This window comes from Oreochromis niloticus, linkage group LG6, assembly GCF_001858045.2.
Source record: "Oreochromis niloticus isolate F11D_XX linkage group LG6, O_niloticus_UMD_NMBU, whole genome shotgun sequence".
In the NCBI taxonomy this organism is placed as follows: Eukaryota; Metazoa; Chordata; class Actinopteri; order Cichliformes; family Cichlidae; genus Oreochromis; species Oreochromis niloticus.
This window is the reverse complement of record NC_031971.2, coordinates 35,909,476-35,981,564: the sequence shown is the minus strand read 5'-3', so window position 1 is coordinate 35,981,564 and position 72,089 is coordinate 35,909,476. Positions and strand designations below refer to the sequence as shown.

The 72,089-nt window shown below is 40.4% G+C and overlaps 1 protein-coding gene across 6 annotated transcripts; it reads right to left on the bottom strand.

Annotated features, from left to right (window-relative positions):
- Window positions 1-16,715: 16,715 nt before the first annotated feature.
- On the bottom strand, window positions 16,716-23,360 carry LOC109202390 (sterile alpha motif domain-containing protein 3-like). Of its 6 annotated transcripts, none has more exons than XM_019359600.2 (5): window positions 23,326-23,360; window positions 20,355-20,441; window positions 18,809-19,378; window positions 17,538-18,043; window positions 16,716-17,438 (listed from the first exon to the last, which is right to left on the bottom strand). In XM_019359600.2, the coding sequence occupies exons 3-5, from the start codon at window positions 19,368-19,370 to the stop codon at window positions 17,277-17,279; spliced, it is 1,230 nt and encodes a 409-aa protein (XP_019215145.1). In that variant the 5' UTR covers window positions 19,371-19,378; window positions 20,355-20,441; window positions 23,326-23,360; the 3' UTR covers window positions 16,716-17,276. The 6 variants fall into 6 exon arrangements, 5 of the variants coding, with proteins under 5 accessions (XP_019215145.1, XP_019215146.1, XP_019215144.1 ...); XM_019359601.2 differs by lacking the exon at window positions 23,326-23,360 and adding an exon at window positions 20,814-20,830; XM_019359599.2 differs by lacking the exon at window positions 23,326-23,360 and adding an exon at window positions 20,719-20,780.
- Between the last annotated feature and the right edge of the window lie 48,729 nt (window positions 23,361-72,089).

Here is a 72,089-nt window from a genome sequence, read left to right as displayed (position 1 = left end):
AAGGAGCCAGTTGAGGTGGTTCGGGCATCTGACAAGGATGCCTCCTGGGCGCCTCCTGGGTGAGGTGTTCCGGGCATGTCCCACCGGGAGGAGGCCCCGGGGCAGACCCAGGACACGCTGGAGAGATTACATCTCTCGGCTGGCCTGGGAGCGCCTTGGTGTTCCCCCGGATAAGCTGGAGGAGGTGGCTGGGGAGAGGGAGGTCTGGGCTTCCCTGCTTAGGCTACTGCCCCCGCGACCCGGCCTCGGATAAAGCGGATGAAGATGGATGGATGTGTCAGCAATGTCTGTTTAAACACGTTATCATGTTTATTCGGATATTGGCTTGAAATAAAATATCTTCCTCTGCTGGTTCTGCAGCTTTTTACAACTTACTTCATGCGCATCCATTTCACGCCTTGGAGAGGCAAAGTATGAAATGTACACAGTGAACCGGCATGTCTATTTCACTATGACGTAATACTGGGTTGATATATGGGTATGTATGAGTAACAGTCTGTCATACAAAGTTAGGCTCATTGCACACAGTACTCTGCAAAAGTCTTGAGCATGCCCTAACTTTCTTTACATTGTTTTGTAAGAAAGTGCATCAATTTATTGAAACATGTGCAAACATATATGGAAATACAGACTTAAAGGCAAAAACAGAGTTTGTATAATTCCAACAGGAAGTTTAAAGTTTGACTACCTTTATTCTTCAGCACAGCCTGAACTGTCTTAGGCAAGCTTTATAAACATTTCTTCAAGTTACCTTTAGGAATAGTTGTCCAGGCTTCTTAAAGGATTTCCAAAGCTCTTTTTTAGAAGTTCAAGATGAGACACTGCTTTGGTAATGTTGAGGTCCAGGCTCAGAAGAGGCCACTTCATGACTGATAGTGTTCCATTGTGTATTTTTTCTAACAAGCTATGCTGCACTGGCAGCGTGTTTCTGTAATGTTAACAAACAAAGCTGTTTTTCAGAGGGTATTACATTATGGATCACAATTTTACTGTACTTTTCAGTATAATTCCATCAATTTTGACAAGATATTCAACACCACTGGCTGAGATGCAGCCCAAAACAATGACAGAGCCTACTGTGTTGCACAGATGGTTGAATATACTCACCGTTGTCTTTCCTGACCTCTGAAGTATATATTGACGTTGATTTGAACCAAAATGTTCAAATTTAGATTCTTTACTTCATAGATCCGTTGCCACTGATTTTCTATTCAGTTTCCAATATGGTACACCTATGGCATTATGTAGTAAACAAAAAAGTGTGAAATAACTTAAAACATGTTTTCTATTTTAGATTCTTCAAAATAGCCACCCTTTGCTTTGATTACTGCTTTGCACACTCTTCGCATTCCTTTGATGAGCTTCACGAGGTAGTCACCTGAAATGGTTTTCCAACATGAAGGAGTCTTGAAGGAGTTCCCAGAGATGCTGAGTACTTTTTGGGACTTGTGCCTTCACTCTGTGGTCCATCTCATCCCAAACCATATCAATTGGGTTTAGGTCAGGTGACTGTGGAGGCCAGGCTATCTGGTGCAGCACACCATCACTCTCCTTCTTCAAACAGCCCCAACACAGCCTGGAAGTTTGTTTGGGATCAGTATCCTGTTGAAAAATAAATGAATAAATGCAAACCAGATGGGATGGCATGTCGCTGGAGGATGCTGTGGTAGCCATGCTGGTTCAGTGTGCCTTCAGTTTTGAATAAATCCCCAACAGTGTCACCAGCAAAGCACCCCCACACAATCACAAGCAAAACATCCTCACACCATCACATGCTCCATCCTCCATGTTTCATGGTGGGAATCATGCATCCATTCATCCTTTCTGTGTCACACAAAGACACGGCGGGTGGAACCAAAGATCTCAAATTTGGACTCATCAGACCAAAGCACAGATTTCCACTGGTCTAATGCCCATTCCTTGTGATTCTTGTCCAAAATAAATATCTTCTGCTTGTTCTGTTTCCTTAGTAGTGATTTCGTAGCAGTTATTTGACCATATAGGCCTGATTCGTGCAGTCTCTTCTGAACAGTTGAAGTATAAATGTGTCTGCTGCTGGAACTCTGGCATTTATCTGGGCTCTAATCTGAGGTGCTGTTAACTTGTGATTTCTGAGGCTGGCGACTCTGATAAATTTATCCTCAGCAGCAGAGGTGACTCTTGGTCTTCCTTTTCTGGGGAGGTCCTCATGTGAGCCAGTTTTGTCGTAGCGCTTGATGATTTTTACAGCTGCACTCAAATTACAGTCAAAGTTTTAGCAATTTTCTGGACTGAATGACTTTCAGTTCTTAAAGTAATTAAGGACTGTAGTTTTTCCTTACTTAGCTATGGTTCTTGCCATAATATGAATTCTAACAGTTGTCAAATAAGGCTGTCAGCTATGTACCAACCTGACTTCTGCACAACACAACTGATGGTCCCAACCCCATTAAGAATTCCACAAATGAACACTGATATGGCACACCTGTGAAGTGTAAATCATTTCAGGTACATCATGAACCAAGGGTTTCAGAATCAGAAAGACTTTATTTATCCCCAAGGGGTAATTAAGATACAACAAAGCAGCATGACGTTGAAGATAAGGACAGGGCATAAACAGTCAATAAGAGTGAGATAATAAATACACACAGAATATACAGTATATACACCATTTTAAAATTACACAGTTTTAAAATGAAAGTCACTGAATAGGTGAATAAATAACTGTAAGTGATTAAAACTTAATAAAGTGTCGGCAGTATAAAAAGAGTGTAGAGTAGTTTATTTTTCTGGTGTGGGAAATGGTCTTATCAGCGGGAGTTAAAAAGCAGAGTGGCTTTGGGGACAAAGGTGGCTCTCCCCCTTTGCAGTGCTGCCAAAAAGGAAAGGGTGGCAACTTTGAGGAATCTAAAATATAAGACACATTTGGAGTTATTTATCAGTTTTTTTCTTTGCTACATAATTCCATATATCTTCCTTCATATTTGATGCCTTCAGTATCGAAAATGTAGAAAACAGTGAAAATAAATAAGAACCATTAAATAAGATTGCCAGATCAATCTCTCAGATCCCGTGTTAGGTCATTGCTGGATTTTTCCCTATTTCTTAAGGGCATGACATTAAGACTCTTTTCATCTACTATGGATAGCTGTTTTAGGCCTAGCAGTTCTTCCTGTGTCCTCCACTTGTCCAGTTTACTCAGATTTTTAAGGACATATTGCACACCATGTCTAGACATACTCCACACCAAGTTTTTAGGTGTAAAGCCTTGTTCAGCTAATAGCCTTGTGAATATCTCCTTGTTGGTGCAATAATACTATTTTGTGCTTGTAAAACTGGAAAAATGTGTTTTTATGACTAATTGGTAGTAACAGTACAGTAAGTGCCTAAAGATACAATTTAACTAGATACTGTAACTTCCACAGGTAACACATGCAGGTATATGTTGTCTATATGCATGACAAACTTATTAAATTCAAAGCTGCTATTAAAGACACACCCTTCATACAACAACCCCACATGCAATCACTTTTGGGATGTTTTATTTCCAGCTGCACCCATGGAATTTATCCCTCTCCATATACACCAATTACATATAAAACACTGATGAATCACATTAGGGCAATGTAGACTAGAACATTAATCATGTGTAAGGCAATCACAGATAATTTATGGCTTCTCCTGTGTTTCTAAATGATCTCTCTCCTGTCCCTGATTGATCCATTATTTGGTCGTAAGCAGAAACATGTTTGCCACATCAATCAAATGATTAATCACAAATAATTGCCTTGACAGCTGAACATAATATACTGTATAGTGTGTGTGTGTGTGTGTGTGTGTGTGTGTGTGTGTGGAGTGGAGGGTTAAATACAGTACAGTGGAGAGAGGAAGGTGAGTTGTATTTTTGTGGTTCTTAACTCTCATAGAGACTGTGTATTGTTTACAGTTCTTTGAAACTCATTCACAGTGTGAATGTCCTTGCACTGAAAAGTCAAGCATGAATACTGTTTTTCTTTTGTAGGCATACAAAATCAATATTATATTAATGTGTGTAATACAAATGGTTGCTTATGGTAACAAGCCCATAACAAATGATCATCTGAGTTCAGTTGCCATCAGTGCTACACAGCATTTTAGTGCTTTCTGGTCAGGCAATTGGAGTTCTAATGGATTCCACATCTTTAGCACTGGGATCCACAGATGGGTCATTCAAATATACCGTCTTGTGCCGTGAGAGTGTCTAGGTGGTTTCCTGTTTGTGAGAGGAGTTCCAGCACCACCTGCCACTCTCCGCCAGTTTGTCCTGCTACCATTGGTGGTAACTCTGCCTCCTTCTGTTAAGCTTCATGCTTGTCTTTCCCGTGTTTAACGTTACCTCCCTGTTTGCAGTTCCATCAGATTCACCCCCTGTTGTGCTACTCTTCAGCACTGGTCCTGTTCAGTTCAACTACTACATTCAACTACAAATGGAAGGTTTCATACTCACTGCGCTCACTTGCCTTCCCTCCTGCCCGTCGTGACTCTCTTGGATTTCCTGTCTGGACTTCCTGGAACTGGACCATCTCCTCTCACCATGCTAACCCCCTACAAGACACTCCCACGGCCACGCCCTCCAAGGCTAACTGGTCTTCATCCACAAGTAAGCACACCCCACTGCAATACCTACTCACTTCTAGCCATTCTCTCGTCTTCCTGCTTGTCTTCCTCTGTTACAGAGTTTCCCGTTCCGTCGCTCTCCTTGTGTCCCCCGTGTTCGAACGTTTCTCCATCCTTGACCTTCCTTGGCTCTGGGTCTCCTGTTTATGTTTTCAGTTTCAAGCCATGTTCTAGTTTGAGTTTCCCTTTTTGTAAATAAAACCTTCTAAATAGTTTACATGTGTAATGAGTCTGCTTCGGGTACACACCGCACACAAACCCCCACTTCTTGACATATGCAGCCAATCACTTGTGAGTAGGGTTATCACAATACTCAGTACTCAAGGAAAATACTTGACATTCAATAACACGGATATCACGGATGCAATTATTAATATAATTTTAAGATGTACATATGAAAAATATTTTATGATTCTCTTAGGGGTTGCCAAAAAACAAAAAAGACAATATTTTGAGGTATTCTGAGGTAATGTATTGTTTCTTGGGATTTGGCTCGACATTTTCTTTGGTTTTCTTGTAGAGTTGGTCTAAGTGCTGGAAGACTTTCCTTAGTTTCAGTGTGGGACTTAATAAAACCATATCACTTTTTAGACAGAACTAGGGGTAGAGAGTGTTCCCAGAGGAGAGATTAGTGATTGCAGCAGACTTCAGTGGGCATGTAGGTGCAGGGAACAGAAGTGACGAGGAAGAGTTGGGTCGCATGATTAGGCGAAATGCAGGATGACAGATGGTGGGGAATTTGCAAAAAGGCTAGAAATGGTTGTGGTGAAGACATCTTTTATGAACTGGGGAGAACAAAGGGAGACTTATAAGAGTGGAGGAATATGCACATAGGTTTGACTTTGGACATTAAGAAGAGAAAGTGAGTGTAAAACAGGAAAGCATTAAGTGGGGGATATTGAAGAAGGACGAATTTTGAGTTTAGGAAGAAGTGACACAGACTCAGTGACACAGAAGTCCAGGCTGGACAACTACAGATGTGATATTTGCTTTGTGGTATATGGTATATGTGTTGATGGAGGAGTATAGAGTATATAGATGGTCAGAAGGAGTTGCACTATGTCTTTGTGGAGCTAGAGAAAGCATTTGATAGGGTGCCAAGAGAAGAATGGTAGTACTCTATGAGGAAGTCAGAAGTGGCAGTATGCGAGGTTGGTGCAGGACATGTATGCAGACAGTTAGACAGACACAAATAATTCTTTTAGCCTTTTAAATTTGGACCATCTATTATAACATCACAGACTTGCAGGACTGATAACGTGCCTACATTCCACATTAGCATTGTCATTTTATTATTAATTATGGCCGTTATGATATTAGACACCTAATGTAACTATTGGATAATAGTGCCATCAGATGCGTTTTTTTTTCTACAGGTGTTAACACAATGGATGGATCTGCATGTTTGATTTGGCAAAGATTTTATGTGCTACCAATTACTAATGCTGTTGTTGGTCCCAAGCCAGTACCAGCATTAGGAGTATACTAGCTTGTGAGTCTCTGAGGCTGTGTTTGCGGCTACTGAGTAATTGCTAATAATTTACCGGCTAACATTAACATGTGCACCAGCCAAGTTAATATGCATGATGATTTATCCTCTATATACTTTTGGAAATTCCTCTTAAGTGTTGTGGACTCCAGCTGGAGGAGTCAAAGATGCCACTGTTTATATCAACTGTTACAAATGAGTAGTGTATCTAATCTGATAGCAATTTTTAGTATTGATTAGCATCTGAAAATCAATTTCTTGACAACCCTAGTTGTAGGAAGTGCCCATATTTATGGAATTGTACTATAATTAGCTTTCCATGCACATCAGAAAACCTGTTCTGGAACTGTTCTAGGCTTACCTTGTGTCTGTTAAAGCTGCCTGCAAATGTAAAAACATAAAAATCAAGTTGATAGATACTAATTAATAATATAAGTATTATATGCAACCAGTGTTGGGGAGTAACGGAATACATGTACCGCCGTTACGTATTTAAAATACAAAATATGAGTAACTGTATTCCGTTACAGTTACCGTTTAAAAAGGTGGTATTTAGAATACAGTTACTTTGTTGAAATAAATGGATTACACGGCGGTACTTTCCTGTTTCATATTGCGGCGGGTCAGAACTGTTTGGGTTTTGTTTGACAGCTACGTTCTGTTGTTCCAGGCGGCAGCGTTACGGTTGCCATGGTTACAGGGCGACGCTCTCTCTCTCTGCGACTCTGTGTTTCCTGGGTGAGAGAGTGCCTTTTTGTTGTTGTTGTTGTGCTAAGCTAATAGGCAGAATGCTACAGGCATAGCTCTAAAGAATGTAGCCTCATGGGCAGTGTAGTCCGTGTTGCAGGAAGAACGGACTGCCATACACGTTATGTGTCTGTGAGCAAGAGGAGGGAGAAAAAGGAGAGTGGAAAAGTCCGAGCTGTCATCGAGCAGAAACGGGAGCTGGAAGCATGTAAATATAATAATAACCACTGCAGCCAAGAAGAGTGCCTGACGAGCCCAGTTGTAAGTAAGCTATTAAGACTCGACTGTACACTGTGTTCGTGTTTTCCTCCGAAAACAATAACTTCCGTTGGAGCAGCCTTTCAACGCCTCTCTCTGTCTCTCGCAAGCAAAGTTGACCCACACAACAAAGTAAAGCTATTTTACGGCTACAAGCCCGACACGGAGCCCGACACGGAACCCGACGTATTAGTCAGAGGTCCCTTTACTACGGTTCGGAGCCACGGACCTTCAGTAATAGTAATAAATCACACAGCAATAGTACATTCACGTAGTTGTAAAAAAGTATGGTAATATATTAAGTAATCCAAAGTATTCAGAATACGTTACTCTCATTGAGTAACGTAACGGAATACGTCACAGAATACATTTTGGGGCATGTATTCAGTATTCTGTAATGGAATACATTTTAAAAGTAACCTTCCCAACACTGTATGCAACTACCCTAGTTGTGCATTGGCAGTACTTGATTGTAATGGAAAACGAGTCGAGCCAAGTCGTACCGCTTCTAGTTGCATCAAGTCGATCCGAGTAAGTAAAAGGGCTATAGAGACTGACAATCACTCAGTCTTACATTCACACATATGACCAGTTTAGAATTACCAAGTAACCTTACATTCAAGTCTTTCGACTGTGGGAGGAAGCCATACAGACATGGGGAGAACATACAAATTCCACTGATCAGGGCCTCGGCCAGCCAGTATATTGAAAAGACTGTGTTGCTGTAAGGTGATAGTATTAACTACTGCATCACCACACTGGCCAGCTGAAGAAGATGCATAGATGGATTGATATGCATAATCTGGGCTCATCCTGATAAAATTTACAATACATCTGTTTTGCTGAATTTTAATGTTATGTTGTTTAAGCTAAAACCTTTTGAAGCTGGAAGGTGAAGTAAAGCAAGAGAACTTTATATGAACTTACAAATAGGTAGGAAAACAAGATATTAGGGACAACTGGAAAAGTTCAAAACAAATTCAAGAAAATGAAAAACGTAATGGGAAAACAGGTTTACAAATACAATAGAGCTAAGATGCAGGTGGAGTGAAAATGAGGCAGACAATCAAAATCAGCAGAAACAAAGACAGGACATAAAACCAATTAAAATACACAAGAAAGTAATGAACGAAATAAAAGAGGAAATGAGTAAGACAGAAATGCAAATAACACGATGATAGATAAGAAAAATCCACAAAAATATATATTTTTTAAAAGATGCAAAAAACAACAAAACTGTTGTGATAGAAGAAACAGTATTCATCTATGTTATTCCTCCCACTTGTCTCCCTTTTTACCAGATTCTCAGCATTTAACTGTCTCAGAATGTCATAGCAGATATGAACTATCCTCATCCCGCTTACCCACAGTTTTTTCTCTGTCATCTAACTGCCTTCACAGCCTCTCTTTCTTTCTTTTCTGCTACTGTTCTGCACCTGCATGCTCACCCTCTTCAGCTCTTCTTTCCATTCATGTCTGTCAGGCAATTACCATCTCCATGCCTCCTATCCATTGATTTCTCCTCTCCCTATGTTTATCACTTTCCTCTTCCATTCACTCTTGCTCTAATATCTATTCATACTTCTGGTTTTATGCCTCACTGTCTTTGGGCTTTCCCTCTCTTCATCTGTCCATGTCTTTTGTAGGGTGTGTGTACACAGTAACCACCCCTGCTGTTCTGTCTTACTCCATCTCTTCTCTGTTTTCAGTTTTCATTTTTTTGCCTCCCACTAACCCTTCCACCCGTAAACCCACAAAGCCCCACCCTAGCCCTGTCTTTGTGAGGTCTCCATAGACATTAGCTGTCTCCATTCTGCCTGACTGAGCTAAATTATTCCACAATAAGTCACTGGGCTAATTCGCTAGCATAATCACCTCATGCATTTGAAATTTAAATGATTTCATGAGCGCCCGCACTGCTCTCTCATTAAAGAATCCCTCTCAAGACTCAGACAAGCAGGTAGGAGTGCACAGGAAAGCAAAGTACAACTTTTACCTGTGGGTGTGTGTATGTGATGGCATCACATATTGAATCTGAGAGTTAGTGTGTCAGTGTCTATGCATGTATTTATGTGAGTGCTTCCTCATTGGAGAGGTGATTTTTTAGACTGAAAAGCATGTACATTCTCAGCCAGTTAATCAATTATTATACTTCCCAAATAACTGGTGTTGGATGTTTCTTTTTGACCTACAAGGTCAGTTTATAGCTGTATCATGAACATGTCCTTCAGTTGACAACACCTCACAGGGCTCCTGGAGACAGTATGACTGAATGTAAACTCATGGGAGTTCTAGCACTGAGTAGTGTGTCAACGTGGCGACAGACAGCTAGAAAGCACGAGACTGGCAGGAACATGCACCTATCCAGACACACACAAATAAGCAAGTTGTATTTATAAATGTCAAATCAAAAGTATAGAAAAATATATCTGGCTCACTTTTGTATTAATCGAATAGTAATCACACTATTATTAGACATTTTTTTTATGGATTAGGACATCAATGTGGAGCCAGACAGTGAAATAGAGAAGCAAATAATGTCTTCAAAAATAAACACAAAATTAAGTTTTAAAATCACACAACACAAGTACATTAAAATATACTGTGTGCACCAGCAAAACCATTAGCCTAAACACAATTCTGTTTTGGGGTGATATCAAATTCCAGAACAGCAACCTCACAGTCAGAGACCATAAAGCTGTCAAAGATGGTTGATGGGCTGAATGTCAGTTGGAACATATTGCCTCTGTCTCCATATTGATGCTACATTGATGCCAGGCAACACCATTCCTCGCTTTTCATCATTCTTCTAGCTAATGTCCAAACTTTGGAAAACAAAGTGGATGAACTACAGGCCAGGATGACTTTCAGCTGGTATATTAAGGATTGTAATTTCTTTTTTTTCACTGACACATGGATGGATCTCTCAGTCCCTGACTTGGCTACTGTGACCTCTCTGTTCACCTCCAGGACTGGACAAAGGAGTCGGGTAAACAGAAGGGAGGTGGGGTCTACATAATGACTAACAGAAGGAGGTGTGTGGATGTACACGTAGTTTCGTTGGGGTGCTCTCCTGATCTTGAATACATCATGATCAGATGCAGACCATTTATCTGCCTAGAGAGTTTACAGCTGTGTTCTGGACCGCTGCTTATATTCCACCCCACACCAACATCATGTGGGTGCTAGACAAGCTGTATGTTATCGACCAGGAGGAAGCACCTGGAAGCAGCTTTTGTCATGGCTGGTGACTTCAACCTGAAGAAAGTTCTGCCCAAGTACTACCACCACGTAAACTTTCCAACGCATTCAATTCAATTCAATTCAATTTTATTTATATAGCGCCAAATCACAACAAAAGTCGCCTCAAGGCGCTTTATATTGTACAGTAGATAGCACAATAATAAATACAGAGAAAAACCCAACAATCATATGACCCCCTATGAGCAAGCACTTTGGCGACAGTGGGAAGGAAAAACTCCCTTTTAACAGGAAGAAACCTCCGGCAGAACCAGGCTCAAGGAGGGGCGGCCATCTGCTGCGACCGGTTGGGGTGAAAGAAGGAAAACAGGATGAAAGACATGCTGTGGAAGAGAGACAGAGATTAATAACAGATATGATTCGATGCAGAGAGGTCTATTAACACATAGTGAGTGAGAAAGGTGACTGGAAAGGAAAAACTCAATGCATCACGGGAATCCCCGGCAGCCTTTTTTTTTTTTTTAACCTGTCCCGTTTGGTTCTTTTGCCATCAGAATTATTGTCTAAAGGCGAAGAAAGATGCCCAACGGATTTACTTTACCAAATGAACCATCCCAGCCTTGCCGTAATGGTCCATTTGATTCACCTTTTATTGTTTATTTTATTTTCACTTGCTGAATACGGGACAGACTTGACTGGTGGAAAGAAAGGGGAGAAAGAAAGAGGGAAAGAAAAAAAAAAAAAAAAAAAAAAAACCTGAGAAGAGGGACGGGGAAAAAGGGCAAAAAACAAAAACCAACAGAATAAGCAGACAAAAAATACATATATCGATCACCTGGATCACCTGTTGAGAAAGAAAAAAGAAAGCAAGCAGAAGAAAACGAGAGTAATAAACAAGATCACAATGATATATGGGAATATGACAGTAAATACTAAATATTAAACATTATTGTGCAGCACGTGAGATCGACAGCGCACAGTGTGCTTTGAGGTAGGAGCCAAAAAGGGTGTAGTTTGTGTGTGTGAGCACCCGTGTGTGCACCTGTGAGCATGAACGCGCTTGTTTTTAAAAGGTTCCTTCATGTAATGATCTGCTAGAGGGTGTGGGGGGCCACTGCCCCGTCCTCCAGGGCATGAAGCAGGTATGGAGGAGATCAAAACTCCAGACATCCAGAGGCCCCCAGAACACAAGAGACCAAGGAAGACCAACAGAGGGGCAGCCGCGCCACTATACCAGAAAGAGCTGAGGAGAGTCCCAGATGAGGGGTCACTCAGCAGCCGCGGAGCAGAAGCCAGGGGGGTTGCAGTGACGTGCCCGTGAGCTCCGCCGGCAGCCAGCTGTGCCTGAGTGACCGAGCCCCGGGCCGAGAGGCCAAGGGCACCCCATCCCCGAAGTGGCCCGAGCGAGCCCCAGGCTCCATGCCCCGATAAGCAGCCGCCAAGGAGTGGGCCGGTGGGTACCTGGGCGCCCACCCCCGGACACAAAGAACCACCAACGCACCGATGTCTGAGGGCGTCTGCCACCGGCAGGGGAAGTGGTGGGGGGAGATGGGCCTCCAAACCTTGGAGGGCCTGAGATGTCCCCAGAGAGGTGGCGTCTGATACCCAACCTGACATATAGACACAGACAAACAGGCACACACAGATACAAACATCTATTCCCACCCTCATGCTCTCATATACAATTACTCAACACTCACCTAACGTGGAGACAGACATAGAGAGACACTGTACACACAATCACTCTCCCCAAGCGTACTCTAAGCCCCGGGTCTAGGTACCCTTGCCCCTGGATGGGGAAACTGCGCCCAGACCCAGGTGGTGTTACCCTTTTCCCTGCGGTGGGGAGAAGCAGACTTCCCCGACTCCGCAGCAGCAGACCCCAGTTGGACGGCCAACTCCTCCTCCTAGCCCCCCCGCTCCAGCAGGCCGCAGAGAACGGGGGTGTAGGAAGACTCCAAACCTCCCTCCACCCGCTCATATGTAGTGTTGATGTATGTGTGTTCTAGGGTGCATTTAAAACCCAGGAGGGCATGGAGCTACCTGCCAGAGCAGCAGGTAAGCGTATAGCCCCTCCTGCTAGCCCTCAATGTCTACGTGTATTTAAAATTGAGAGGTGGGCAACGACGCCAGGGGTGAGGTGTACACCCTGATGGTAATTTGGAATCCGTGTAGCGTGCCCACCCCCAAGATCCTACATGTATGTGTAATGAGAGTGTGAGTAATGTGAATGTCTAAGGTGTGGGATAAAATTGAGGCAGAGGCAGCCAGAAGGGGACAGAGGGGGGGGATGTCTCCTCTGCACCCTGGTGACACACCCCTACCCCAAGGCCCTGCATGTGTGGGTGATTGTGGTGGAGCGGGAAGAGGGAGGCAGCTGGAGATGGGGAGGGAAGGAAGGGAGGGGCAAGTGACCCCTCCCTGGGGCCAGCTCCCCCGCTGACCCCAGTAGGCACCCCCATACTCTGCAACAATCCCCGGCAGCCTACGTCTATTGCAGCATAACTAAGGGAGGATTCAGGGTCACCTGGTCCATCCCTAACTATATGCTTTAGCAAAAAGGAAAGTTTTAAGCCTAATCTTGAAAGTAGAGATAGTGTCTGTCTCCCGAATCCAAACTGGAAGCTGGTTCCACAGAAGAGGGGCCTGAAAACTGAAGGCTCTCCCTCCCATTCTACTTTTAAATACTCTAGGGACAGCAAGTAAGCCTGCAGAGCGAGAGCGCCCCTGTCATCCTGGATGTGGCATCTGGACCACACACACCATTATCAAATTTGCACATGACACCACCATCATCGGTTGCTTTCCAGATTGCATCCGAGTCTGCTTTTGGAGCACAGGTGAGAGCCCTTGCATCATGGTGTTGAGACAACAACCTGCTCCTCAACATCACCAAGACCATGGACCTCATTGTAGACTAAAGGAGACTGCAGGGCAGAGGCCACACCCCCATTTACATCGAGGGGACAGAGAGAGAGAGTCAGCTTTAGGTTCCTGGGAAACAACATCAGTGAGGATCTGAGCATCATGTGTATGTAATCACAAAAGCAGTGAAACAGTGGCTCTTCTTTCTGTGGCGTTTGGCATGGACTCCAGAATGCTCACCAAGTTTTATCGATGCACCATTGAAAATATCCTGTCTGGCTGTATCACAACATGCTAGAGCAGTTGTAATGTTCTCGACGGCAAAGCTCAATGGTTGTGGTTAGATTAGCACAACATATCACCAGGTCTGAACTGCCAGCCATCCAGGACCTCTACAGACAGCGCCGTATAAGGAAGGCCCACTGGATCCTCTCTGATCCCAGCCACACTCATCTCGTTTCTGCAATTAGGCAGGAGATACAGGGGCATCCACACCTGCACCAGCAGATTCAGAGACATTTTCTACCCACAAGCCATCGGGCTACTGAACTGCTGAAATATTAGACAATTTATTTTGTACAATCACTGTACACACTGTACATGTATATATCATTGCCTCTGCACTACAACCAGTACATTTTAGCAAACTGTATTTATTTATTTCAAGAAGAAGTGTATTGTCATTTTGTATGGTATTTTGAGAAATACCCAGGCTGAAAAATTAATTATTATTATATAATTATTTGACTATTTATTAAATATTTTTTTAAAAATTAATTTAAATTGTTTGTTTTATTTTAACCGAAGTTTTATCTTATGTGCAATTTTGCGTTTTTCCTAAGTGCAATATTAAGGGGCCTCTAAGCCTAAGAATTTCATTGCCAGTAATGATGTGCCATTGTTACCTGTATATGATAAATGAAACTTGAAAATACTGAACTATTGAAACATTTAAATCTGTTGTGTCTGTTTTTTTCCCCAAAAATACACGCATTTACATTCAACACTATTTCCACCAATTATGTGATTTTCTGTTATGACAGAAAATCTTTGGAGGAAGCCAATGTTGATATTTTGGACAGAGAAGACAGATGGTTTGAGAGAGGAGTGAAAGAAGCCATCTATGTCCACTGTGAACGACCATCTTTGAACAGAGGTGGTGCCTTACGACACCAACTGTCTGCCATCTATAATCCAGTTTTGATATCCCTTCCCAGATGTCTTAATACCCACTCACATCCTGGGCCATTTGACCTCAGTAACTCACATGATAGGGTGGGGCTAGGTTTCACAATGAGTTCACCCGAAACCTTGGCTGATTGTGACCCACACCCATTTTCACTCCTTGGCTCGTGTGATTAGGTAAAGAATCTATAGGGGGCCCTTGACCCTCTTGGGGACACTCCCACTAGGGCTTAAAATCTGGGACTCTACACCAATAGGGCTTTGGAGTTGACGTCACGCCGAAATGCATTGTGGGAGCGCGGCGCCATTTTTGGGGTCTACGAATCAAAACAAACACACTGTGTTGGAACGAGGACGACAAGAAACATGCTTAAAAGCAGCTCAAAATAAAACGGACGGTATAGAGACCAATTGCGTCCAGAGGCGAAGCAGCGGTACTTGAAAAAAAAAATAGAGTGCATCGCAAATCTGGACCCAAATGAAATACGGCAGTGGAGTAAAGACCCAGACGACTTATCGCCACTGTCCTACCCCGATATCTTCACGTATCTTGTTTGTGGAGTAAGCGCTTACACTGCGAACCAGTTTCGTAATTACAAGTCACTGGAGGTGCACATCCAATTTACAAACGGCTGGATGCAAGATTTGGCTATTTTCAAGCCGCCAAACTGTGAGTACGTCGTCATTCATACCAAGGTAAGTCAGCTGGACTGCATTAACATAGCACGTATGTCTGCAAAGTCACTCCATTCGATGTTTGATCGCAATTTCTATAACTTCCGAGACCACCAACGATAATATTATTCAGCTATAAAGTGTGATATGAACATATTTAGAACTTACCGGAATGAAAATGTCTGGAGCACACCAACTGATATCTGGAGATGTAACAGAACTTGATATCAGCTCGTCTCACGGCTGCTATCCAGGCTAGACGCCTTCGTTTGGTAACATCCGATACATAAGCTCCTTCATGTTGCTTCCAGGTTGGGAAAGCATAAAAAGACAACCCAAGCTTATTCCCGTGCCGGTCGTAAGATCGAACATTGCAGCCGACCACACAGCAAGTACTCACTTGCGCTTTGCTTAGACCCCCAAAATGGCGGATCGGGCCAAAATCCTTTCCACGCCCACCCCCGTGACATCACGCTCCAAAGCCCTATAGAGCTTGAAAATGTGATGTCAAAACTGCAAAGGATTGTAGGTACGAGTGGCAAGTGGTACTAGCGCACGCAGGCTTTCACAAGAAAACAGTCACACAGCGATAAAAAGAAACACAAAGAATGGCAAGAAGCTGTTGTATTATTAACTGCCATAGCCGGTCGTATGACAGCCACGGGACGCTGACGGGTAAAGAGATCGGTTTTTATCGGGTTCCGTCGTGGAAGAAAAGTTGTTCAAGCCATATTTCCGAAGTAACAAAGAGGCAACTGATGGCCTGGATTGCAGCCATTCGAAGACCAAATATAACGTTCCAGAACACTCCAGCTCACATGTTAGTCTGCTCCAAGCATTTCCACAAAGGTAAGTCTTCTGTTGTAGTTATTACGTAATTTATCATAACATAATTGTTGCTGTAGGTCACAAATAAGTCTTATATTGATTTGAATTGAATTCGTTGTGCTATGCTGCCTTGTTTACTGTGGCTTTGCAGGCTAATGTTTGTTGTGTTTTGTAGGAAAACCAGCCTACAAAATGCCGGCTACAAAGTGCAGACTGGGCACCCTCTATCAACCTGGGTCATACCAAGTTTAAAGCTGCTACCACAGCGAGATTTGATCGGTTAAGAGGGAGAGCGATATCAAAACAGCCACGAAAAGTCACGCATATATGTGCCCAAGTGTTGTATTGAAGCAATCAAGTGATGAATAACTGTTTTCCAGTATGTTGTTTTGAAATGTTTTGGGGTTTTTTGCATTGTTGATTTGTTTTTCACCGAAGCAGCTAATAAAGCACAATGGAATACAATTTTGCCTCTTTCTTGTAAGACTATAATAGAATGAAACAATAATGCCAGTTATAAATAAAGACAATAAATTGAAAGAATTATGAAACACTTATTTTATTTCTATAGGATCTGAAAATGATGTGTAATACTTCAACCTGGAAAGACAAATAGATTGCGTTGGCCTGTACAGGTGATAAAGAAAAAAAATTAATGACAGCTGTAAAATGGAGTAGTCCAAATCACCAATATAAACTGGACCTGTGCTTGTTGCAGGGATCTGAAGTTACTAAACATTTTGTGAGTGTATGCACTCAGACTTAGGACCATATAATTATAAATATGTGCGTGATGAAAGTTTGGCAGCACGCTAACGTCTTTAGTCCACTCTGTATGCTCGTATGGGTCTAACCCCTTCACTCCTTTGATTTTTTCCTCGTACTTTTTTTTTTTCCTTTTCGTCAAGTCTGTCTTTGTATAGACCTGTCGTGTTCTCTTTCATTTTGTACATAACTGTTTTGGGGGCAAATAAAATGCAAGTAGGGATTAAAACCGCAGAATTAATGATTACCGGTGCTGGAAATGCTAGCGCTTGATGGAGTGTTTTGATTTTGCTGCCACTCGTACCTACAATGCAATGCGCGAAGGTCACGTGGTCTGTCAAGCTCTATTGCTCTTAGAAGTGAAGTTCAATTCATGAACTTGAAAAATCCAGGTAACAAATAGAAAAACTGCAAAATCTTGCAAATTACTCTGCCAATCATGATCCACATCACCTATAATTTGTTTTATTATTAAGTATTTATAGTTTTAATTGATATTTGTGCCTCAAGCTCTAAACAATAATTTGACATAGTTGAGTTGTAAACAGCTACCTTTTAAGACTCAATATCACCTATTGGAAAAAAAAAAGTGGATTATCCTATTTGAAATAAACTACATTTCATTCATTCATACCTCTAGCAGCATGTTCTGGATGCGCCGAATGCGCATTTTTGCAGCCCCTCCTCTTGAGGACAGCAAGGACATTATTTTCTGAGAGTACTGGGCCAGCTTTGCCATGAATGTTGTCTCCAGGTTAATAGTGGTGATCCTTCTGAATTCTTGGTTTATCTGTATAAAAAAAAGGCACAAATAGGCACAACATGTTAATGTATACAATTTACTTTAAAAGAATACATACTGCAAATTATCTTATGGAAAAATATTTACCTGAACTGCATCAAAAAGAGCAGGCCATCTTTCTTTCAGGTCATTGATTTTTGGTGCTTGATTGACAACTTCCTGCCTGCGAATGGAGAATGTCTTCGCCATTTTGTCACTGATGATCTGACAGTTGTCCCTCTTCCTCACTTCACTGAGGAGCTCCACTCTTCCATATTCCAAACTTTCTTCCGTTTCTCCTTGTGGGTGAGGAGGTAAATAGTTCACTTCTGACTTTTTTGGCTTTTTGACATTCTTTGCAGGTGCTTTCTCATGTAGTCGCTTCTTTCTGAGAGAGTTCACATCAAGTTCAGGGCATCCGAGCCCTCTCAACTTGGTTCTATAGTTGCCCATTTTATATTTTAGTCTCTGTTGCCATCCATAGCATCCATTATATGACCCCGGTTCTTTAAGGCAAGGATGCTTCTGAATCAGCGCCTCAGCAACATCCACAAACTGTGCGCTTGTTGGGTAGGCAACATACTGAAAGACGCTTTCAGCCAGTCTCTCAAGGACTCTCTTATTACAGAAGAAAGTGATACGAATGATTCATAATGTGAAATATAGAGAACATACAAATAAATTATTTATAAAATCGAAATTATTAAAATTAGGAGATTTAGTGAAATTACGGACACTATTAATTATGTTTAAGGCTAAAAATAATATTTTGCCCTTTAAGTTACAAAGAGTATTTTTATTGTGTTCGGGGGGAGAAGACAGCCGAAGGAAATTTTATTTTAAGCATCAGTTAGCTAGGACTACACAAAGGTTAATGAGTCCAACGGTTAGGGGTATACGACTGTGGAACTCTCTTTATTATAATTTAAAGAATTGTATAAATTTATATTGTTTTAAAAAGTGTTATATGCTTAAAACGATAACTCAATATGAAGAATGTGAATGAAATTGGAGTTCATTGATGAAGGATCCATTATAATTTTTTGTTTTATTTATTTTAATTTTATTTTTCTCCTTGTTACCATGTGGAGTGGTATATTCTGATTGTAAATTTGTATATTTTGATGGTAAATTTGTTGTTTGGTTTGTGGTAGGACCGGAGATAAATGTTAATGTTAGTTTGTTCTCTGATTTTTGGTGCCCACTTGTAATATAAGTTGGATTGTAGATAGGGGGCAGGGTTTAATAAGAATATTTTTCTTCTTCCTGCTCCTTTTCACACATGGTTGTAGTGTTTTATTGATAGAAAGTGTGGTTGGTTTGTTTGAACTATTGTACCAAGTGTGAAATAAATAAATAAAATGAAAAATGAAATGAAATGTCTGGAAGGATTGAGGTAAAGTTGAGTGGAATTCCATCCTTCTTGAAAGCTTCATTTCCTGAGGCAAGCAAAAGCTCTGTGTCATAGGCAAAGCGAGGTACAGGAAATTCAGCCGGCCACCACTGTGATCGCTGAATCCCATGTTCAGGTGATGATAGAATCAGTGTATCCTGGGATCCGGATGAGCAACTGCTTTGGGGAGGACCGACGGCGGTCACTGAAGTACTGACTGAGGTTGCTGAGCTATAGATGGAGGTTTCTGATTCACTTTCAAAGGAAGTGTTCACTTCAGTTAAGTTCAGAGTAAATGTGGGAGGTTCAACAATGTTAACCACTTTTATTGTGTCCTTGTCCTTGATGTCACTTGTTGAGGTAAGACTGAAATATTCCTCTCCAAAATCAGCATCCTTGTAATGCAAAGTAAAGTTCCCTTGAAGCCCAAATGTCTCTCTTACAATGGACTCAAGTTCACCCACAGTCCCAGGGAGGCCATGAGGTAAGTCAAGTTTGCGAATGTCATGGTCCTGAAGAACGATCCTAAGTTTGGTTTGATGAGACATTGGAGCGTCTGTAAGAGAAACCACACGCTTCAGTTTGATTTATAGAATACATCCAGTGTCAACCTTAAGACATTAAGTATCAGAGGTAAATATTACCTTTGATAAGCTAAGGACTTTTCATCACCTTTGAGATATTAGCTTGCATGCAGAAAGGAACTAAGGTAGTGATTACGTCTCTAATCATTATCTCACAGGAAATCCTTATGACATTAAAAGTTAAAACTATGTATATTATTTTTAGTGTTGAGTTTCTCCTAAAAGTTGCTTTATGTTTCCAAATCAAAGATATTTTTTCTTAAGTGATACAACTGCGCTTATGTATCTGCAGTTAACACCCAAAAGAGCAAAATTATATTTTATGTGCTAATGCACACTCAATGTAATGTCATTAAAACAACTAGTTTATGAATGTTACTTAAGATCTTTCCTGTGGCGTTTCTACAACATGGCGTTCGCTTCCTCGCCCGCGGTTTTTGACTGAACTTTGACACAGGCTGTTCTTCAGCTAGGGCTCAATTAACAAACTTCAATCTCACATAAAAATAACTCTAGGACTTAAACATCAAAATGCATCGATGTTAAACCGAATGTATACTCAGTAACCTACATTTGTTTAGTCATGAATGTAAAACGGCCCAGCCTTTTGCTGGTCAAACCTTCATCAACGCTGCAACGATTTCAAAGTAGAAAGAAGAAAAACGTGTATTACCCTGTCTTTGCAGAGTTAAAACTACTGCTACAGAAGCTCAGTGTCAATTAACACCATTTGGCTGCCACCGTAAAACAAAACTTAACAAAGACTAATGTTACGGTCGAATTACTTCACAAGTTAGCCAGAAGTGTAACGTTACTAGCTTATCACCACCACTCGCTGAGGAAGAGTTTAGTGTTGTGTAAAAAGGATTTCTTGCAGTGCGTGTTGATAGAGTTAAAGTTAGAGTTATTAGCTGCTGTGAATAAAACAAAGCAAAAAATTGTACTCACCACAAAGCTTTAACGTTTGATAACGTTCCGTACAAAATGGCGCTTCTCCGCTTTCTCTCTTTGCCTCCGTTTCTTTCGATCAGTGGTCTGAGAGCACAACATGTCCGGGCAAGTCAGCCTTGTACTCAGCTTTTAAAGGACGCTTACGAGATTTTTAAGTTGTATTAACTGAATACACTTTCATGTTAAGTTAACACAGAAATGTCTGTTCAAAATCGATATATTACTGAGCTAAGACTGTTTTCTTTATTTTCATTTCGACCAACTCATTAAATTAAGTTATCAACTGATTACAATGTGTACATGCAACAAACTTAATTTTTTATGCAGAAAAAGCTATTGATTTTAAGCTTTACTTACTAACCCCATGAATAATTTTTTAGAGTGTACAAAGCAACACCCCCTCCCCCACATTGGACAATCAGATCATCTCCCTGTTCCTTACACCTCGGTACTCACTGTTCATCCAACGTGTGAAACCTGCTGTGAGGACAATTAAAGTGTGGCCAGAGGGGACAGACGCAGTGCTCCAGGACAGATTCAAAAAGACTAGAATAGGGCTTTGGAGCGTGATGTCACTGGAGCTGGGCCACGCCCCTTTCCGCCATGACAGTAGGCTAGACACAGGATACAGCTTCAGCTATGGTTCGTACGTGTTGTGTTATCAGTTGCAACGTTTGATCACACGATCGTGAAGGCAAGAAGCTGGATAATGGGCTCTCTTTTCATCGTTTTTCAACCTGGAGGCAATGTGAAGGATCCCATGTATCTGATATTACTAAACAAAGACGTCAGGCTTGCATTGCAGCGGTGAGACGAGCGGATCGAGTTCTGTGCAATCCCCAGCTTTTTATTGGTTTGGTCTCCGCATCTTCTTTCCGGTGAGTTCTAAATTAATTCATATCACTATTAAAATGCTTTTAGTGTTATTTTCAATGTGCTGAGGTCATAGATAATGAGATAAAACATGCTAATGTGTGATGCTGCAGAACCACGTCATGTCATCATGTCGACTGAGTAGCTTATGATTTAGCATTATTGCAGGCAAACCAGCATATGAAATGGATGTAACAAATCCAGACTGGGCACCAACACTGCTCATGGGCCTCTAAAAACATACTAAATTGCTCTCATTGTACACTAATCCGCACATAACTTCCAGATGAATCACACACCTGTCATGTGTACTAATTTTATCTTACCGCCTTTGTCCTATCCTGATCTTTGCATACCTTGTCTGTGGAGTCAGCGCATACACAGCAACCCAGTTTAAGAATTATAAATCCCTGGAGGCCCACATCCAATTCACGAACGGCTGGGTGCAAGATTTGTCCATCTTTATGCCTCCACGCTGCGACAACTGTACGTTGTCGTGATAACATGATAACTTTCTAAACAACTTCCTTGTTACAGTTTTTGATTTGCACGTACAGCCAAACCATCTGGTTTCAGGTACTGCACTCACAACGACTGAATGAAACTGCACTGTGACCTCGTTGTGTGGACACAGAGAGACCTGTCATACGCATCTTCCCTGATGTGGATTTCTGGGAACCACGTTTAAAGCAAGCACAAGACTTCTTTCTTAAAGTGTGTCTTCCTGAACTTGTTGGGAAATACTTCTCCAAACAATGTGCTGCTCTAAATAGCCTGTAATGTTTCATTTTGTGGTTCAAGATTGATGCCAGCTGTGTGTTGCCATGTAAATAGTTTGCATTTCATTTCTATGTACTTGCTAAGTACATGTGATAAGATCAAGAATAAAAAAAAAAAAAAACATGTATACTATTCTTTTCTGTTTTATTGAAATTACTTCACACAAAGTACAATTATTTACAATGAACTACACATGCAACACAACAGCTTTATGAATACTCAACAAGAGCAAGTTTCATTTGGCGCTGGTTTGACAACCACACTGGGGCACATATTCACCAAAACACAGCAAACCTTAACAATCTTATCAAGCAGTGTTGTGTTTATTTCTGCTCTGCCCTGTTCATTGCACACACAATGCTTCGTCTGCCCTTTAGCTTCTGTGATGCTGTCTGTCCGATCACCACTGTCCACATTTACAGGTGGTACCTCAACCTCCACTTGTCCAACACAACTGCTGTCCACAGCTATGACATTGTAATTTTGTTGTTGTTCTTCTGTCAGATCTTCATCAATTACTTCTGCACGGGGCACACCTTCAGACTCTGCAGCTGCATAAAAGCCTGTAAGATAAAATTAGTGCACATGACAGGTGTGTGATTCATCTGGAAGTTATGTGCGGATTAGTGTACAATGAGAGCAATTTAGTATGTTTTTAGAGGCCCATGAGCAGTGTTGGTGCCCAGTCTGGATTTGTTACATCCATTTCATATGCTGGTTTGCCTGCAATAATGCTAAATCATAAGCTACTCAGTCGACATGATGACATGACGTGGTTCTGCAGCATCACACATTAGCATGTTTTATCTCATTATCTATGACCTCAGCACATTGAAAATAACACTAAAAGCATTTTAATAGTGATATGAATTAATTTAGAACTCACCGGAAAGAAGATGCGGAGACCAAACCAACAAAAAGCTGGGGATTGCACAGAACTCGATCCGCTCATCTCACCGCTGCAATGCAAGCCTGACGTCTTTGTTTAGTAATATCGGATACATGGGATCCCTCACGTTGCCTCCAGGTTGAAAAACGATGAAAAGAGAGCCCATTATCCAGCTTCTTGCCTTCACGATCGTGTGATCAAACGTTGCAACTGACAACACAACACGTACGAACCATAGCTGAAGCTGTATCCTGTGTCTAGCCTACTGTCATGGCGGAAAGGGGGCGTGGCCCACCTCCAGTGACGTCAACTCCAAAGCCCTATAGGTTCACCCACACAGACTTGGACCAGTACGCCTCATCTGTAGTGGACTACATCTCCAAAACTACAGACAGTGTCACCACCCAGAAACGGATCACCATGTACCCCAACCAGAAGCCTTGGATGAACCGGGATGTTCGTCTCCTCCTGAAGTCCCGCAAGACTGCCTTCAGGTCAGGAGATGCACAGGCCTACAATACAGCCAGGGCTAAGCTAAAGAGGAGCATCAAAAAAGCCAAACACCATTACAAAAAGAAGGTAGAAGAACACTTCTCCAACTCCAACCCCCGACGTATGTGGCAAGGACTCCAGACCATTACAGACTACAGGACCTTGGTGGTCCTGTAGTCTGTAATGGTCTGGAGTCCTCCCCTGCATCCTCTGATGTCTCCTTCCTTAACGAGCTCAACAACTTTTATGCTCATTTTGAGCGAGGGAATCTAACTACTGCGACTAAAGCAGACGTGACTCCTGTTGTGTTCAGAATTTTTTGGAAGGAATCTCAGGAGAAAGGTCTGTCTTTTAAAAAAGGATTTACTTTGCTTTCGGCAGTTGAAATTACAAGTTTACACAGCGCTGTAGACTTCCATGTGAACCAGCAGCATGTTTCACAAAAAGGATGACCTTCAAGTGGGCTGTACAACATTATATAGTGAGACAAAAACATAGATTATAGCAGCTATCGTCTTCCCGCACGGACGTGGCAGTCTTGGTGTCTGCTGCGAAGCATCCTCATATCTCCATGACCTTGTCTGGTATCCGCTCCCTCCTCTGTAAGAGACAAAAAAGGAAAACACTTCCCTGCCTAGCCTTGGTAATCAAAAGCTATTATCCATTGTTCTTCTAGTGAGTCAAAGTTGGTTTAGAATATCATATTCGGAACTCTCTGACCCAGAGACTTATTCTAATCGTAATCTATGTGTGTAAGGGTGTTTGCAGTTACCCCTCTGCACTCTAAGTCATTTCCTACAATATATCAGTCCGGACAGTCACGCCGAACGAAGCTTATGACCTTCAGAAGACTGAGTGCCAACTCATTATGAGCACATTTGCAGTAAATGAATGAAAATGATTATAACCGCTTATTTTAGTAAGAGAAATCAAACATCTTCAATCCCAACACTCCGGACCACCAACCACTGACTCTCTCCCCCACCGATGTAGGAGCGGTGCTGCAAAGAATTAATGAACACAAGGCTGCAGGTCCTGATGGCAACCCCAGGCGTGTTCTCAGAGCGTGTTCTGGGGAGCTTGCAGGAGTGCTGACAGACATATTCAACCTGTCCTTGGCCCATGCTGTGGTACCGGCCTGCTTCAAATCCACCTCCATCGTCCCGATACCCAAAAACTCCAAACCATCAAGCCTCAACGACTACCGCCCGGTAGCCCTCACCCCCATCATTACAAAGTGCTTAGAGCAGCTGGTCCTAGCACACTTCAAATCCTGTCCCCCCCACCCCCCACCCTGGACCCCCACCAATTCGCATACCAGCAGAACAGGAGCACAGAGGATGCAGTCTCCATCGCTCTGCACTCGGTCCTCTCACACCTAGACAATAAAAACACCTACGCCAGAATGCTGTTTATAGACTTTAGTTCAGCATTCAATACAATCCTCCCCTCACAACTCATCAGGAAACTGACAGACCTAGGCATCAGTTCCCTCATGTGTAAATGGTTACTGGACTTCCTGACCAACCGGCCCCAACATGTCTGGCTGGATAACCACTGCTCATCTACGATCACAATGAACACCGGTGTACCACAAGGCTGTGTGATGAGCCCTTTCCTCTACTTCTTCTTCACCCATGACTGGAGACCTGCCAATGGTTCCAACACAATCATAAAGTTTGCAGATGACACCACTGTGATTGGCCTCATCAAAGACAACGTTGAGGCCGCCTACAGGGAGGAGGTGGATCATCTGGCTGAGTGGTGCAACACCAACAACCTGCTGCTCAACACGAGAAGACCAAGGAGCTCATCGTGGACTACAGGAGGAATGCTGACCCACATCTACCCATCTACATTAAAGGGGCGGCTGTGGATCGTGTGAGCAGCTTCAAGTTCCTGGGAGTCCACATCTCCGAGGATCTCATCTGGACGACCAACTGCTCCAAGCTGGTCAAGAAGGCTCACCAGCGCCTCTTCTTCCTGGGGACTCTGAGGAAGAACCACCTGTCCTCAGACATCCTGGTGAACTTCTACTGCTGCACCATCGAGAGCATCCTGACCAACTGTAAAACAGTCTGGTATGGGAGCTGCTCTGCCTCAGACTGCAAGGCATTGCAGGGGGTCGTGAAAACCGCCCGGAGCACCACTTCCTGCCATAAATGACATCTACAGGAAGCGGTGTCTGAAAAGGGCTGGGAAAATCATCAAAGACCCCACTCACCCAGTTCATGGATTTTTCTTCCCTACAGCTGTCAGATTCCTGAACTCTGCCTCCTGACATCCGACTGGACTGAACCACCACTCGAAACCACTAGCACTTTATATAACTACTGTAGAAATTAGCTACTGTAAATGCTATATAGACAATCATTCTGTACAATACAATAATTATAGTTCTACAACTGTTTACAACTGTTTATGACTTGTATAGTTCATATTTCATATTTCTGTATAGTTTTCATATTTATATCCTGTTCATAGCCTGTACATAGATTGTACACTCACTACAGCCTGTACATACTTATAGTTATAGCATATCCATAACATACCTTCATACCGTGTACATTGTAACATACCCATAATAGCAGGGCTCGCAAAATCGCTAGCCCGACGTCCCGGGGCTAGCGAATTTTCCAGTCGGGCTACCAAAATCTACCTCAGCCTGCATTCTTTCGAAAATGTAGCTGAGTAATTATGTCATTAGCATCGATGAGCCACTGTCAATATGTGACATATTGAAATCGCGTTTGAATTTGTGCTTGTTTTTTGCTTTCACTTTCACATTGCGATTGCACGAACGGTGTGTAGAGAGCGGCAGCACTGATTGGTGAGTGACGATTAATTGCGCACCGACTCCTCTGACATCGTCTTATCACTCATTAGCTTACTATTCAAATGTGACAAGTGAAATCTCCCACAGCAAGATTAAACACGTGAGAGGTTGATTGCACAGAGAATCGCTGACCGTTATGTAAGTACGTGTGTAAAAGCAGCAGGATTTAGTTCTGCTGAGCCAAATAAGACAGGTCAGGGTGAAGAAGGGGCAGCCAAATAAAAGCCTACCACAAAACGGAAAAGTTATGACAAATCAGACTATGAGGCAAGAAGAAAGCTCAGCTTTTTTGGTTTCATGGCCAAAAGAATTTATGTGGCTGGAATATGACAAGCTAAATAACATGATGTTCTGCCAGGTGTGTTGTGAGTTTCATTTCATTTGAGTCGACAAGCGCCTTTGTAACTGGGACCAGTAATTTTAAGAAAGACCCCATCAGAACCCATGAGAAATGCAAGAAATGCATTATTGCCCAGTCTGCAATATCTTTCCCAGAACAAACAGCAATTGCAAAAAACATACTAAAAATAAACCAAGCACAAGGAGAAGTCCTGAAAAATCTTTCAAAAGCATACTATGTTGCAAAGAGTGAACTACCATTGCCAAAATTTAGCAGTCTTTGCAAACTTCAAAAAGCAAATGGCCTCGATCTTGGTTCCACTCACCCCTTACCCTTGACTTCAGTGGAAATTTCAGATTCAGGATCTGACACAGACTGATTCATGTTCTACACAGTTCTTGCAAGTTCATAGAAATTTCTGTTCAATTAGAACCAAGTATTTGAGTTGATGACTGTGATTTTTATACAGTTGTTGTGATTTGTATTAACAACTTTCTGATTAATTTTTGTTTCCGTTACAATATTATACTTTAATGTATAATATTGTAAAGGAAACAAAACATTAAAAAAAATTGCTCTCTTTTTGATTCGGGCTACTTAAATTTATTTTGGGCTACTAAAAACTGAAGAGTGCCTGCCCGAAGGACTACCAGAGATTTTGAAATTTTGCGAGCCTTGAATAGACCCATATTTTGTACCCTCATACCTATAATAGACCCATTTTTGTAATATATCTATATATCTATATTATTATTTTGTAATATATTTATATTTATATTATTGCTAATGCACTTTCTGGATGGATGCAAACTGCATTTCATTTCTTGTACTTGTGACATGTGCAATGACAATAAAGTTGAATTCTATTCTATTCTATGTAGGGGTTAGCCTCTTTGGCCAGTGAGCATGCTCTTCATTCTTGTTGAGACTCATTGTTGCATGTCTGAGTTTGTGTTGTTGACTGCTTCTTGTTCTGGGAGGTTGCTGAGGTCTTCTCTTAGGTCCATCAGCTACTTGGCATTAGTGTTGGGTGACAATTCTTTCTTCCAGATGTTTTTCCAGTATTGTTCAGTCTCAGCTCTAGGTAGCCCTGTCCTCGTACTATTGTTCCTTTGCAACTGAGAGTCCTTTGGACCTCTGTTAGCTGATTGAGATCCTTCCACCTTTCCATGATTTTGGTATCTAGACTTCTTCTCTATGGGGCACTTTCTCTAGATCCATTCTTCATGTTATACCCACATGTTGCTAGGTTTTGTTTGACAATTTCAGTTTCAGTGATACTGGTAGTTGGGATGGTAAGTAGAGCTGTGCTCTAAGTATCTGGGTTACTGTCAGTGTGTCGTGGAGTTTTGCCCTTGGTTGGCCACAATCTTCATCGTCAGCTCAGTAGCTACATCTGCTGTTGCAGGAAGTTGGGATCATCTCATTTAGTTACACTGCTCTCTTCTTCCAGGGTCAAATCATAATTTTCATACAGCTCACTATTGTTCATACTTTTGCTGTAGCCTCTGGATGTTTTGTTCTATTGAAGACAAATTGCAATCTTGATGAAACATTAATCTATTGATGGTTTATCCCTTGAGTTAGGTGCCTTTTTTATGCTTGAATGATTCATAGGTCAGTTTTAAGTAGCTTCACAAGCAAAAAAACATTCCTCTCAAAATACTTAGATACAAGGACTGGTTGAAAAACAGCATGTCAAAAAACCTTGACAAAATGTGAAGAGCTTGAGGCCACTTTAGAAAATTAAATGAATTCAATTCAATTTCAATTCAATTTTATTTATATAGCGCCAAATCACAACAACAGTTGCCTCAAGGCGCTTTATATTGTAAGGTAGACCGTACAATAATACATACAGAGAAAACCCAACAATCATATGACCCCCTATGAGCAAGCACTTTGGCGACAGTGGGAAGGAAAAACTCCCTTTTAACAGGAAGAAACCTCCGGCAGAACCAGGCTCAGGGAGGGGCGGGGCCATCTGCTGTGACCGATTGGGGTGAGAGAAGGAAGACAGGATAGAAGACATGCTGCAGAAAAGAGACAAAGATTAATAACAAGTATGATTCAATGCAGAGAGGTCTATTAACACATAGTGAGTGAGAAAGGTGACTGAAAAGGAAAAACTCAATGCATCATGGGAGTCCCCCAGCAGCCTATGCCTATTGCAGCATAGCTAAGGGGGGATTCAGGGTCACCTGGTCCAGCCCTAACTACATGCTTTAGCAAAAAGGAAAGTTTTAAGCCTATTCTTAAAAGTAGAGATAGGGTCTGTCTCCCCAATCCTAGGAACAACAAGTAAGCCTGCAGTGCGAGAGCGAAGTGTTCTAATTGGGTGATATGGTACTATAAGGTCATTAAGATAAGATGGGGCCTGATTATTTACGACCATGATGTGAGGAGCAGGATTTTGAATTCAATTCTGGATTTAACAGGGAGCCAATGAAGGGAAGCCAATACAGGAGAAATATGCTCTCTCTTTCTAGTCTTTGTCAGTCATGAAGGTGTGGCTTGTTGGAGGCAAAATAGAAAGAAATGAGGGTTGACCCAAGATTTTTGCATGCTATTGTATACTGATGCTTTATAGCCAATTTCAGTGTAAAAGGACTGTTACACATCTTAAAAAATAAAAATTTAACACTCTCAGAAAAGATGTGTTAAAATCCTATAAACAGCCGAAAAAGACAAAATTAACACATTATGTGTTATTTCAAACACAAGCAAATTGTCAGTTGTCTGGTGACAGGATCTTTTATGTGTCATAGTTATTTGTGCACCTCAGTTGGATTCGCACCATATGGGGAGTGTTAGCCCATTCAATAAGCCATTGTACTGAATTCTAAACTGTATATTTCAACTAATTATTAGTAGCTCTTTTATTCTTTTGCTGTTGTTAAAAATTCAATTCAATTCAATTCAATTCAATTTTATTTATATATTCCCAAATCACAACAAAAGTCGCCTCAAGGCGCTTCATAGGTACAGATAAAAACCCAACAATCATATGACTCCCTATGAGCAAGCACTTTGGTGACAGTGGGAAGGAAAAACTCCCTTTTAACAGGAAGAAACCTCCAGCAGAACCAGGCTCAGGGAGGGGCGGGGCCATCTGCTGCGACCGGTTGGGGTGAGAGAAGGAAAACAGGATAAAGACATGCTGTGGAAGAGAGACAGAGATTAATAACAGATATGATTCGATGCAGAGAGGGCTATTAACACATAGTGAGTGAGAAAGGTGACTGGAAAGGAAAAACTCAATGCATCATGGGAATCCCCGGCAGCCTACGTCTATTGCAGCATAACTAAGGGAGGATTCAGGGTCACCTGGTCCAAAAAGGAAAGTTTTAAGCCTAATCTTGACAGTAGAGATAGTGTCTGTCTCCCGAATGGAAGCTGGTTCCATTCTACTTTTAAATACTCTAGGAACAACAAGTAAGCCTGCAGTGCGAGAGCAAAGTGCTCTAATAGAGTGATATGGTACTACAAGGTCATTAAGATAAGATGGGGCCTGATTATTTAAGACCTTGTATGTGAGGAGCAGGATTTTGAATTCAAAAAAGAAACTTACCAATGAACAGAACTTAATCCTAAGTTCAACAAATATGAAAGCCTTTTTGTTTATATATTCCATGTCAGGCACTGAGAGATTTTCCGTGTTTATGTAGTTAAGCTCACCACTCCTCACATTTAGCCACACAACCAAGTCTTAGTAGTTGAGAATGAAATGCACTTCCAAACACACAATAAAGACAAAGAAACTTCTAGCTCTGCATTTTGTTTGAATATTGTTTTATATAAAGATTTGTTCCTTCTCCTTGGTATGAATCCAATATCAAGCCCATTCCAAAATCCCCCCAAAATAATCAAAGAATGGGACTCAATTTTAGTGGAACCAGATTTCTTTGTAGTGTGTATTAATTGCATTCTATCTTTTAAATGTTAGGTTGACCCAGTATTTGAAAACTGTATTACATTTGGTTGATAAGTAGCAGCCCAAAAAGAAGTGGCCACAGTCGTCATATTTCATATATTGCTCAAAAATGTTAGAATTTCTCTTTGACTTTTGATCTCTTTTGTTTGCATTAAAAGAGATGCACTTTTTCTATATTGATATTCCTAGATGTTAGTTAATTTTAAGATTTAAAAACAAAGTTTCTTGTAAGACACTGATGTACCTCCAGCATTGCCCCACTTATGAGTATGAAAACTTCACCACAACCAAGATGGCCATGGTGTTTGATAATAATAAAAATAAAAGTGTTTCTGATGCCACTTGCTGAACCTGCTTCTTCTTCTTCTTTCCCTATGCAGTTATACGGTTGTACTATCTGTAGCCTCACACTTTAACCTCTATCACATGGGTATACTAAAAATGACTTTATTCTAGTCCATTTCACATGACTTTCCACAAAGAGTATAATTATTTTCTCAAAGGATAACACTTCCACTACATTTAATTAAAATACAATACTTTATTTACTATCATATTACACTGCAATCAAATGTAGATTAATTAAAATGTAATTCGTGAACTCTTTAATGTAAGCATTAAACTGTTGGAAAAACAGAAGCATTGTGTAGAAACACACGTGTGGGGACATTTTACCTCAGCATGTTATCAGATATGCATGAGTTAACCATGGTAGCCACAATAGATCGTTTTGTGTAATGGCCTGGTGCTTTCAAGTTGGAAACTGCAGTTGGAACATACGGTATAATTCTCACTCCCATCAGAACACTGCAAAAAATTTAAGACAGTGAAGTGAAGACAGGCTTTTACATGGTGTAAAATCCATGGTGGAAGATAGATAATGATAAAAATAATTCATTATTCTGCTCCACAGTACAGACTGCTTTACAAAAATTCTTACAATGATTGTACTGAATTATTTTAAGAACCCTTTCAGACAATGGTGAATGAAATATTTCTTATGATTCTGCTTCTCCTATTTTCAAATCCCTCTGCTTAATGGAAAAAGTTTCTAGTGTGGATGTAGAGGGGTCATTTATTAAAGTAAAAATGCACCAACCATGGTCCAAAAAGCAAACTCATGCAGATAATCCAATTGCTATGTGGAAATTTGAAGGCTTTTCAACCAGGGATATACAAAATTGACCCTTGGTTTAATTATCGTCATCAATTATATGCAATTATATATTTTAGAAAGGAAACAGCTTTGTGCTGTCTTACAAAACAAACCAGAGCTTCATGTTTGTAAATGAACCTCAGCCAAAAGTTGATGGATTTATGTGATTAGCTGATTCTAAAGCTGGACTCTATGCCAGCTAATTATCTTTAGAACCTGACAGCAAGCAGAAATATATAAGTAACCGAAGCCTCAAAGTAAGCTTTCCCGAAGCAACACATTTCTTTGATGGCTTTTTTAAGCATTAGCAATGTATTTTCTTTACAATAGTTCCTGTAAGCTAGGAGAACACATCACTTACTAAGATTAAGAGAGGACCAGATTTGCATATATGTCGACTGAGGAACTAACAAAAAGCATATTTTAAAGATTCTGACAACCCTTTAAGGGGCAAAAACAGAAATAAATCTCCACTCATTCCCCACCCTTTCCTTCTTTTCTCTACCACCATCCAAGACTCACATTATACCTCACTGATTTCACTCCAAGCTCGCAAGAAAGCGGATGGCTTAATACTTTTCTTCTAGAGCTGTCACCGCTTTTCTGGTCATGTGAGTGACAGCTTGCTTCAGAGGTATTGTCATTTCAACCTGTTAGTCTGTCAAGACTGTCTTTTTTTTCATCTATTAGACCATTACTGTTCACCATAAAAAAACAGCAGCTTTTCACATTAAATATATTGTTCGGTGGCACAGGAGCAAATATGTTGTTCATACTCACATAACAAGTGTAAAGTTAAATATACAACAAAGCATGGCACATGCTTTTAACGACCAGGGGATATTCATTTTACATACAGATATTTAAAATTTTAGCCTTTTTCTTTGTCTGTGTTTTTGTTTTGTTTTGTTTTTTTAATTTTACAAAATCGCATATATCTATGCTGACAAAAACAGACAGCCAAGGCAAACAAAAAACAGGGGCAAAACAAGAAAAAAAACAAATGTTGACTCACTCTCAACGCACCAGTCCCCACTGAAGCTTGCAGAAACTGAGTGACATGTGTTTACCTTTTTTGTTCTTTCCTCTATACTCAAATTGCTCCATGGATGGAAACAGTAAGAGCTCCCAAAAGCACAGAGGCTGAATATGTGCATTTTTATTTTCCATAACCTTCAGTTCTGACAGCCAGAAACACACCTAGTTTAGAGGGCTTTTGTTTAAGAGATGTCTTATAACGTGGGTTTTGTCAATTTTTGGCCACCTTGTTGCATTTGATAGGCAAAAAGCAGATGTAAAATACAAAACAGCAAACAGAATTTTTTTTTTGGGGGGGGGTGTATTTGTGGCTGCGTGTTTCTTGTCTTTCTGTTTGCAGAGTTTAAAGTTGACCATTTTGTGTCTTTCCTTTCTGAAATATTCTCTGAAGCATGTTTGCGCAAAGCATATCCACTTTCATATTAAATGTTTTCCACTGTTAGTGAAAAGTAAATAAAACTTTACAAGTAATTTCATCAACTGTAACCAGGGCCTCTAGGAGAAACTTTGCTCAGTGTCAACTTTTTCACCCAAATCAGACGCAACCTTCATGAACTTTTACAGGCAAACACTGACTGAAGGGCATCTGGTGTTATCAAACGCTGTCGTCGGTGGGGTTAAAGTGGAGTTTTGATTCAAAAATGTGACTGATGTCACAGAGAAGAGGTGGGAGAGATGAGAGAAGGAAGAGAAAAAAGAAAGAGAGGAACACATTGATTCGTCAAACCCTACAGCATCCCTCAAGCTAAAATCCATAACTGTGCTGCCATATGCTTGGCTGTCATACCTCTGTAGTCAGTCACTCATCCAACTGTAGACACACACACACACACACACACACACACACAGGTAGCCTGTACATAGGCTACATCCGGAACTACTATTTCAGAGCTTAAATTATGTACATCAAAAGAAACATACCAAAACACATTCAATACAATATCTTAAAAGCTATGGATTCATACATACTGAACTCTCACCCACTACATATTCACCATACTATATACATAACTGAACTAAATATACATATACTACTCAAGTGCTGACTCCTATTTATGAGAATTTGCAGGCTTGGATATTATTATCATTAAAAATAGGAGCAATGGTGAAGAAACAGAAAAATAATCTTTTATCTACGTCGTCAGTTTTTACGTTCAGCCCACTTTCTGACTATGTGTGCATGTGTGTTATTGCTGGTCATTTTCCTGTCATTCTCAGTGCCACAGTCCAGCAGTGGCCTTCCAAATGCCTCAGGCTTTGCCTCCAGCAGATCAAAGTTAAAAGACCTCACCATGACAACCCCAGAACACCAGCAGTAGCCCACTATGCTGTCATATATATATATATATATATATATATATATAGCTATATATATATATATATATATATATATATATATATATAGCTATATATATATATATATATATATATATATATATATACATAGCATGAAAAGAAAAAAAATGAGTTAGCTTGCATCTACTGAGTGAATCAGATGAAACTACTTAGCGCATACCAAATCAAAGATAACTTTGAGAGAGAAAAACGAGAAATGGCACAGCATGTGGATGTGTGTTCATCTTCCAAATAGCAGAGAATTTTGGGAGATGGAGTGATTAAAGGATGGAGGAAAAGGGGATGAAAGGTAGGAAGAGAGCTTGTCAGATCAAGGGGAAGCTATGATTGGATAATGAAGCATCAGAAGTAAACACTAGTGAGATTTTTATTCCATACAAGTGCATATCCACCAAATCACACTCTGTTCCCAGGTAAAATGGGACATCACGTAACATGATATGATTGGTTTCTTTCAGTTTACATGAAGAACAAACAGACCACTTGTGCTTCCAAGTAAAATAATATAGCCCTTTTACCCAAAGGGTTGCAAATGTTCATGACTGAAAAAACTTTTTGCAATCCAAAAACTCTGGGATGCTGTGTAAAATGTAACTCAAAACAGAATGCGATAGCAGAACTTCTTGCTCTAAAACTTGTATATACCTTTCAGCATTGATTGTACCTTTCCCAGATTTTCCTTTGTACTAGGGCACCACGAACCCTCACAGATGCAGATTATGAACTGAGCACCAATAACTAGCTGGAAAGTCTCTCTCCTCTTTTGTAATGAGGATGCAGTGCCCGTGTTTTTGAAAAAGTATTTAAAATTTCAATTAATCTGACCACAGAACAATTTTCCACATTGCCTCCGTCCATTTTTAATGGGCTTTGGCCCAGAGAAGATGGCAATGTTTCTGGATCATTTTCACATAAGGCTTCTTCTTTGCATGATAGAGCTTTAGTCTGTATTTGTGGATGGCACAGGAGACTGTGTTCATACACAGTGATTTCTGAAAGTGTTCCTGAGACCATGCAGTGATTTCCATGACAGAGTCATGTCTGTTTTTAATGCAGTCCTGCCTGAAGGCCAAAAGATGATGGCATTTCAATATTGATTGCAGCCTAGTCGCCTGTGGACAGAGATTTCTTGAAATCTGATAATGATATGTACTTTAGATGATGCGAAACTCAAAGTCTTAACAATTTTACATCAAGGAACATGCATCTACAATTTGTAAATGCATTTTGTTTTTCATTTTTACTCTGCCTTTCTAAATTTTTAGATCCATTAATGAAATGCCTTGGATTAATTTTATATACTTTTATACTTACTTTTTTACTTTTTACTTTGTACAGCACTTTGGTCAACCTTGTGCTGTTTTGTGCTTATAAATAAATTGATTGATTGATTGAAATGTCTGTCCAAATGTCTGTCTGTGTTAAATTTACGTCTGAATCTTAGAATAAATCATTTAGGTGTCACTGACTATAATTTGGGGTATTGTAGAAACAAGACCCCCTTTAGCTCCATGGTGTGCATAAAAACAAATGTGCAAAATTACACAAGTGGCAGAGAAACAGTAACGTCATTTAACATGTAGTTTGCCCAGGAAATGGTAGTACATAATTTCTCGTGTTATCCTACACTTTTTACACATTTTAGGTATAGATTTCAGGCTTGTGTGGTAGAAATGTTTATAATAAAGCAGCCCTTCACTGGATAAATTCTATGCTTCACATGAGCTGTCTTTGATTTGTCCAGAGAGCAGCTGCTCCAGTCTCCTAGATTCTACTCTGTCCCCATCAATTTGTAATGGAAGACCTTGCCTGTCATAATTACCAGGATGAGAGGACTCAAAAACAGAACCCACGAGACCAAATGCAAGTTTTCAAATTCTTTAGTTTAACAAGACAGCACGGATAAAACTTATGAAGGTCAGAAAGCAGGTAAGAATAATTCAGGTAGATCTTTTTTATGTTGGAACCAAACTGTCAGACAGGAGAGTACATATTAGTTCTGCATTGTAGTGATGCGTCGGTCGCGAACGAAATGGCTCTTAGAGCCGGGGCTCTTTGACGTGAACAACGCGAGCCGGCTCCGTGGGGGTTTTTTTCTTTCTCTCACCCTCGCTCTTTTTTTCCGCTAAACTCCGCACGCGAGCCTTGTGCTTTGCGCTGGGAAGAGGGGGGAGGGGCGGTAGTTACACTCGCAGTAGCACAGGAACAGAGCGGGAGGGAGAGACAGATAAAGAGAGCCAGGGACAACAACGTCACATTAGAAAGGTATAGTAATCAGTAGCTGTTTTTGATACGGGCGACACGGGCGGTTGCCCGGGGCGGCATCACGGGCATCAGCACAAAAAAAAAAAAAAAAATTACTCGTACTCATGCTGCCCCAACGTCATGCCAGCGCATATTGAGGATGGCATACGCACCGATCAGTTTTCTATCGCCCATTTGCTGAGAGTAAGGGCGCCCTCCATTTGCGAGGTGCGCCCGCTGCTTGTGGCACAGGGAGGAGAGGGCGGGGTGGCGGGGGATTCTCTGGCTGGCTGGAGCGGCATCTAATAACCAACTCGCAAAATAAAACAAAATTAAAAAAAATAACAAACACGAAAACACCAGACATTATGATACAGACTTATAATTTGCACCAATGTTTTTTTGAAATTCTATACGCAAAAAGTGAGCGCGAGAGCTCTCGGTGCGCCTGCGCGCTGCTGAAGTCAACTCCGCTACATACAGTCTAGTATATAGAGAGAGGAGACAACGAGGCTCCAGTTACAGCAGTGCAAGTAAACAAACAATAAATATAAGAAGAGTAAGAAAATAAATATACACTTTAGGACTCGGGGTAAAGGGATCAATAACAATTTAAAATTTATAATTTACAGTTTGATGATTTAAAGTCTCACACAACCCGTCAAAATGGGAGGGGGGCCGGCTGCTTCCAAATAGAGCACATTTCATTCATAATGTTGTAAATCTAAGCCCATTATGTATTCATGATTTGAATCCTGGGTTGTGCGAAATCCCAGAAATACACCTTAGACAGTTAATCTGTGAAGTAAGGTGTAGGTCTATTAGGTTATGTTGTGGTGATCCTCAAGACGGGGGATGGGTGTTCATATTGGAGTGCAAAATTAAAACGGAAGATGGACAAGAAAAGTTCAAAGCCATCAGGTGCTCAGTTTAGAAAAAATAGAAAAGAAGAGGAGGAGAAACGAGCAAAAGATACAGGTAAGCAGATGTGTCATTGGATAATGGCAGGTCATCCTGAAACAATCAGAATCAGAATACTTTATTAATCCCTACGGAAATAATGTGGGTTACAGTTGCTCCAAGAAGAAATGGTAAAAATATTAACAGTAACAGACTAAGCTCCAAACAATACATTATATTACAGATTTTAATATTAATTAGTCATTGTCAATTGTTGATTTGTCCTGTTCTCATTGTATGACGAATTATGATGGCTGTTTGGTAGCCGTTTGCATACTATGCATACTCTCTCTCTCTTCGTGTGTGTGTGTGTGTGTTTCTCTGGTGAATTTCGACAACAGTTTCATGTTAATGTACAATCCTTAATATGTTTTGTGTTTGTGTGTGTGTGGGGGGGGGCAGAGGGAGTGTTCGCCCGGGGCGCCAAACAGGCTAGGACCGCCACTGATAGTAATCATCCACAACTATTTTCAGTTGTGGATGATAAAGGATTCAGAAAGTTTATTCATGCAGGCCCATATGACAGAGAATATGCATCTTCTTTTTGTTTTCATATTTTAATTTATATTTAATTGTGTTGTGGTTTGCAGTGTTTTGTGTTGTTTCACTTTAAATTTGTTTAAAAGGAAAAAGCTGAAAATTTAAATAGTTAAAAGTTGAAATGTGAATAGTTGGTTTTTGTATTATATATTTTATTTATTACATTTTATGTGGAGTTAATAAATAAAAGTATATTTACGGTGGCCCCTAGAGACAAAGCATGTACAAACCCCAAAGCACGTATAAACTCCAAAACGCGTAAAAACTCCAAAACACGTAAAAATTCAGAAGCACGTACAAACTCCAAAAAACGTACAAAAGACAACAGAAGTGCTCCAGGATGCTAGGCGCAGTGTTGAGCTTTGGTTACCTAGTGGCTACACAAGCCAGGAAGTACCAACGACTGGATTTGGTGTGTGGTAGTAACAGGTAAATGAACATTTTTTTTAATTATTTGAATATATATGAGTGCTTGTGTATAAATGATCTAGGTAACTCTTTTTTGGAAGTTCAGTTAATGCTAGAAATGTGCTTTGCAGTTTGTACGTGCTTTGTCTCTAGGGGCCACTGCATATATTTATATATAAACATATATAAATAAAACCACTCATTTTTTTTACATTAGTAATTCCTTTTGTGGATAATTTTATATTATTGTTAATAATAAATTAATTAAAGCAACAAAACAACCTGAAGAGCCGGTTGGGAGCCGAAAGAGCCGGCTCTTTTAGTGAACCGAGGCGAAAGAGCCGGTTCTCTAAAAAGAGCCAGAAATCCCATCACTACTGCATTGCACTGTATTGTATTGCTGTATTGTAATCCCTCATGTTACCATGAGAGTGACGAAGTCTCATCTCTGCTACTTTATGTTTAGCTGGGGACAGTCACAGTGTGAGCTTGAGTTCATAGAACCAAAAACCTTCTGCCATTGGCTTTGCCTAGAAAGAGCATCCATAAAAATTACGATGAGAATATGTGACAATCAGCCTGGAGACATTGACTGCCCACTAGAAACAAGATTTAATGGGTTCAAAACAAACTATACTTTCACTAGGGCTATACAGGGACCTATATTACCTATAACAAGTCTGAGCACCCACCCGTATGGGATGCCCGTAATAGCACCATCTTCTACTCCACAAAGCACATGAAGACCAGTTGTACAAACCCCCTGTGGTGGTTCAGTACATACAGATACAGCCACTCAAAATTGCCATTTTCAGCCAGAGGTCAGCCACCTGACTATTATCTGACAGCTAACAGACAGCCGCTGGGAGTCCCCCCTCCTTCTCCTGGGGCGTATTTACTATCCACTGTAAACACCCCCCTTTGACTGAATTGCAGTGTCACCAAGAGATTTCTTTAAAAAAACTGACCAAAAACACCGAAACTATTTCTAGTACACAGTGCTTCATTCATCCATTTCAACCCAATCTAATAAATAGATACAATATAAAAGAAAATTAAATACAGAAAAACAATATTCTTGCACACTAGCTTCCTCATAGATCCCAAACCAGAAGTGAAGGTTATTTTGGAGACTGGTAGAACTTAATTTTTCATTTAACCCGTTGTTTGGTAGGTTGTTACGTCTTCTGACCTCTGTTTGAATTATGAGCATGTCCTTCATTTTTTCTGTTATGTTGCAAAATATTTTGATTTTTTTTTTTTTTAGATTTCTTTAAACTCTTAGAATGTGCAAAAGTCTGGGCCGACTCAAAATTTTGCTATATTTATGCATCGGAGAGGCCAGACTTTCACTCAGTTTTTCTTTTTTTAAGTGCTCTCCAGGCTTTATGGAGGTATTTCAAAGTTGTTCTTTGGACATTAACCACTTTTTAAATCATTTCAGACCTGTCCTCGTACCTTAGACAGGAATGTTTTTTCAAGCTCTGTTTTAACCTTGCAGCCATACAAATTAAGTTGTATTCCACCAGTGTTAACTTGATAGATGTGTATTGGTGTGTAACTTATTAGTTGTTTGGGGTTATTTTTATGGGGGTTGGGATGATGTCTTTGGAAACGTGGGACAGGACTGAGCAAACAGAAACCTCATGGTGCCTGCTGAAAAACAGGACATTAGAAGGGTACTATGTGTTTTTCATGAATTTAAGGTTTTCCTACTTGATATTCAGTTTTTGTTTTGCCTGTTGAAACCTTCAATTTGTTTTGAGGAGGACTCATGTTCTAGCAGTTACCCCAAGACAAAAAAAAACATATTTTTGATGCCCATTCAAGTTGTTACAGAGCCGTGTGTGTAGACGCTTCCTTGTAGAGGACTTTGTGCTTCATTACTTCATTGGACCCATCTTTTTATAGAAATGTGACCAAAACCTGATGTTTTCATGGATTCAGCTCTGCGCTGAAAACTGTTTCTCTGACTGAGTGGACCATCTTCTGACTTGTCAGATCATTCCATCAGGTAGAAATTACTTCTGCATATTTTAAAGTGACAGTTATAAGTTTTAAGTGACTGTTATAAATTAAACAAATGTCACAAAGATTGCAGATGTATTAAAAACTTTTAGCAACATACTCTGTGCGGCCTATATTTAAAAACTGAATTTTAACAGTAATCTAAGAATCAGACAAGTATTTTGTGATTCATTTAATGACAAAACACATCAATGGAATTCAGTAAGAAAGCTTTACAGATAGGCAGAGATGGGGGTTGGTGCTTGTCTGTAGAAGGCTCTTATTTCACAATCATTAAGAGGTTCAGTGTTATGCAAATAAAGGAGAGGAGCTAAACAACAAGCACTAAAATGAGAATAGCAAAAATCCCTCATTTAAACTTTGTAATGAAGATTGGGAAAATACAAAGAAAATTATAATTTTTATAACAGTGTTCTGTAAATACTTTCTGTTAGTGATTCCTGGAATACCATTTATGTGTTAAAATCACAGCGATAGGATAGAAAGGATATTTGGACTGGGGTTTGGAAGTATGTTGGCCTTCTGTGGGGAGTCGGAGAGCTGTTTGAATGGTCACCTAATGTGTGACAAAGGAATCCCACAGTATCATTACCGTGATTCTACTGGCTCAAAGGATTAAAAAGAGGTGTCCATCATGCAAATCGGCCAATGTTACAGCCCCTCAGAGTTTAAAGTGCCACAGTCCATTTAAACTTTCTATGTGTACGGCAGAAAGGGCCCGCTGCCGGTGAATATGTGGTTAATTCTTCAATAATATTAAAAAACAAGCATTTTTAGGCATGTTAATGAAATTAAATAATTTCTGCTGTTTAATACCTAAAAAAAATTCAGTTTGGACTGGTGTCCAAAGTGTGCCAAAACTGGACAAACTGCACTGCCTGGACATTTATTTATTAAAAGTGCAGTCATTTTTCACGATTTCACTTTAGAAGCATAAACCTTTGCACAGATGATGTTTATATGTTGATTACTGATTTTCTGGAATAAAATGTGAACTAAAACATATTTTTAAAGGGGTTATATGCTAAAAAAATAAATAAATACATTAGGCGAGGAAAAAAATCTACTTACTTTTTCTATGTTCCAGCCTCAGTAACATCTGCTTCAATATTTACACCTTTTATAAACTCTCACAAGTTTTAGCTTTATTTTGATACCAAGATTATTTACACAGAGTTTGTGTAAACAAACAAAAGTTTGTTTGGAGAAATACTCCATTCATTCATTCCATTCTGAAGCTAGGAAAGCCCTTTGAGTAGGAACACGTTACTGTGCCACCACACTGCTTCTCCTGTTGGATTTTCAAGACATTACCACTATTTCCTAAATCATCCTTAGGGGTATACTACACACAAAAATTAGCTAATCAACATTAAAAAAAAACATGTAGCAGGCAAAGAATCACAAGTATTCCATACAGGTGTCCATAAAAACATAAACAAAAGAGGGTGGATAATCCAATCGCATGAAATGACATGACACTTAATTTCAACCATTTGTTGGGCTGAGAATGATTCTTTTCTTAAGCATTCAAAAATTTAGCTTCTGTATCACGACCCAATGTACAACGTGATGTCTTAAGTTTAAAGACATACTGCACATGGATAGTGCGAATAAAAAGCCATAGATGCTAAAAATGACCATTAATTATTTTAGGGGCTTGTTTCCTTTAAACAAAACACAAAATATTACAACATGTTGAAAAGACAACAGCCTCAGTGAATGAAGCAGGAGCTTGGACCTAGAAACTGTTTTGTTATGTCACCACCTAACAGGCAGATTAAACTCAAAAGACAATATTAGTTTTGCATTCACTTATTTTGTTGATTAAAAAAAGGAAAATTCTGTCACTAAACCAAAAGAAATTATTTTGTGTTTGCATACTTTGATCACATGCACAAAAGTTAGCATCTCAGTTCATAAAAGCTCAGAAAAAAAATGATATGGCACAGTTCTTTTGCCTTGTTGTCTAGTTTTACACTTTCTACAACCTAAAGATGGCAAATGAGAAATTAATAAAGCTTTAAACAAAATAAGAACTGCTACACTCAAAAAAAGGAAATTGGGTAGTTGTTACATGAACAACATAATTTCATGTTTCTATGGTGAACGCAATTAAATCATGTTGGATCTGCATGAAATTCAACAACTTAATTTGTTCTTGTTCAGATGACATGATACAATCTAGGAAGAGTGGTTAGTTGCTGGACTCACGAAATTCACAAGATCACATGAGATTTCAAACTTCAGGAAAATCACTGGGGTTATAAGAGGCAGACAACCATACACACACCACGTGTATACTGTTGCTGTTTATTGTGGTTTAACTTGTCAAGGACAAAGACATAAAGAAAATTCTGCATCAAGCATAGCTTTCCTACTTTTGTCTATATTGACAGCTCAGTGACATGGTGGTTCGCGCTGTTGCCTCAGAGCAAGAAGGTCCTAGGTTCAAATCCACAATCTGGCCAAGTTTGCAATGGGTTCTCTCTGCATACTCTGGTTTCCTCCACAGTTAAAGGTCATACAGTTATTAGGGTAAGGGTAACTGGTGATTCTAAATTACCCAAAGGTGTTAAAGTGTAAATGGTTGTTTGTCTCTATGTGATAGACTGGCAACCTGTCCAGGACCCTGCCACTCTTACCCTATCACTTCTGCAGCCCAGATAAAGATAAGAGGATGTGGATTGGAAGTTGCTGTAAATCCATTGAACATGATGCAATATGAACACAACATGTACTACAAACATAAGTTACATTTGTTCATTCAACAAGATTATCATTGGTATAACAAACAAATATTTTACTAGTTCATGTAACGACTGAACGGAGAGGCAGTCTTGTTCATGTAACAAGACTGCCTCTCCGTGAATCGCTACCTTATCGTGGTGGAGGGGTTTGTGTGTCCCAGGGATCCCAGGGGCTATGTTGTCTGGGGGCTTTTGCCCCCTGGTAGGGTCTCCCATGGCAAATTGGTCCTGGGTGAGGGACCAGACAAAGAGCGATTCAGAAGACCCTTATGAAGAAAACATCGAGGGAACAGTTTACCCTGCCCGGGATAGGGTTACCGGGGCCCCGCCCTGGAGCCAGGCCCGAGGGCGAGCGTCTGGTGGCCGGGCCTTAGTCCATGGGGCCTGGCCGGGCACAGCCGAAGAGGAGACATGGGCCCATCCTCCCGCAGGCCCACCACCCGCAGGAGGCGCCATAGGGGTCGGGTGCATTGTGTGCTGGGCGGCGGCCAGGAGCGGAGGCCCTGGCGGACTGATCCCCGGCTGCCAAAACTGGCAATAGGGACATGGAAAAGTGATGGGAGAAGGGAGCCGGAGATCGACAGACAGATTGGTGCTGCGGCTGCAGTGATGCGGACGCTGCACCGGTCCGTCGTGGTGAAGAGGGAGCTGAGTGTAAAAGCGAAGTTCTCAATTTACCGGTCGATCTACGTCCCTACCCTCACCTATGGCCACGAGCTGTGGGTAGTGACCAAAAGAACGAGATCGCAGATACAAGCGGCAGAAATGAGCTTCCTCCGAAGGGTGGCTGGCCTCTCCCTTAGAGATAGGGTGAGAAGTTCGGCCATCCGGGAGGGACTCAGAGTAGAGCCGCTGCTCCTCCACATCGAAAGGAGCCAGTTGAGGTGGTTCGGGCATCTGACAAGGATGCCTCCTGGGCGCCTCCTGGGTGAGGTGTTCCGGGCATGTCCCACCGGGAGGAGGCCCCGGGGCAGACCCAGGACACGCTGGAGAGATTATATCTCTCGGCTGGCCTGGGAATGCCTTGGTGTTCCCCCGGATAAGCTGGAGGAGGTGGCTGGGGAGAGGGAGGTCTGGGCTTCTCTGCTTAGGCTGCTGCCCCCACGACCCGGCCCCGGATAAAGCGGATGAAGATAGATGGATGGATGGATGTAACAAGACTGACTTTTGATGTGCCAAAGTGTTTAACCCTCTGGGGGGACAGGTATAATTGGCAGTTTTTGACTACTTTTGATTTTACCTCTATATTTCACCTTTAAAATATGTTTTTCTTGCCTTGTTTGGTATCATTATTTTCAGCACAACTTCAAATATCTGAAATTTGAGTTATTTTTTCATTTTGGTATACTATATTAGCACAGTTGATCTAAATTCAGACAAAAAATTCAAAATCCGAGTAGAAAAAAGTTATATTTTTTACTGTAAAACCCACAAACATGTTTAACGAATCATTTTCATAACTTGTACATTTCTAAAAATTATGCACAAGTTTTGCAAACAACAAAGTTATATGGTACTATTTACCTAAAAATGCAGCCAAGGCCTCAGGCGTTTTTATATAACCATTTAAAACTATTTACAGAACAATCAGGTGTGCTGCATCAAATAAGAAGGCACACAAATTATTTGTGCCAGTCCAAAAAATGTAGTTTGTGTTCAGTATAAGACAGAGGAGAACACCACAGGCCTAAACCCTGCCGGTCTGACTGCAGGAGGTGCATCAGTCCAGTTTTCCATGTGGGAACAGCGTTTACACTGGAATCCACCTTTGACGGCTTTTTTTGGAGAAAATATGAAATTCAGCAGTATAACTGACACACAATACAAAACAATAACTACACAGCAAACTAACTACAGCCTCCAAACACACTAAACATCACTAATGTCTCACATATGAAAACTCGCTCTCTTGTCTTTCTTTCGCTCGCCCGCTTTCCGTCGCAGGTGTCACTCCTAAAACTTCCCCTTCTCCCTAAGCAACCAAATGTCACATGTTGCCATATCAATTTTTTGATAGGGAAGGGGTGTTTTTTCTTTTTTCACTCGCAGGCAGAGAGTGTTTGCTAGCGCTGTCTGTAAAAAACGCCGTTTTTACCGTTCTTCCCTCTGTAAACACCACTGTTTTATTCAGAAAAAAACATCGCGTGTATTTTTTATCATAACTCTGGTTTTACGTGGCCTATCGACACAATTAAAAAACTGGTATATAGTTTGAAGTCCGCACTTTCGACCCAAGTTGAAATGGAGATTCTTGCCGTTTCTCAATTCTCAAGTACGTGAGTACGTACTCACGTACTTGAGAATTGAGAAACGGCCTTTGTCTGAGTTTCGGACGAAATGCATTCTGGGATATTTAGCTGTACCAAGTCCACACAAGTCACCACCGATGCATGCTCGATAAAACGGGCGGAGCGAGAACACATCCGGGACTTTTTCGCGTTCTCGGTTTGATGCGTACTTCGAATTGGAACAGTACTTGGTCTCCGACTGATGACGTATCACGAGTACACAAGAACGCAAGTACGCATATTCAGGGCTCGCAAAATTTCAAAATCCGTGGTAGCCCTTCGGGCAGGCACTCTTCAGTTTGTGGTAGCCCAAAATAAATTTAAGTAGCCCGAATAAAAAAGAGAGCAATTTTTTGATTGATGTTTTGTTTTGTTTCCGTTATACTTTAATGTATAATATTGTAACGGAAACAAAACATCAATCAAAAAATTGTTGAAACACAAATTACAACGTTGTATAAAAATTACAATCATCAACTCAAATACTTGGTTCTAATTGAACAGAAATTTCTATGCACTTGTAAGAACTGTGTAGAACATGAATCAGTCTGTGTCATATCCTGAATCTGAAATTTCCACTGAAGTCACGGGTAAGAGATAAGTGGAACCAAGATCTAGGACATTTTTTTAGAAGTTTGCAAAGACTGCTAAATTTTGCCAGTGGTAGCTCACTCTTTGCAACATAATACGCTGTTCTAAACAGATTTTTCAGGTTTGTTTTTAGTATGTTCTTGGCAATTGGTGTTTGTTCTGGGAAAGATATTGCAGACTGAGCAATAATGCATTTCTTGCATTTCTCATGGGTTCTAATGGGGGTCTTTCTTAAAATTACTGGTCCCAGTAACAAAGGCGCTTGTCGACTCAGAAATCGAGGGCAAACCAACAACACACCCGGCAGAACATTATGTTATTTACAGGGGTGCACATAAGTGGTCCGCAGGTGCGCATTTGCTGTCAAAATAAAAGACACGCACCAAATAAGAAGTTGCAACGCGCGTTTGCGTACATATAAAAGGCACTGTTTTTGTCCGCTAGAGTGGGATTTTCACGGCATATTCTGCACCACATCTCTGTGCGTTCATCATTTGTTTGAAGCCAGCTCACCTCCTACAACCACTTTTCCGAGAATACATGCTTCTTTTGCGGTTTGGACTCCTTCTGACATTTGGAGGTGGAGGAACACCAAAGTAATTGCTTAAAGGAGCTTGCTTCTTCGACATCTTTAGGAGTTCTAAACAAATGTCTGGAGGCGCGCGTTGTAACTTCTTATCTGGTGGGCGTTTTTTATTTTGACAGCGAATGCGCACCTGCGGACCACTTATGTGCACCCCTGGTTATTTAGCTTGTCATATTCCAGCCACAGAAATTATTTTGTCCATGAAACCATAAAGCTGCACTTTCTTTTTGCCTCATAGTCTGATTTGTCATAACTTTTCCGTTTTGTGGTAGGCGTTTCTTTGGCTGTCACTTCTTCACACTGACCTGTCTTATTTGGCTCAGCAGAACTAAAATATATATCCTGCTGCTTTTACACATGCGCTCACATAACGCTCAGCGATTCTCTCCGCAGTCAACCTCTCACATGTTTAAGCTTGCTGTGGGAGATTTCACTTGTCAGGTTTGAATAGTAAGCTAATGAGTGATAAGACGATGTCAGAGGAATTGGTGCGCAATTAATCGTCACTCACCAATTAGTACTGCCGCTCTCTATAGACAGTTCGCGCGATCGCAAAGTGAAAGCAAAAAACAAGCGCAAATTCAAAAGCGATTTCAATATGTCACATATTGACAGTGGTTCCCCGATGCCAATGACACAATTACCCAGCTACATTTCCGAAAGAATGCAAAAGCAATGACATATATTTTTCCTTCCTATGATAGCCCGACGGGCAGGGCTGAGATAGATTTTGGTAGCCCGACTGGAAAATTCGCTAGCCCCGGGACGTCGGGCTAGCGAATTTGCGAGCCCTGATATTGAGAAAGGCCCTCTGACTCGCTGCATCTTGTAGCTGTGTCGTCTTAAATTGGTCATGTGATTTTGACGCGCCGGCGCGTCCAGCAACCCCAGAGGGTTAAACAATATAACATGAATTTCATTAAATTTAATTAGATTAACTTATACAAACATGTTGATTGAATAAAAGTCAAATTAACTGAATGTTAATGTTAATATTATGTTAAACTTACAAAAATATATCGTGTTGAATCAACACAATCAAGATGGATTAATATAACATGATTTGTCTAGACGGAATATAGGTGGCAAGATAAAATTACGTTCATCCAATGAATTATTTTTTTGAGTGTACTGGTAAAAGGTAGTGATTCAGTGACTGACAATTAACACTTACTTGAGGTAGGTTTCATTACATTAGTCAGTGTTAAAGATTTTCTATTAATGAGTTCCACATGACATTATGTCCTTGGAACAGTAAGTGTGCATAACTGTAAACTTGGCGAAGGCAAAGAGGAGTAATATTTCCTCTGCTGCCAGGTGAACAATGAAGTTGGCCCCAGTTCCTTCTTTCTCATCATATATGTCATGCACGTTGTAAAAAATTACAAGCTACAATTGGTCAGGGCCCAACATGTAGTCTTTCTGCCAAGTTACAGGAAAAATTTATGACTCTGGAGCTACCTTATCAAATAGAGTGACCATCTCTTTATACAAAAATACTGTGTAGCTTGATCTGGCTACAATCTCTTCAGAGATACTTTCACATAACAAAACAACTCCCAGTCTATTATTAAGCAGTGAATTTTTTGCTTCTGTTTGGAACTGATAAATGTGGTTGAATCAGGTTATCAAACTCATTGTAGATAGTTTGTGGCAGTACAGCAAGAGGCTGCAACCCTTTAGCCTCCCTGCTGGAAAGAAATCATTTGGAAGCTAAATGTTGTTTACTTCTCCACTGCTGGAAGGTGAAAGCAAAAGGTTTTGAAACCAGACACTGAAAAACACGAGTTTTGTGTTCCACTTTGAGCCCATTCAGTGCAACTTGACGATTTCCAGAAAGCATAGTCTCCAAATGCTAAAAAAAAAAAAAAAAAAAAGGTGGTGAAAAGCTTTTTTAAAAATTGTTTTCTGGCATTTTGGCTTTGATTTTTTTTGGACAGGAACAGTGGAGAAGAGAGTGAATGCACCCAATGGTGCCCAGATGAATTGAGTCTGGGATCTGTTGCTTACGGCATGTGCACCCATGCACCCACCAATTATTCCTTTAAAGCTAATGTAAAAACGAATAAACAATCAAGCTATTTTGTGTGTTTAGTAGGTTTACTGTCAATCCTGCTACTGCTGGAAGGTGATCTTTATACTTCTAATTTTTGGGGTTTGTTTTTTTTTTTAGTCCACACTTCAAAAGAAGATATTGTTTGGAATAACTGAACATAATTTATTGAGACATGTATTTGCTGATTAGAGTCCGATGATCCATCATGGCAGAATCAAATCTCAGCAGTGACAGGATTTAGGACAGGACCCCCCAGAGTCTAGACACTGGTGGTGGTGGAGATGAAGATTGAGGCTTTGAGTGACTTGGGTGAGGTGAAAATGGGGAGGAGGTGGGATGCACAAATGAGAATCTGAAAGGGAAAGTGACAGAGAATGCAGATTTAAACCATGCAGAGTGGAGGCTGATTGGCTCAAAGAAGGCAGGAATGTAGATGTTTGGATTAGAGTAATGATGTCAGTATTGAGATTGACAGCATGGGAAAGTAGCAGTAATGTAAAGAAAAGACTAGGAAACTGAACACCTGGGAAAGCTGCCAGATGAGTGATTACAGACCTTCATTGTTGAATTTACACATATTCATTTCATAATAATTGTTATTTATCTTATACTGAACCTTGGTGCACCCCGTCACTGATGGAGACAAGCTGTTTTAGCTCTCTTCCTTCTACCTTTATCTGTTTTGTGATTTGCTGCACTTTGTGAAAAAAAGTTTAAGGAGCAGGTTGGTGGGGCTGCTGTACCCAAAGCCAAAGCTGTGTGCCTCAGATGACCTTATCTGGGATGTACCCTCTCATTGACATTCTACAGAGACAAACGTAGGGGGAAAAACAGTTTGAAACCTAAAAGCTGCACTGTAAGTTCCAATAACCACTGAAAATTTAAAAAAAAATATATTGTTGTAGTTGCTCTTATACAAGTGGGGCCCCCACAGCCCCGATGATAAAGGAATAACATCTGAGACTCTGACTGCCAGCCACCATTTCCTAATTATTCACTGCTACAAATGCAATCTTTGGCACTGACTGTCATTTCATCTCAGCCCAACAAGAAATTAAATGGAAATGTCAAATGGTAAACAGTTACAAATCAAAATAAACACGCTCACATTTTTGCACACATACATACACTATAACTTCATGCATGGCACCCTCATGCAATATAAATTTCCATTTGTTTAGCTCGCTTGGCAACAGGTCCCAGGAGAACTTTTGAACCGCTAATGTTTTATTGATAGATGATATGAGTTCACCTGGATTCGGTGGTTTCCCTTTAGACAAACATGCCCCCTGGACAGATATGGAATGGACAGATGAAAGAATTCCTTTAACCAAAAAACAGTACCTAACGCCCCCCCCCCCCCCAAAAAAAACCTAAAAACAAAAAACACCAAAGAAAACCCACCCAAATTCCTGTTGCACAAAGTAAATGTATTTATCTGAGCTTGGAAAAAAATATGCAGCTATTGCTTATTTATGTCTCTATTTTCTCTATCTCTTTGTATTACTCACCCTCTCTTTCAGCATTTTAGCACCTGCAGTCATTTACGTGCATTTTGTTTCTCCATCTCCCCCCTTCTCTTCCTTTCCCTCTCCCTACCACTATCTTTTTTTCTCTGTCTCCAGCAGCCGTGCATGCATCCCAGTGATGGGATATTGCTTTTCTAATCTTGCTGACAGGGGACAATATTTATGTATTGTTTTTCAATATCCATTTCTCATGCTCACATGGGCCCCAGTCTGGCCTAGACACAAAAGCACGACACAAACACAAAGCTACTCACCCCTCCCTTCCTGACGACTGTGTGTTTTTAATGTGCTTACTACATTCTCCCATCGGTACCTTCCACCGACACCCAGTTTGTTTTTTTTCTTAGAGGGCAAATAAGGGACAGAGAGTTGGGTTTCATGGGATAAATTAAATGAAAGTTTGGGTAGAAGAGAAAGTTGTTTTGAAGAAGAACCAAGAGTGGTTGAGGAAGTTCATATGAAGGAGTTCATATGAAGAATATTAAGGGTAACTACAAACCTCTCTGCCAGCATAATTAAAGTTTGCAGTAGGGGTTGTGACCTCATTGCCATGCAAGATCTGACATGTCGGTGGGGGCGGAGAGTGCACTGGAACAATGTTTTGTAACTTTACATTGTCACATTGTTAGGTTAAACCAGTGGCTGCACCAAGCTGAAAAGGTGCAGTCCAATCCACCATTGAGTCAGCCCATTCCAATACTGTTCTATTAAAGGTCAATCTCTGTGCCCTGGCACAAAATGTTTTAGTACCTAAATCTAACTTAGTTAAATCTAATTAGTTCTTGCCTAAATCTAACCAAATGTGTTTTAATACCTAAATCCAATCAGTGAGCATAAGTAAAAAACAAACGAAATTCAACAAGTAAAGTAAACAAGTGAAATAAAAGCAAAAGTGCACCCAACACCCAAATCTTCAAAAAGGTAACCCCAGTTAAGGGCAGCTGCAAAAATGCTCTTCTAGTCACAAAATTGACATTGCACCTCTTTAGTAAATCCCAGCAGTAGCTTTTCAAAATCAAAAGTGGGGTTTGTGGTGGTGTAGACCATTAGTCAGTCTAGCAATGACCCAGGAAATCTGTTTTTCAAAACACAAGACTGGGCTTATGTAAGAAAAACCAGTATCAGTCTTAATATTCAATATGGACAATTTTTTTGGACCACACATCTTCATTCCCGTTGCCACAGGTATGTAAAAAACACCTAACTGTGCAGTCTGTATTTACAAACATTTGTGAAATAACGGGTCATGCTAAAGCGCTTGTTGCATTTGAATGTGGTGCTGTAATAGGATTCTACTGTTATTAGTATTTCATTATTTTTTTCCCTTTTATACATTTCAAGATCAGCTCATCATTATTTCAAAAATGGAAGTGTTTATGAACCACATCAACTCACCCACTAAGTGGCACACCATTTATTGCAAAGTCACAGGACTGAAAGCTGCCAAATCTCTGCTGACTCAATAAATGCAGAGTTACAAATCTTCTTTGACATTAACATCAGGATAAAAACTGTGCACCACAAGCTTCATAAGGTGGGTTTTCATGCCTGAACAGGTCCTGTAGATGCCTGTATTTTTTTTTCCATATATGTCCTTAACATTAATTCACTAAATGCAATAAGAAAAATTACTTAAATTTTTCTTTGCCAGTGTTCAAGCAAAAGGGAGACAGCTAGCAAGCTTTAACCAACCAAAAGTCACACCTGACTGTTTTTCTCCGCTTCTCTGACAGTCACTAAAGATACATGTAAGTGATTCGCTTCAGTACATTTACTTTGTGGAAATGTGTTACCAATGTGTTAGCTGTTTGTCACAGTCAATCTTACTTCACAGTCCTAAATGTCTTGTTTAGCGCAGTTTTTTGTGAGCCAGTGTATTGTGTTAACTGGCAGAAACAAATCAATTTGAGCTCAGTGTTATTAGGTTTGTGAAACAAAAGATTCTGCACCTACATGTAAAAGACACAAAGTGGGGCAATAGTTATCAAGTGTGCTGTTTTTTTAACACTTATAACAACAGCTTGTTCTACAGCAGTGGGTGGGTGGGGGTGGGGTTATAAAATAGACTTCAGACTAAACTGAAATCACAGCTACAATTTTGAACAGAAAAAAAATATCTCTCTTTCTCTCTCTCTCTCTCTCTCTCTCTCTCTCTCTATATATATATATATATATATGTTTTTTTTCATCACTTCGATCAATTATCTTTCAACAGAAATGTAGATTGTGATTATACAGTGCAAACAAATAATTTATCATGCAGCTGCTCTTTAACAAGAACATGATTGGAGCTCAGAGATCTGACCTGGGGCCTTGTATACAGACAGCACCAGTCGACTTCAGTATACTGCTGGGAAACAAGTTCTCCTTGGTATTAGCAGCTCTCTGCTTCCAGGGTTTGGGTTTCTTTAAAGGCTCTGTTTTGCACTTTCTTCCACTCGTTCTCTGTCTGTGTTTTTTCCGTATTGCCGAAGGCCATTGTAAGTCCTCTCACACTGTCTGTCTGTACAGTTCACCAGTGTCCCTCCAGACCTCTCACCCCTCTCTCCTGCTCTCCTCCCACCACACTATCCAGCACCCCACCTCCTCCAGCTCAGTCCCTTGGGTTCTGACCCTGGCCAAGTGTCTGACAGCTCACTAAACAGAACGGCCTCGTGATCCGCATGGAGATAAACATACACATCCTCTCTCACACACACATACATGCACACACACTGAATAAGGCTGCCAGACTAACAGTATATGTGTTGCTTAGCAATCTAAGGGTGTTTGCTGGAGTATATTGCCTGTGATTAGATGCCTTTGAGTTTAGAATAGTTCTCCAAAGCCGCAACACTTGGCGGTTTATCGATCCTTAAAAAACACATATTGTTTATGATAAGTAGAAAGTGTTGCAAATGATATCACTGTGTTTTTGTCCTTGATCAGCTTTGCATTCTTGCAAGACTTCTGTGTATCTGATGCCACTGAGCAAACAGCACAAGTTCCTCCCTGATGAAATGCTTTTGTTACACACACAGAAGCACATAGAGCAGGCAGTAACTAAATGATCCATAAACAATGATTTATGAGATGTGGGGGGCATGTCAGAAGTAGAATGTGAAATATTCAGCAGTCATTCCATATTCAAGGCAGACTTGGAGGGGCATGGATCTGCTACACAACGGCAGGTTATACACACACCGATGCACTCTATCACCCTGGAGATCAAAGCGTGCATGTTAGCTTGTCAAACACTGGCCAGGGGGAAAGGCTCATATGTTACCACTGCATTATAGGCAGCATCATCATTTTTACACAAGTTTAATCACCCTTGTCCTGCCCGATGTAGGTTATGCAAGTTTTGAGGCAAAATAGAAGAGAGCAAAGCCACACATGCATACAAACACATCGCACTGCACAAGAAAATATAAAAAGTCTAGAAATTGAGAAAAAAACATAGGAAGTGATGCATATCTTCTACATATATGCAAACTAGCCACAGCTACTTCAAGTGATGAAATCAAACTGAAGGCTGGTAACCATGTTTTTAAATGTTGTTAATCATTGAAGAGTTGGGTTTACTCTCTGGGATTACAGGCCTTCCACAATCTTTTGCTTATATGCTCAGCTGCCAAATTTGATTTTTATGACTGCTCTGCTGCACACACACACACACACACACACACACACACACACAAACTAAAGAAACAGTTTCACTGCCCACTCTCTATGAGTGCAAATATTTCCTTGTTTAAAAATTTTCAAATATATTATTAAGCATGCTCTATGTGCTTATTGCTTTTAGGAGTACTAATAGATGAAATTACATTTTTATCCATACTGGTGACATGTTTGTAACAATAAGAATGTCAGTCCACTAATTTGTTATATTTAGAATGGAATATTTTAACTACTACTGATGGACTCATGGCTGAAGCCTGGTCTGCTGAGGCTCTGATTTTTCCTCTAATGCCACTATGAGTTTGAGGATAAGGATGGGTATCAAGGGTACAATTTTTCTCAGAATCAGCTGGTACAGATCAAGGCTGACAAGTGTCTAATTAACATTAGGCTTTCTGTTGTAGTCTCATGGTCTTTCATGCTTTCATGGCATTCAAAGTTTTTTGGCTTACCACACTATGTGGTAAGTCATGAGCATTTTCTTAAATATCCTATCCCTTAAATCATATTATAATAAAGGTAAGCAGCATGGGATTGCATGTAATAAGTATCAATATCATAATCATATAAAATATTGCCATGAAATTTGATTAATTCATAGTTAAACCAAAATTTCATGACAAATCCGATAATCACTAATCATTACTACTAATCATTACAGATAATCCATTTCCAAAATGAGGCACATGCACAAGAGCATTTTTAGTATAAAAAAGGATGGCAAACAAGGAATTAAACTTCTTTTTTAGGTAAAAGTGTCATGGTCCTGGGTCCCTGATTTCTCCGATGTGTATTTTAGTTCCCTGTCATCCCCTGCTCGTTGTCTCATTGTCCCTCGTAGCTGTGTGGTTTTCCTGTGCTCCGAGTTCCCTTGTAACTCCTAGTGTCCTGTTCCCTGGTCTTAGTTTTAAGTTTCCAGTTAAGTTTTGTTTTGTAGTATTCTAGTGTTTTTCAGCAAATAATGCTGCCTTTTTGAGTTCATCCCCGTGTGTACCGAGTCCTGCATTTGGGTCCTAATCCTGCCTGCCACACAGCAAAATCATGACAAAAAGTCAAAATTACTTAAGTAATAGTACAAGAGTATTCTTAAAATCCATAAAATAAAAGTGTGGATTATGTAGAATGACCCTTTTCTGATTCATGTTATCACTCAATATTATTTGCTAATTAATGTGTGTAATTTGTATTGTCTCCCAGTGGTAGCTACCAGATTGTGAGAGGCAAGTAGTAGACCTTCACTGCCACAAGTGTTTTATTTCAGCTAATTAACACTAATAGATAACTTTTTTTTATTAGTCATCCATAGAGAAAAAACAATATAAGTCACACCTATAAGCAATTTAAAATCACCAGATAACCTAAATTGCATGTTTTTACTGTGGGAAGAAGCAAGAGTACCCAGAGAGAGCTCAGGGAATAAAGCACATGGAAACTAAGCAAAATTTGTATAGAAAATGCCCAGCCATCTGATGGATTTGAATCCAGGATAAACAAGCTTTAAATGAACTCAAACTAAATATTTAAATTTATAATGTTGGGTTAAGTTATAATAATGAATTCTATTAACCCTCTGAGGTTTACAATGAGTTTTGGGAATCGGGGACAAAAATAATTCTAAATGACACACAGTAAAATGAGTTTTTCTAAAGTCTGTTAAAAAACTAGTTTTGATTTTGTCTTTCTTCAAAATATAAGGTGAGGGAAGGGTTAGGATTGTGCTTAATACCGGTAATGACTTAGAGCTGAGAGGTTAAACAACACCAGAAAAGTAAATTCAGTGGAGCTACATCAAAAGATTTTTGTAAATTAAAGAATAAAACACAACAGACTTAAACAAAAGCAATATGGAAATCATTCATAACTTTGTACATTCAAAACATATTCTGTTGCTCTGCTAATTTGAATAACAGTTAACAGCCAGTAATTAATATTATGCACAGCTTCAGATTTTCATTATATAAACAGATATGAAACTGAAAAAAAATGATATATATATATGTGTGTGTGTGTGTGTGTGTGTGTGTATTGTTTATTAGATTAAAAATAAATTAAGTGAAAATAATATGGAGCTCCACAAGTTGAATCTAATTTGTCAATATCTTTAACTCCTCTCTTGTTTACTGTTTGCCCTTTGATTAATTACTAAAATTATTAATAAAAGGACAGCATTGCCTTAGGAAGCAGGTTTTCATTTTTCTGCTAATGCAACATGCAAAGTTTGCTAAGTTTCTAATTGGTCACTGGGGATATTTCTAGAACTGTAGGAATCTAAAGGTCTCTGCTGTTTCTTTGCCAAACCAAATCTGTCCGTGTTTATTAGTAAATATTATAATTATGATGTTGACACACAACTGAAATTCTGACACTTCCATGTGTTCTGTGCCTTGAGTGGTATTCATAAAAATAGAAATAGAAAGCCCGTTAGTTAGTCCAGCCAGCTAAAGAGTTATATGATGCTTGTAGGCTCAGAATTTGAGACATTTGTTAATCTTTAGAAAAATAATAATTTACAAAAGTAAAATTTAGAAATTGAACAAGACATGCATCGAATCAGGTGGAGACCCAAAATTTGATACTGTCTCTTTTAGCATACTAATGCCTTTCTATCCCCTTGGTTGAAGCTCTACGTAGTGGGGCTAAAAAGGAAGATCTTGGACTGGTGCTCCTGTGACACTGACTTGGATAAATGATGTGGATAAATTGATGAATCAAAACAAGCATTTAAATGAAATTAGCCACTCATAAGTTTTATATATTAAACATTAAAGAACATTCAGTTTTGAACAGAGGTTGTGCCCCTCTACGTTTAAAACAAAATTAATAATCATCAACTGCCACTGGGTAAAATTATATATTCAGTCATATCTGCAGCATTTTGTCATGGGACAGTGCTTGTTTTTGGGAATCTGCAGGTTGCTTCTCCAAGTTGGCAGAGGAACTAAGATATTTTAATGTACACAAATCTTGTTTATGTTTTTAGAATTATCCTGCATCTTAATGCAGACACAGAAATGGAGATGCCAAGCATAACCCAGTTAAACAGTAAAGTTACAAAGTTGAGTCAACACTCTTTTTTTTAGTGTCCTGACTTGTAGGATGTGAAACCTGGCCACAGTTAACATTAAATACTTGGTTAGAGCTAATCAAAAACACTCCATCAGTTCCTTCACAGCTCATATAGAAATAGTGTTTTATTTGTGAATGAGTTGTTAGTTTTGTATGCTAGTTCATTCATTTAATGATATGATGAGTTCTATTATTATTTATTTTTTTAATAAATATTTTGCCAAAATTGATCACACTGCTTATTAAAGTTAATATTAAGTCTGGTACCTAAAAGACCTTTGTCAACATTTGTATGCGTATAACTGGATATGGAAACAGAATCGATAAGAAAGACATCACTGAGACTTCCCATCCCACTGCCATTAGCAAGTCAATCCAGATAATTGTAAAATAATAAGGCAGTTATACGAATGAGTTGAAAACTGGAAACAGGCTTGAAACCCCAAAAATGTGCCTCTCAATACAGATACCTATGTAAAAAAAAGAGTGCCAATATAGCCAAATTACAGCTTTATAGAGAAAAGTAAGGAAACACATAATTGTAAATGATTTTTGCTCCATCAATTGACTTGAGCTACATTTTCAGAAAGTTATGCCAGAGAACTTTCCCCTCACTCCACGTTTACATAAGCCCCTGAGGGGAAAATTTAAAACCAAGGTTCACTTGTAACACACACTGATCTACACACAAACTTACACAGTGTGTAGTATGTTTTCAAGATTGAATTAGGGTCATATTACATTAGTAACCACTGGCAGTGTATTTTTGTCAGCAATGAGCAGCAGTCATGAATGGGATGGAAAAGAGAAGTGGTTTGAAGAGCTGCAGTTTGGGCGAGAGGCTGGAAGCAGTGCACACAACACTACAGACTTGTATCAGATTCCCAGCCACTGCCAACCATTGACTTTTAGAATCGAATGGGCTTCACATAAAGAGAAGTATTTCTGCATTTCATTAATTTGAGAAGCTGGAAAACAGAGACAGAGGCAGGGAAAATACACTGTAGTAGGATTTGATGTAAAGCCAGGAGAGGCAACACATGTGACTCCAGGGACAGATGCCCTTACCACTTTACTGCTGTTGGGCACTGAACTTGCTTTAAATCCCTTGCATAGTTTCCACCGAAACATGCACAGTACTGAAACAAACACAATGGTACAATTTCCCACAGCAAATTTGTTGGAGATGGAAACAAAATGTCAATTTTCCACAGACAAACATGTTCTATTTTTTCAAGGGAAGCTATGATGGCATGACAAAGACCAAAAAAAAAGAGCACAGTTGCAGTGTCCTGTGTCTCCAATCTATTCACTCATCCAACCATCCAGTCTCAGAACAGCAACTAGGCATTTTCATTTAATCCTCAGCTTCCATGAATTATTAAGACATTAAGCATCAGCTGCTGCGTTGTCTCAACATGTCATTACTCTGTCATGAGCTTAACTTTCCCAGCGCAAATTAAAAATGTCAGCAGTTGACCTTAAAAAACAAGGTGGGACATTCACTTCTCCCCCAGAGGAACATACTGCGAATGTGGTGCACAAGGCCATATTTTATTTAAGATAGGGAAGAGTTTTGCTGTCTTAGAATAGCTCTGAAATTTGTTAATTAACATTTAGAAACAACGTTTAGCAATCCATTTTCTATTTAGAATTACTGTGGTAAAACAGAAATTTATAGATAAGTATATGACATAGAGGAGGACAAATAAGTGTTAGACTATATAAGATGGTCATCATGAAACTACAAACCCCATCACTATTTAATTATAAAAATGCTGTATTCTCAGTTAATAAGCTCATCTTTAACATTAAACATTTAATACTTTATAAAGAATGTATTATATTAACTAAGATTAAGAATTATCTGTGAGTGCATTGGACAAAGTTTTATAAACTTGCTTTTTTTAATGGTTTATGGTTAATTCAGGTTACTGCAGAATGCAAACATAACACATCACATTTGAGGTTTACAGGATACTGAAATATTTGTAGGAGCAGAGTCTGGGGGCATACTGAGAAGGAGACACACTGAATACCTGAAGCCAAGGGTTATTTTCAACTTATTCAATGTAATATGGATAATACATTGAAATAGATATTTCAATTAAGATCAAGGAGGAAAATGTTTCCTTTGGCAGGACATTCAGGGCAAGAGGGTTACTTTCATATACATAAAAAGAAAGATTAGAGAAGCCAGACAAGTAAAATTATTCCGGAAAAGTGGCTGTTGTATTAATAAATAACATTTTCTGATTCACAGTCAGTGTGTGCTCTTCCTTGTTTACATTCCACTTAGTTGAGTTACTGCTGTGAGCTTCTGTCAAACTCATGCAAGAAAGATGTTGATGTCTAGAAAGAATCTTCTCAAGAGCTTTAATTTGTTCAATAAAATGCATTGCAATGCCTATTTTACAGGCAGTGACATGATCCTGTGGTTTGACAGGATGTATAAAGGCCAAATTTACCTCAAACGAATGCAACAGATTTTGGTACTTGTCCGTTGAAGTATCCATGCTAAACTTACTCACTGAGATTTATCCGCCTTAGAGAATTCTTCCTATTTATTTATTTATTTTTACATTTTTAATGTTCACATCCCTGAAAAATTGTATTTAAATAATATTTAAAAATCTTAATACACTGTCTCCAGAACTGAGTGAAGAATTATAAGTAGTCATTTAATTATCATCCTGTCACACAAGCCTGTGCAGGTGACAAAATTTATCACCTGCACATGATTTGACACAGATTCTCCAGTGGATGTTTTGGACTGTCGCATCAGCAGGTGGAGTTTTCCTCATTCCCAGGAGGGTCTTTATTGCTTCAGTTGAGGGCTGCAATGTAGCAGTATCCATTCTCTTTTTCATGCATGGCATGAGTAGGGCAAGCCATGCTTTTACATTTCTGGTGAAAGACTCACTGATAGGATTCAGTGAAAGAACGTTTCACTGATTTAGTTTTTTACATTTTTAGATTATAGTTACATTTTCAAAGCCTACTGATTACATTTTAATTTCTCCTTACAAAAAAATGCTGCTCCCCTGTATTTCTTGGAATTCTTTCTCTGCTTCCATTTGTCATATCGGCCGCACTTGCTCTACAGTCAGCTGATTTCAGTTTGTGTGCCAAGAACCCGGACTGATGTTAAAGCTAAGTGAATGTTAACCCTAGCCCAGCAGCCAGACCCAAAAATTCAACAAGTAACAAAAGCAGTGATGAACAGCCAGGCTGCAAATTCTGTTTCTACCTGTTCATGTTTCAAAGGTAGAATCACTGCTTTAAAGTCTCTTTGTGCTGGTTTTCATCTTTGCTTTGTGCTGTCGGCTTTCTGTTCATACCTAAATATAAAGAGAAAGATCATATATGTGTGTCCTCATTAGAATAGGGGTTTGTGTTGATGTGTGGGGCTGTAGCCTACAGATTTTACTTGTGAAATGGCAATTAAGAGACAATGGGTTTCAGGTCATTTTACGAAGAAAACAGTAATCTAATGAGGAGTGTAATGAGTAACTTTCTCTTAGGAGTAATTAAATAATGGACTGGATTACTTTTAAGAAAACATTTGTGTAATATGCATAATACATTCCTTTTTCTTTTTGAAAAGTAACACAACAATGAAGGGAAATGCCTCCAACCTGCACAAATACTTGACCACAGCTGCAATTAATTTGCACAAATGTAATGTTGTCAAAATGCTGCTTAGCGATGGTGGTGACTCTCAAAGCAGAGTCAATGAGAATTGATAAGAGAATCAAATCGATAAGTGACACTAATAAGGAATTGGTATTGCTAAATTCTTATCGATTCCCATTCTTGTGTTTGTGTGTGTGTGTGTGTGTGTGCATGCGCATGCGTAGGTAAGATTAAGTATCCTCTATTTGATTTTGTAGTTATCCAAGAAACCTTTGATTTGATTACCTTCCTTTTCTTTGCCCAGTACATTACTCAATATAAAAATGTAGATGTAATTTCTCTTTACAAAATCAGTATAACATTTTTGTAATATTTTTAATAGAAACAAACAAATGAATGGAATTCCCAGTAACCCAGTTATGATATAGCCTAAAAGGTAAACAACTAAACTGTCTAATAAAAGAAACAAGCTCTAAAGTGTTGTTTTATTTGTGCTAGGTGGATTTGTTTCTTTGGGACACAGCCAGGGAAGCTACATCTCCATTTGCTTTCTTTATGCTAAGCTAAGCTGTTTGGCAGCTGGCAGTAGCTTAATATTCAGAGTGTGGCATTAATCTTCTCATTTAACTTTTGGCAAGAAAGCAGACGGATGTATTTTGCAAAATGTTGAACTATTGCTTTAAGCAAAATCTTTCTTTGATTGAATGAGAAGCAACAATTTCTGCGTATCACATTTCATTCACAGGGAAATATCACCATGTTTTACACTGATTCCAAATGATGATTTTTAAAGTTTATTTGGCAGTTTTCCTCATTTCTTTTCCTTTTCGTATTCTGGTTATCACTTGTTGTGAATTATAGTAGTTGTGTGTTTAAAATCCTTTGTTTAGAGTGAGTTTTGCAATGAAATGGCCTTACATTCCCTTTGCAAGTAATGCTCAATAATACAATGCAATAGCCTTGCAGATGTAATATTAAATAAAACCGAGCTACATAAAGACCTGAATTTTCAATTGCTTGTGTTGCAATGAAAAGGGCTGGAATATTTTTCTTAAAGAATGCATTTCTATTATATTGCATTAAAGAGGGATTGGAATGACTACGAAGGGAAATCAATGGTGAAAGGTGATCACCAAGCATGTTGATCATCCAGTGTGAATTGATCAGCTCAGTTACAGACTCAGTTCCACAAGGAAGTCATATGATTTTGCTGTGCCTATTTGCCCCAAATTTCTAAAAGCATACTGCAGATGTCATAGTTGAATTTCTAATTAAGGATAAATGGCCTCGGGTCTCTTGTCAGATGTCCCTCAGCTGTATGTTGATGTCAAAGCTGAATATCCCAAATCTGCCTTTCACAGAAGGAATAAACAGTAATAAATATAACTGTTGTTCTCGCCTTCCTAAAACTTTGACCATTTCCATTATTTTCTGCCTCCCCCTAATGTCCCATCTTTGTGTCTCGGTATGGGGTATATTGTTAAATATTGATCGAGAAGCGAGATTGACGGGCTTAGAGAGAGAGAGCCAGACAGAGAGAGAGAGTGAGTGAGAGAGAGAGATAGCCTGCAGCCAGCACTGAAAGGAGCAGCCTTCTGTCTGGACTTGGCCACAGATGTTTGCAACACAGCACCATTGCAAATACAGAAAGCTTTCTAAAAGTCACACAAACATATGATGCACACACACACACACGCACACACACACAGAGCTGCAAACAGGCTCCAAACAGTGTGAGCATGATAGTGAATCAGTCTCTTTCACATTAGGCTATAATTGGCAGGAGGCTGGATGAGGCTATCACTTATCTTGTCACTGAGCAATTGTTATGGGTAATGGAAGCGGAGTGTTTTTGTGTGTATATGTGTGTGTCAGCATGTCTCTCTGTCTGTGTGGGAGAGTAGTTGTATTTTTGTGTTGAATTCAGTCTGTGGGTGTGTGTGGGTGTTTGTGTGACACTCCAGGCAGCAGATGGAACTCCATGCTAATTGGGTGGAGATCAGTGGGGGAGTTTGGAGCAGACTGACCCAGGGCTGGGCTTGCGCTCCTGGGCTTGGCTTGCTCCCACCCATGGCTCTGCGGCTGGTTCTCTGGCTACTGGTACCAGGATTCTTTCCATCACTTCATCAGCCCATCCATCCATGGATAACCCTTTCTGACCAACAAACTGCTTGCTTGTTCCTTTGTACTCTTCCTTTGTGCCCTTGTTTGTTTTTTCTTCTATCTTTTCATCGATGTTTGTTCCTCTTTTCTTCATTTTTTAAAGACCAGCTTTATTAATTTCTTAATTTAAATTGTTTGTATAGTATTGCCATATGATATCCATTTGATGTACCCTAGAAGCACTGTATATTTTTGTCTATATTTTTTTTCCACAAAGATCACTAGATAGTTATCTGTATGCACTGAAATTTATCATTTTATGGTGTACATGGAGAACTTACTGCTTATTTTTATGGATTTAGGCTGTTTCAGTTGCTTCCTTTTTCATGTAATCGCAGACTCCATGATGTTAAGATTCTGGCTCTGTGGAGGCCATGCCATCTGTTGTGGGATTGCTTGTTCTTCTTGTAGCTGGAGATTGTTATATGATCCTGCCTGCATTTGTAATGTCACTGACATGTTGCAGAATGAATTCAGGCCGATTAGTTTCCACTCTGATGGTGCCAAAACATTTAGACAAAAATGCATTCCATAATACTAGTCATTTGAATACTGCAACCATTCACAAAGTTGCAAAGTTTTTTTGTCATATGCACAGTAAAGAAATATGTAGTGCTGTCAACTACATATGCCAAAAAAAAAAAACTAAATGAAATAGGAGGATAAAAACAGCAAATTATAAATACAGATGAAATATAAGATGAGCAAAAAATATAACTTTACAAATAAAATAAAAGAATCTGAGCTACAATATATTATGTACATGTTCATACAATTTGGAATGAAATCTAGGACCTAGATGTGTAAACAGTTCATGTTGGGGGTATGCAGGCCACTTCAGGATGGAGGTAGCTATCCTTTGGTCTTTGCCATAGAAGATGCTCTGCAAAGGGGGCATTGGAGTCCTAATGATTTATTTTGGCAGTCTTCACCAGTCTAGCATTAGCATTACTGTATCACACGGTGATGCAGCTGGTCAAGATGCTCTCAACCATGCAGCTGTAGAAGTTGCTGAGGATCTTAGGTGGCATACCTATCTCAGCATGCACAGAAAGTACAGCTGTTACCAGTCTTGTTAAACTGGGGCCTGCTAGTCAATCTCTAGGAGCCAGTCTCAGAGGGTGGGGTGCAGGCCAAGGGTAGACAGTTTATGAATGAGTTTGTGGGGAATAACCATGCTAAAGGCAGAACTATAGTAAACAAACAGCATGCTGACATAGGCATCTTTAATTCTCCGGGTGAGAGAGCGAATAACATAGAATGGTGGCAATAACATCTGAGGTGGACCTGGAGTGAGTATTACTGGCTTGTAATCATTCAGACATGTGGGTGCGCAGTTAGAGACGATGATTGTAGTTTTGAAACAAGATGAAACAGTCACCTGGCTGAGAGTAAGGTTGAAGATATAGGTGAGAACATCAGTCAGCTTGGTAACACATACTCTGAGAGCCCGCCCAGGGATGTTTGGTGGTCTGCTGCCCTTCAGGGGTTAATTTTCCTCAGCACTTTATCTATGTGGTGTATGTGTGTCTCCTCTTTGGGCTATAGCTAGAGGTCTCAAAGTGGGTGTAGAAGGTGTTGGGATCACCTAACAGACTGTTCTTGAAGCTGGTGGTAGTCGTGTATTCTGTGATCTCCTGAAGGCTGCACATCTGCACATCTGCCTGAAGTCAGATGTAGAATAAAAGCCATCTAGCTTCTCTCTGTACCACCCCTAGGCTGCACTGATAGCTTTCCTCATTTCCTCATTCAGTAAGTATACAGCATGCGGCATACTGACTGTTTATCCAGTGATTATGGTTGGGGAACTTCCTGAGTTGTATGTTGGGTTGATATTATTAACAAAAGTGCTGACATACCCAGTCAGAGACTCAGTCACATAATTTCTGCTATATTGTGAAATTTTACAGATGATTACAAAATGAGAGATAGGAAGGCCTACATAAAGAGTTTTCCAAACTCCATTTCACTTTATGACATCATTACACATGAATGAACATGGCGGTCAATAATAAAATATTAACTCTACATCACCTTCGCATCAACAAATCAGAGCGCTGGGCAATCAACTTCTTTCTTCCATGGGCAAAATGGACAAGCTGGGGAAACTGCATCATGCATAATATGCAGCAGATGCATGGCATTTGTAAATTTACTGGCACCAGAAGCACCAGGTGGAAAATAGAAAAAACAAGAAAGTGAGAAAAAGGAACGCTTTTAAGAAAATCTTTATAGTGTTTACAAAAAACCTAATGAAATGTGATTTACTGTATGTCAAACATTGTTTCACATTCTCTTTATTTTCTCTCTTCCTCAACATGAGTACTCATATATGAAAGTTTGTATTCTGTCCTTACTAGATCTTTCTTGTCTGTGAAATGAGTTCACGCTTGGACTGAGGTGTTTGTGTTGACAGATCTTCATATGGTTTCATGCATTGCCCCACCCACCCACTTTGAGATTTAATAATCCCACAGACACAGAATTATTCAACTCTGGCATTTTGCACTCCTGGTTCTCCTCCCACATGGTGGGAGTTCACGGCTGGGTGTGTGTGTTTGTAGCTGTGTGTGTACGGGGGTAGGTGGGTGGCTGTGTGCTTGGGTGCGTCTGAGTAGTCTGTTATTATTTGATGGCACCCAGTGTGCATTTATGCATTATTCATGCCATGCCAAAGGGGCAACTTTGGGCCAAGGCTTCGGCAAAAGCATGCCTGAACCCTTCATTAACTCTACAGCCTAGTGCCTGTGCACTTGTGAAGAGGTTTGTGTTTATATGTGCATGTATCTATGTGTGTGTTTCACTCCAGAATAGACTCATTTCCTGATACTGCCAATACAAAGCTGGTCACAGTGACACTAGCAGAAAATCACAGAGTGTATGAGAGCAGCTGCGAAAAAAGCACTTTTATGTGTGTGTCTGTGTGTTTATGAGAGTGTGTGTATTTGGTATATGACTGGAGGCCAGAGCTGGATTTTTCTTTTTCACTCAATGAAGAGGGATTTGAACATGCACTGACTGCCTTGGTCCTCTTTTCTCAGCTGTCTCCCAACAGAACCATGAAAACACTGGCATGATGCAAGCAGAATATATTTAATCTGTCATTTTCTGGAGACACTGGGATACAGACTTCATCTAAGAGACAAACGCAGCTTCATGTTCTTATAAGATTATCCCAGCATGGTGCAATGCTACTGTGAAATCATATAAAAGCTGAGTGACTTGACTTGACATTAAAAGCACACACACACAGTAAAACATTCCCATCTTAATGAGCGATCTAATCTGGTAATCGCTCTTTAACATATTCTTTTGAACCCCTCAAACACAATGGCTTTTTTGTATATCTTCACTGGTTTCCATATCAACACCTTTCAATTATACATTCTTATGCATTTACATCCAGCTAAAGGGTGTGATGTGAATATAATGGGATGCTTTGCATAACCTCAAGGGAAATAATGGCTCAACTTAAATCTTAGCAGTGTCCCTACTATTCCTCTGAAAAAAATGGTAATGCCATTGGGAATGGATTACCTGAACCCACGGGATAAGGCTTTTGTGGTAAACATCTTACTGATATTACTTAAAAGATAACTTCTTCTTGCCTGTCCTAATTTTCACCTATTTTCATCAGCAGCAATAGATTCGAGATCTGACTGTTATGGTTGTCTAAAGAGCTTGGAAAGAAAAGCGTCGGGACTTCTTTAAGTTTCTTGAAGACATTTCATCTCTCGTTTGAGAAGCTTCTTCACTTCTAAGAGCAATTGGTGGAGAGTCCCAGATTTTAAAGCCCCATTGGGAGTGTGCCTAAGAGGGTTGTGGACCGCCTCTTGATCCTCTGCCTAATCACATGAGCCAAGGTCTGAAAACGGGTATGGGTCACAATCAGCCAAGGTTTCAGGTGAACCCATTTTGAGGCCTTGCCCCACCCAACCATATGACTTACTGAAATCAAATGACCCAAGATGTGAATGGGTGTTAAGGCATCTGGGAAGGGATCTCAAAACTGGATTAAAGATGGCAGACAGTTGGTGTCATAAACCACACCCTCTATTAAAAGATGGTCGTTCACAGTGGACATAGATGGTTTGAAAGAGGAGTGAAAGAAGCCATCTGTCTTCTCTGTCCAAAAATGTGAACATTGGCATCCTCGAAAGAGTGACCTTTGTCCTTTAGATCCAGATGGACAGCTGAGTCTTGTCCTGTCGAGGTGGTTCTTCTCTTCTTGTTGTGCCATGCATTTATGAAGTGGCCGTTTGGTTTTTCCAATGTAGAGGTCTGAGCATTCCTTGCTGCACCTGTACTGTATATACTACGTTCTTAAGTTTGTGTTTGGGAGTTTTGTCTTTGGCGTGAACCAGTTATATAGTTATATATATATAACTCCCATAAGTGAGATCATTAACACGACTGGCTACGGATACCGACTATGGAATGGAGCAGTTGTCAGTCACCTCTTCTACATGGATGGCATCAAGATGTATGCCAAGAGTGAACGAGGCATCAATTCACTGATCCACACCACTAGGATATACAGCAATGACATTAGAATGTCATTCGGACTGGAGAAGAGTGTAGTCACATGATAACAAAGAGAGGCAAGGTAGGGGATCGCACTACCAGAAGGCAACATTGGAAAACTGTCTCTTCTTTTGCAGTTCTGATCATTGGCTTACATCTATCCATGCTACCTTGATCTTGGCCTCTTTTCCTCTTCCCCATGAAGGTTACTGCCACAACTCTAAAATCTTGTGGTTTCCACCATAAATCCTCTGGGAATCCTCTGTATGGGCATTCCAAAGAAGAACACAATGAACGCCTACAGGCTGTTCTCCAGCGACTGAAGGATGTTGGTCTGCAGATCAATTCCAGTAAAAGTTAATTGAGGCAGACACGTATTCCATTCCTAGGACATGTACAAGGAGGGCTTGCACCCTAGCCCAGACCACCTGACTGCTATCTCTGAAGCTCCTACCCCAAAGGACATGGCTGTTCTGACACAGCTACATTCAGGCAACGGGTAAGTCATCGTTGCTTTTGGTTCTCGCACCCTGTCTCCAGCTGAGAGGAAATATTTGACAATATAGAAAGGGTCCCTTGGCTGCGTGTGGGCGGTTGAAAGATTAAGGACATTTGTATGGGGAGACCGGTTTACCCTCAGAACAGATCATCAAGCTCTCATCACTCTGCTAAGTACTAAAGGGATGAACACAGCTGGCATGAGGATTGCACTTTGTTCAGCTAGACAGATGTGTTCACAATATGACATGGAGTATCGTCCAGAAAGCCAGAATGTCATGGCAGACTGCCTGTCAAGCTTTCCTCTCTTAACAGCAATCCCACTTGTTGATTTTAAAGCAGAATATGAGGATTGGCCCAAGCGAACTAAACTGACACTGACCATTCTTTCAGGCTGGGCGAAAGTGAAAAAATCCCTTCCAGATGAAGTCAAACCTTACTTCCTCATGCAAAATAAACTGGCAGCGGAGTTAACTCTGATATTTAGAGGCACCCGGCTCATATTTCCTAAATCTATGTGAGGAAAAGCTGTTCACCTGGCACACCAAGGACATCAAGGCATAGTTCGCACTAAACAGTGCCTTAGAAAACTGTACTGATGGTCACACATGGATGAACTTGTCCACACAATCCTGTCAGCCTGTATGACCTGCCAGGCTTGTGATAAAACAGCTGCTCTTTCACCTGCCCCATTGCAACCCATCAAAATTCCAGAAGGTCCATTTCAACATGTTGAGGTCGACATTGTTGGTCCATTTGGACATGGGACCTATGACTACAGGTTTGCTATCACCCTCACTGACTATTTTAGTAAGTGGACTGAAGTTGCATTCACCCCAAATGCCACAACTGCAACTGTGATTGCATTCCTGACTTCTGTTTCTGCCCATGAAGGAAACCTCTGCACCATTACCACCGATAGTGGGCCACAGTTCACATCCACTCCCTTTGCTGATTTTCTGACTGAAAGTGAAATTAATCACATTAGGACAAGTGTGTACCATCCTCAGGGAAACGGAGGTGTGGAACACTAACAAAGTACTGAAAGACTCTATTCAGACAGCACAAGCTACTCAGCGACCCTGGAAAACTGTAGCTACCCTACAGAACTGCTTCACAGCTATCAGGCTTCCCCCTATGCAACAACTAGTGGGTCCCCTTTCCAGCTCCTCCAAGGGAGCCCAATGCGGAAAACTTGGACATCCTGCCTCCATCGACAGATGCACAGTATGACCGCATCAGAGCTAAAGTGGTACAGACGCAGGACAAAAGTGTGTTGTACACAAACAACAGGAGAGGTGCTAAACCTACTAGCCCTACTCCCATCCCAAGGACCTCAGCAGCTACAGGCCGGTAGCCCTGACATCGCATCTGATGAAGACCCTCGAGAGGTTGGTTCTAAACCATCTGCGCCCCCTGGTGATGTATTCATTGGATCCGCTGCAGTTTGCTTACCAGCCTGGCATCGGGGTGGAGGACGCCATCATCTACCTCCTGCACCGAGCTCAGACTCACTTGGAGAAGCCTGGAAGCACTGTGAGGATCATGTTCTTTGATTTCTCCTGCGCTTTCAACACCATCCAGCCACGACTTCTGAGAGACAAGCTGGAGCTATCAGGAGTGGACCACCACATGTCCCAGTGGATACTGGACTACCTCACAGAACGCCCACAGTATGTGAGGTCACAGGGCTGTGTCTCTGATACACTGGTCTGCAGTACGGGGGCCCCACAGGGAACTGTGCTGGCACCGTTCCTCTTCACCCTCTACACTGTAGACTTCTCCATCAACTCCCCACGCTGCCACCTACAGAAGTTCTCTGACGACTCTGCCATAGTCGGCCTCATCACAGCTGAGGATGACTCAGAGTACAGACAGTGGACTCTGGACTTTGTGGACTGGTGTCAGCAGAACCACCTGCTGATCAACGCCGGGAAAACCAAGGAGTTGGTGGTGGACTTCCGGAGACGCAGACCCACCACACTGACACCGGTGAACATCCAGGGAGTGGACATTGAGATAGGGGACTCTTATAGGTACCTGGGTGTTCACCTGAATAATAAACTGGACTGGAGCCACAACACTGATGCTCTGTACAGGAAGGGTCAGAGCAGACTCTACCTGCTGAGGCGGCTGAGGTCATTTGGAGTACAGGGAGCGCTTTTAAAGACCTTCTATGACTCTGTGGTGGCATCTGTCATTTTTTACAGTGTGGTATGTTGGAGCAGCAGTTTATCGGCAGCTGAGAGGAAGAGGTTGGATAAACTCATCAGGAAGGCTAGCTCTGTTCTGGGATGCATCCTGGACCCAGTGCAGGTGGTGGGAGACAGAAGGACTCTGGCCAAAATAACATCTCTGATGGACAGAGTCTCTCACCCCATGCATGTAAATGTTGCTGAACTGCAGAGCTCCTTCAGTGAGAGATTGCTGCATCCTAGATGCATGAAGGAGCGTTTCCGCAGGTCCTTCCTCCCTGCAGCTGTCAGACTGTACAATCAGAACTGCTCCCAACAATCATAGATGTTTACATCTGCACTGTAACTGCAATAAGTTAATCAATCGATTCGCACTACAACCTGGTTTGCCTCTTACTTGTAGTTATTTTTATTTAATTTAATAACTGTACAGTACTCTGTATATAGTAACCATTGTCCTTAATGTAAATATGTAAGAAAAATTGTGTATGTTTCTGTTCTGTGTCCTGTGTACTGTTTGTTTGTATATGTGTCTTTTTGGCTGCTGTTACAACCAAATTTCCCCTTGTGGGACAATTAAAGGATTATTCTACTCTATTCTAATCTATTCTATTCTACTAAAGTTACTGTAGGTGCTTCAGGCACACTCCATTGTTGGTACAGCAGCAAACGGGTCAGAGTTCTTTCCTTCTCTGAGATGGAAAGAGATGGAATGCTGCACGTCTTTCACTCTGCCCAGACAGCTAAAAAGAAGCACCAAGAGCTGATACAGCAAAGGAAAACGTCAGCCTGGCACAGAAACGTTCAACTCTGCAAAGGGATAGACAACCCCTACCACGGACGAAAGCAACATGTTCTCACTCCTTAAGCGTAATATTTTATGCTAGGTGACAAATCGTCAACATTTTACGCTTTCGGGTACCCAACACGTTCCTAAATGACGCGATCGGAAAAATGACAAAACGTGAGAACCGTTTGGACTCAGTCTACACATTTTCGTTCCTTTTCTTAAAATTGCTTTCAAAAACACTATTTCATGTCATTTCTGTGATGGTTAAGGTTAGGAATAGGGTTATGGTTAGGGTTAGGGATAAGGTTACGTTTAGGGCTGGAATACATGGCTGGAACGTCTATTACCAACGGGACCGTCATTCCACTGAAATTCATCCATAACCCGCCGCGTACCATCAGAACGCGGCAGGTCACCTTTCGCGTTCCTCACGAACGCCGCGGGACGTGACAAAACGTCGGTATGCTACGCCCCGGGAGTGAGAACGGGCTGGATGAAAGACTATAGGTCGGGGGTTGACGGTAAACTTCCAAATGCAGCAGACACTGTTACGCTAATCTGACAAAGGATGTGTTTGTGAAACAAAAATGTGAATTTGATTTAAAGTATTTATGCTTAATTTCAGTCATGACTTCTGCCAATGTGTTTGATGTTTTCAAAACAAAAACAAAGGTAAACCTGATTTAGTTATTGAAATAGGGGTCCAGACTCAAAGTTGGATAAGCTAAGTTAAAGACAGATGCTTGGTATTTTGATCCACGTGGTTCATCACAGACACCATGCTTTATTTTTGCAATTACAATTCCTTAAGTTGCCAGAACAATAAAAATGGATGGATGTGTTGCTTAGGCACCCTTAAATAAAAAAAACCAAAAAACAAAATGTTGTTTAATGTTTGATTAAATCTGCACTTTACGTTCGCTGAGAATTGCTTGTCAGGTAAAAGGGGAGATGTTGTGTTTACAAGCTTATATAGACTGAATCTGAATGTATGTGCTTCTATGGTTGCCATTACTCCTTCAGGCCAGAGTTAACCCTTTAAAACCAGTCTGAGCGGGCACGCTCCGTTTTGCGTAGCTATTTTTAAATCCCTGTTTTGCATATGAACCCGGAGGAGTTGTACTTACATCTTATGCCATCAGCTTGTCCTAGGTCACGGTTTCCTTCCACATATGGCTTTGCAAAAATTGCATAAAAACCACTTGCAACAACAAAAACATTATATTCCAGAAACACGCTTTGCCGATCCGATCAGCTGTTCGTAACACTTCCTAGGGTGGAACAGACGTCAGCGCGAACTATCGTATCTCCGCCATTACCTGCCCAAAACCAGAAGTGATGTCATTTTTGCGGAAAATGTAGTTTTTTACTTATAGGCCTTATAAGCCTGTACTGGTGTTTTTAAAAGTCATGTTTGACTAAATGCTTTTCTGAATAGTTTCTGGGCTGCTTAGAACTTAAATAGTTTATTTTGGATGCACATGCTGTTTTCTTTGCAAATTTGCATTATAATATTTATTTTC

Coding starts and splice junctions, on each gene's coding strand:
- LOC109202390 (XM_019359600.2), bottom strand. CDS start 19,370: ATGTCTCATCAAACCAAACTTAGGATCGTTCTTCAGGACCATGACATT. Junction 18,044..18,808: donor TACCTCAATCCTTCCAGACA/TTTCATTTCATT, acceptor GTAATAAGAGAG/TCCTTGAGAGACTGGCTGAA. Junction 17,439..17,537: donor CTCTTTTTGATGCAGTTCAG/GTAAATATTTTT, acceptor TTTTTTATACAG/ATAAACCAAGAATTCAGAAG.